The sequence below is a fragment of the Rana temporaria genome, chromosome 5 (assembly GCF_905171775.1).
Source record: "Rana temporaria chromosome 5, aRanTem1.1, whole genome shotgun sequence".
Lineage (NCBI taxonomy): Eukaryota > Metazoa > Chordata > Amphibia > Anura > Ranidae > Rana > Rana temporaria.
This window is the reverse complement of record NC_053493.1, coordinates 367,548,156-367,620,244: the sequence shown is the minus strand read 5'-3', so window position 1 is coordinate 367,620,244 and position 72,089 is coordinate 367,548,156. Positions and strand designations below refer to the sequence as shown.

The 72,089-nt window shown below is 44.3% G+C and overlaps 1 protein-coding gene across 1 annotated transcript; it reads left to right on the top strand.

Moving 5' to 3' along the window:
* Positions 1–15,691: 15,691 nt before the first annotated feature.
* YWHAZ (tyrosine 3-monooxygenase/tryptophan 5-monooxygenase activation protein zeta) lies at positions 15,692–65,602 on the top strand. The gene is made up of 6 exons (XM_040354793.1): positions 15,692–15,831; positions 38,560–38,864; positions 56,596–56,719; positions 62,897–63,060; positions 63,143–63,238; positions 64,609–65,602. Exons 2-6 carry the CDS (start codon positions 38,571–38,573, stop codon positions 64,669–64,671), a joined length of 741 nt encoding a protein of 246 aa, XP_040210727.1. The 5' UTR covers positions 15,692–15,831; positions 38,560–38,570; the 3' UTR covers positions 64,672–65,602.
* The last annotated feature ends 6,487 nt before the right edge of the window (positions 65,603–72,089 follow it).

Below are 72,089 nucleotides of genomic sequence, written 5' to 3'. Positions count from 1 at the left end.
AAGTACAATGCTTCCAAGCATGTGTCGACTTAATTCTGAGCATGCGTGGATTTTTAACCAATGGTCGTGCCTACTAACGATCGGTTTTGTCCTATCGGTTAGGAATCCATCGGTTACATTTAAAGCAAGTTGGCTTTTTTTTAACCGATGGTTAAATAACCTATGGGGCCCACACACGATCGGTTTTGACCGATGAAAACGGTCCATCAGACCGTTGTCCTCTGTTTAACCTATCGTGTGTACGAGGCCTAAATAAAAAATCTCCAGTACATTTTAGTCGTCTAAAACTAATTTTAGTCATCTAAAATCGAATGGGTGTAATTAAATTGTAATGCATTAGTTAACATTTCTCTACAATTTCCAAACTCATTATATACTGCTGGAGTGAAAAATCCAATATGCTATTATTTATGGTATTGAGGTATGAACATGCATTACAGACCAGTGTTAGGCCTCGTACACACGAGGGGACATGTCCGATGAAAACGGTCCGCGGACCGTTTTCATCGGACATGTCCGCTCGGAGATTTCGGTCTGATGGTTGTACACACCATCAAACCGAAATCCGCACGGACAGGATACGTGGTGACGTGGCCGCGCCATCGCCGCGACGACGACGCGGCGATGTGCGCGACCCTGGAAGGTCAATGCTTCCACGCATGCGTCGAATCACTTTATACTCATCCTTGAGGTGAACAGGCATTTTAGCAGGTGAATATTGGATCCATTTAAATAGGATTTTTCACAGCAGTGACAGCTTTGGAAACCTACATATGAACTGTTTTTATAATTTATTTATTTTCTTTTTTCATAAATTGTTTGTTTAATTATTTGTTTATATAAGATTTATAGATACGCAGCGCTGCACTATTTTCACAAAATTAATATTGTAGTAGGTGTGGTGTATCACTATAAGGCCCAGATTCACAAAGCACTTGCGCCGACGTATCTCGAGATACGCCGCGTAAGTGCAAATATGCGCTGTCGTATCTGTGCGTCTGACTCAAAAACTAAGATACGCCTGAAAATAGGCTTCATCCGACCGACGTAACTTGCCTACGCCGGCGTAGAGTGGGCGCATATTTACGCTGGTCGTATTTGGCGCTTCCATTAATTTTCTATTCACATATGCAAATGAGGGAGATACGCAGATTCACGAACGTCCGTCCGACGCAGTGCGCGTAAAGTCATACGTCCGGCGTAAAGTTATGCCCCATAAAGGAGGTGTAACTCAGCAGCATCCATGCAAAGGGAACGCAAGCCGACGTATTTTATGTAGTTTACGTAGGACGTGAATATGACTAGGAGTAGGTTACGTTTACGCCGTAGGCGGTGATCCGGCATATCTTAGTGAGTAGTTTCGACGTGATTGTGAGCATGCGCATGCGCCGTTCGTTATACGTATCTGTCTGGCACTCGGCCCATCATTTGCATGGGGTCACGCCTCATTTGCATGGCTCACGCCCACTTCCACATACGCCGGCTTACGCCTAGGAAACCCAGCGCACTTTTGGCAGCACTGGCTTTGTGAATCCAGTGCTTGCCTCTCTGCGCTGCGTTGGCGTATCATAAAGGAGATACGCTACGCCGGCATAAATATGTATGTATGTATGTATGTATGTGAATCCGGGCCTAAGTGTTCAGCAGCTGTGTAGACACCTAGGCCCGGATTCACAAAGCACTTGCGCCGACGTATCTCGAGATATGCCGCGTAAGTGCAAATATGCGCCGTCGTATCTGTGCGCCGTGCCCACAAAACTAGATACGCCTGAAAATAGGCTTCATCTGACCGACGTAACTTGCCTACGCCGGGGTAGAGTGGGCGCATATTTACGCTGGACGTATTTGGCGCTCCCATTGATTTTCTATTCACATATGCAAATGAGGGAGATACGCCGATTCACGAACGTCCGTCCGTCCAATGCAGTGCGCGTAAAGTCATACGTCCGGCGTAAAGTTATGCCCCATAAAGGAGGTGTAACTCAGCAGCATCCATGCAAAGGTCTGCACCAGGGAACTCAAGCCGCCGTATTTTACGCTGTTTACGTTGGACGTGAATATGGCTGGGCGTAGGTTACGTTCACGCCATAGGCAGTGATCCGTCGTATCTTAGGGAGTAGATCCGACGTGATTCTGAGCATGCGCACTGGGATGTGTCCACTGGACGGCGCATGCGCCGTTCATTATACGTATCTGTCTGAGACTCAGCCCATCATTTGCATGGGGTCACGCCTCATTTGCACGGCTCCTGCCCACTTCCACATACGTCGCCTTACGCCTAGGAAACCCAGCGCAGATTTGGCAGCACTGGCTTTGTGAATCCAGTGCTTGTCTCTCTGCGCTGCATCGGCATAGCGTAAAGAAGATACGCTATGGCGGCATAAATATGCGCCGCTGTTTGTGAATCCGGGCCTTAGTGGGTTTTTTGTTGTTGTGTTTTTTCCCTCACGTCATTATAGGAGCAATTTATTAGTATTGTAGCGCTGATTGTTTTTCTCACAATTTGCATTAGTTTACATCAGATGTTGCCTTTATCCTAGTAACTGAAGTAAGCCAGGCATTTTCCATCAGAAGCCATCTGCATCTTAGCAACAGAAGGAAGCCAGGCAGTTTATATCAGAAGCTGCCTGTATTCTAGGAACTGAAGGAAGCAAGGTGGTTTCCATCAGAATCTGCCTGTATCCTATCAACAGAAGGAAGTCAGGCGGTTTCCATCAGAAGCCACCTGCGTCCTAGTAACAAAAGGAAGCCAGGCAGTTTACATCAGAAGCTGCCCTAGCAACAGAAGGAAGTAAGATGGTTTCCATCAGAAGCTGCTGTATCCTAGCAACAGAAGAAAGCCAGGTGGTTTCCATCAGAAGCTGCCCTAGCAACAGAAGGCGGATTCTTGTGGCAGCGATCACAGGTGTGTGGCAGGCAATCGCAAACACCTGCGGCCGCTCAGCCTGTACAAAACAATGAGAGGCTGTGAGAAGCCGTTGCTGTTCACATTTATCCACACATCCAGTGGTTACCTGCAGTTAGCAACAGGTGGAATGTGTCTCTCTACAGCAATGTACATATTTGCCAGCACACCGCGGATCATCAATTATGTCCAATTCTTCATTGAAGAATGATCACATTACAGAAGAGCCGTGATCACTGCCTGAAGAAGTAGTCCTGCCGATGCGTGGCTCTGAAATGTTTCACTATGTCTTCCGTTATGTGATCATTCTTCAATAAAGAATTGGATGTAGCAAGGTAAAAAGATCAGCAAGATAGACTGATATAAATCAGTCTATTATTACTGACCCAGCGCAACAATGGGATTTGACTTATGCGATTTTGGTGTCAACCGAAAACGCTAGTCAACAAAATATATATGAAGCAGTGTAGCAGCTATTATATAAAGGGTAAACTAGTTCAAGTATGCCTATAATTTAAATGTTCTCATCAAAAAAAAATATAAACATTAACAGCGCTTAATTCAAGCTAAAATGTGCTTAAATAAAAATGTGTCACCACATCCTGCTAGATGCAAGTATCTAATGGGAAAAACGCATATATGCACCACCACATAGATGCTCCTCAAAAAAAACCTCCAAAAGGGTTAAATTAATTACAAAGTCCTTAATGTAAAAAATGAAAAATAAATAGGATCCCTACGTGTCAATGTATGCAACAGCACAGCCATTACAGAAGTGTCTTTTTAAGGTTTTCTTGTCTTGGACATAGGACTGACAGAAAGTCACTGTGAGACTTTGTGCTATAGAGTGGCAGATAGCCATTACAGTCTGAGGACTACAGAACTATTCTATTTGCATCTTATTTATTTTTTATTTTTTACATTAAGGACTTTGTAATTAATTTAACCCTTTTGGAGGTTTTTTTTGAGGAGCATCTATGTGGTGGTGCATATATGCATTTTTCCCATTAGAAACTTGCATCTAGCAGGATGTGGTGACACATTTTTATTTAAGCACATTTTAGCTTGAATTAAGCGCTGTTAATGTTTATATTTTTTTTGGATGAGAACATTTAAATTATAGGCATACTTGAAAAAGAATTGGATGTAATTGACGATCCGTGGTGTGCTGTCGAATATGTACATTTGATCTTCAATGTTTCCAGTTCCAGCTGATTGTTGCTACAGCACCCACTACTCCTAAAGCCTTACCCAGGAAAGTGTGCAATGGGAATATCGATACTACGCTACAGCAATGGCCTCCAAACTGCAGCCCGTGAGCTGGATGTGGCCCTTTGCTTGCCTTCATCCTGCCCTTGGGGCACTATTCCTCCAACTGACACCATCTATGGGGGTATAATGCGTGCCACTGATACCAACAATGTAGCACTATTCCTCCCATTGATACCAACAATGTAGCACTATTCCTCCTACTGATACCAACAATGTAGCACTATTCCTCCCATTGATACCAATAATAGACACCCTTTCACCCAATGACACCAATGATGGGGCACTGCTCCTACCACTGGCACTAATGATGGGGCATTACTTCTCCCACTGATACCAATAATGGACCACCTTCCACCCAATGACACCAATGATGGAGCACTACTCCTCCCACTGACACCAATGATGGAGCACTACTCCTCCAACTCACACCAATGATGGGAAACTACTCCTCCCACTGACACAAATGATGGGGCACTACTCCTCCTACTGAGACCAATTATGGGGCACTACTGCTCCTACTGACACCAATGATGGGACACTACCCCTTCCACACACACCAATGACGGAGCACTACTTCTCTCACTGACACCAATGATGGAGCACTACTCCTCTCCCTGACACCAATGATGAGGCACGACTCCTCCCACTGACACCAATGATGAGGCACGACTCCACCCACTGACACCAATGATAGGGCACTATTCCTCCCACTGACACCAATGATGTGGCACTACCCCTCCCACTGACACCAATGATGGAGTACTACTCCTCCTACTAAAGATTTGGCAATGTTCACTGTCACTGGCCACAGTCAAGCCCCCTAAAGTCTGAAGGACAGTAAGCCTGCTCTACAGTCAGGGTTGGACATCTGTCCCCAACCGCTGAATGTGTTGATACATGCAGACAGCCATGGCTGTCATTGATTTGTACAGGCTGAGCTGTTCACATACACCTGCAATCCCAACCGAGAGAATCTGCTTGTTCTTGCCATTGAAATCCGCTGCGAAGGGGGCTTGTTTATTGCATTATTAACAAATGTCTCATTTGCACTATCCAGGGTGTTTTTTTTCTATTTTGTTTGTTACTCCTAATTATGGATGAGCTCAGGCATGTGGATCCTAATCTGAACACACCTGAGTGAGGCTGTCAAAAGCTGTCACTGTATTGGGACAATCATAGGCATTCCTCTGCCCCCGCAGCACGTATACATACTTCTTGTATAAATGTACAGTACAGCGACCTGGCGGGCTCGCTCATGTGGGTTCAGACTAGGATCCACACTCCTGAGCTCATCCGTATTCCTAATCTCTGACCTCAAACAAGTGTGCAGCAAGTCAGCTCACAACTCTTGATCCACATACTGGGTTTTGATTGACAGTTTTGAAGATATTGAAGCCAAATGCAACTTATGGCCTTACAACCAGCATATTCAGAGTGAGAGAACTGATGGCAGCCCACAGGTTGCTTCACACTTGCCACCATAGTTGTGCATAAAGGGTGTACAGGGTGTGCCTGAGCACACCATAATCACCATATACGCATTAGCATTATCACCAGTGGCAGCTGGTGCTCACATTTTTTTTGGGGGGGGGGGGGGCTCAAACATGCAAAAAATAAATAAAAAATCATCAATTGCAGCCTCACTGTGCCTATCAAACGCAGCCACTGTGTCCATCAATTGCCACCACTGTGCCCATCAAACGCAGCACTGTGCCCATCAATTGCCACCACTGTGCCCATCAAACGCAGCCACTGTGCCCATCAATTGTTGTCACTGTGCCATCAAACACAGCCACTGTGCCCAGCAATTGTCTCCACTGTGCCATACCATCAATTGTCGTCACTGTGCCATGCCATCAATTGTCGCCAGTGTGCCATGCCATTAATTGTCGCCACTGTGCCATCAATTATCGCCACTGTGCCATCAATTGTCACCACTGTCTCCATCAATTTTCGCCACTGTGCCATCAATTGTCGCCACTGTGCCATCAAACGCAGTCACTGTGCCATGCCATAAAATGCAGCCACTGTGCCCTGCCATCAAACGCAGCCACTGTGCCATCAATTGTCACCACTGTGCCATCAATTATCACCACTGTGCCCATCAATTATAACCAATGTGCCCATCAATTGTAGCCACTGTGTCATCAATTGTCGCCACTGTGCCATGCCATCAATTGTCACCACTATGCCATCAATTGTCAAAACCGCCAGATTGCTGCCCCCCGTCCCCCAGCACTTACCTTTCTCGGGTCAGCCATCCTCCCTCGATGTCTTCTCCCGAGTCCCGCCCTCGATGTTGCTTCAGCCAATCAGGTTACCGGTAACCAGACCCGGTGAACCTGATTGGCTGAGATGAGTGTCAGTGTTAACCAGGTAACGCACACCCCCTGCGTCCCCTGGTTAACTATTTGGAAGCCGATTACAAAAGCCTATCAGAGCTGCTGGCTCTGATAGACATTTCCACACAGCCAACCAACTGCCGTTATGCAGATGACCGGCGCTCACCAGGGGGCCGGCCATCTGAATAGTGGGTGGCAGCGGCGACAATACATAGAGATTCATGCAATGCATGAATCTCTACGTATTGTACACTAAGTTGAGTAATGGCACAGGGGAGAGAGGGGGCGGCGCTCCTGCGCTTACTATGGACGCACCACCGCTGATTATCACTCTGTGTGCAGGCAGGGATATTGGAAAGATCTTCCTCTTATGGGCTTTGCTTCTCTTTCACTGCGCCAGTAGGGTGATCAATCTTCTGGGGCCATATACAGCTGCAATAAAAAGTATGTGAACCCTTTTGGAATGATATGGATTTATGCACAAATTGGTCATAAAATGTGATCTGATTTTCATCTAAGTCACAACAATAGACAATCACAGTCTGCTTAAACTAATAACACAAACAATTAAAAGTTACCATGTTTATATTGAACACACCATGTAAACAATCACAGTGCAGGTAGAAAAAGAATGTGAACCCCTAGACTAATGACATCTCCAAGAGCTAATTGGAGTGAGGTGTCAGCCAACTGGAGTTCAATCAATGAGATGAGATTGGAGGTGTTGGTTACAGCTGCCCTGCCCTATAAAAAACACACACCAGTTCTGGGTTTGCTTTTCACGAGAAGCATTGCCTGATGTGAATGATGCCTCGCACAAAAGAGCACTCAGAAGATCTACGATTAAGAATTGTTGACTTGCATAAAGCTGGAAAGGGTTATGAAAGTATCTCCAAAAGCCTTGCTGTTCATCAGTCCACGGTAAACAAATTGTCTATAAATGGAGAAAGTTCAACACTGCTGCTACTCTCCCTAGGAGTGGCCGCCCTGTAAAGAAGACTGTAAGAGCACAGCGCAGACTGCTCAATGAGGTGCAGATGAATCCTAGAGTGTCAGCTAAAGACTTACAAAAGTCTCTGGCATATGCTAACATCCCTATTAGCGAATCTACGATACGTAAAACACTAAACAAAAATAGATTTCATGGGAGGATACCACAGAGGAAGCCGCTGCTGTCCAAAAAAAAAAAAAGAGGCAAAGCACACCAACATCGAAACCTCATTCCAACTGTGAAGTATGGTGGTGGGGCATCATGGTTTGGGGCTGCTTTGCTGTGTCAGGGCCTGGACGGATTGCTATCATCGAAGGAAAAATTAATTCCCAAGTTTATCAAGACATTTTGCAGGAGAACTTAAGGCCATCTGTCCACCAGCTGAAGCTCAACAGAAGATGGGTGTTGCAACAGGACAACGACCCAAATCATAGAAGTAAATCAACAACAGAATGGCTTAAACAAAAGAAAATACGCCTTCTGGAGTGGCCCAGTCAGAGTCCTGACCTCAACCTGATTGAGATGCTGTGGCATGACCTCAAGAAAGTGATTGACACCAGACATCCCAAGAATATTGCTGAACTGAAACAGTTCTGTAAAGAGGAATGGTCAAGAATTACTCCTGAGCGTTGTGCACGTCTGATCTGCTACTACAGGAAACGTTTGGTTGAAGTTATTGCTGCCAAAGGAGGTTCAACCAGTTATTAAATCCAGGGGTTCACATACTTTTTCCACCTGCACTGTGAATGTTTAGATGGTGTGTTCAATAAAAACATGGTAACATTTAATTCTTTGTGTGTTATTAGTTTAAGCAGACTGTGATTGTCTATTGTTGTGACTAAAGGCCCTTACACACGGTCTGACTTTTTGCCAACAAACTTCAAAATCTGCAAGTTTTCAAATTAGTCCGATCGTGTGTACGCTCCATCGGACCAGCTTTTTCAGGTTTCATCGGACAAAAAGTTTGGTCTGTAAACGGACAAACTTTTCGGCAACAAAAGTCCGATGGTGCCTAGTCCGACCGTGTGTACAGCAAGCCATCTGACTTTTGTACAAAGTGCAATTACGCATGCTCAGAGCCAATGTTAATATCAACCAACAATAGTAGAAGTTAACCAAAGGGTGGCGGTAAAGAGCAGAAAAGAGCAGAAAAACCATGTGATGTTGGGAAAGTTTTAGGAAAGTTTGCAGAAAAGTCCGAGCGTGTGTTTGCTATGGATTTGACCGGACAACTCCCTTCGGACAAAAATCCAAGGGGAAGTTTGTTGGATGTCCGACCGTGTGTACGAGGCTTTAGATGAAGATCAGATCACATTTTATGACCAATTTGTGCAGAAATCCATATCATTCCAAAAAGGTTCACATACTTTTTATTGCAACTGTATATGTAGTCAAGCTTTGAGGTGGACACCCTAATGCAATTGGCTGCACATACTTATGCTTGCAACCCCTCTGAAAAGTGATCCAAGGGTGTTTGACAGGCGGTGAGGAAGGTAATATGTCATCTCCTTAGGCAGGCCATAGACAGTGGTTGCAGAAAATAAATGTGCACGATTCCCCCATCAACACAGACAGTGCTTGAGAAAAAGAAGAAATGGCTGCACATCCAAAGTTTCCAAAAGTGCCTTTTATTGCAGACGGTCAAAATACACCAGGGACACCAGGTATTAGTCTTGTGCTTAATCATTAATGATTGGTAATGATTAAGCACAGATCAGATGTGTGAAACGCGTCGCACGTGAACCCGGCAGGCTGGTTGTACCCAAGCTGATTGATCGATCAACTTGGTACATTCAGCCTGCCCATACACAGTTCAAATCTCGGCCCGTTCCTGCTAAACGGGCTGAGAACCGTCTATGGCCGGCCTTACTGTTTGGATTACCCCTGTAAAAGCTGCACCACCACGTCATAATCACATGCAGTTGCAGCGCGCCGAAATAATAGACTTGATGTGGTCACGTTTGGTGGCTGCAATGCTCGTCGAATGCGACATGCTGTTTCACTGATGCTGTGGTCAATGTACATGAGTATGGGGCAGTAAAAGCACAGCTCAACCAAATGGTTTTACAGCTCCCTAGCCACATTGGTAAACAAGCCCTTAAGACCCGGTTCATACTGGGGCAACTCGTCAGGCGACACAGCCGCCTGACAAGTCGCGTCCCATTGTAGTGAATAGAACCGTTCTAATAGGAGCGACGCAAGTCGCTCCGACTTAGAAAAAGGTTCCTGTACTACTTTGGGGGTGATTCGGGGCGACTTGCATTGACTTCAATACAGAAGTCATTTTGCAAGTTGCCTCTCAAGATGCCTTGATATCGCCTTGCCGAGTCGCCCCCAAAGTCATGTCGCCTGTTTGTGAACCGGCTCTAAAGGGGTATTTCACTGTTGCAAAATAAATGTCTTATGCCGGGATGCCAGTGGATAAATACAAACTGTGCTCCTGCTGATGTAGACCATTTTCACCTCTCCAGAAGCCTGCATGAAAAATTCCCATAGCCAGTGTTCCCTGGTCCTGCTCTGTTGCTGGGGGGTTGCCAAGATGCCTTAGCTGTCATTGATGCTCTGCCATCACAAGAACACTCTCTCTAGTAATGGATGAGAGCACATGTGTTTTTTTTTAAGCACACTGTATCAATGGCGAAGGTGAGCATTACCTGCTAGATGAGTAGTGGTCAACGTTCTTGCTGGGGGGGGGGGGGGGTCTCAAGTGCGCCCACCGACATCACCAAAGGGCCACACATAAAATTCAGTGAATATTCATTATCAAAGACAGCAGATATACACAGCAGACTATAGTAAAAGATTATGGGCATGATACAAGAGATGGTGGGAGACTGCAGACATGATACAAGAGATGGTGGGAGACTGCAGACATGATACAAGAGATGGTGGGAGACTGCAGACATGATACAAGAGACGGTCAGAGACTGCGGACGTGATACAAGAGATGGTCAGAGACTGCAGACATGATACAAGAGATGGTGGGAGACTGCAGACATGATACAAGAGATGGTGGGAGACTGCAGACATGATACAAGAGATGGTGGGAGACTGCAGACATGATACAAGAGACGGTCAGAGACTGCGGACATGATACAAGAGATGGTCAGAGACTGCAGACATGATACAAGAGATGGTGGGAGACTGCGGACATGATACAAGAGATGGTTGGAGACTGCGGACATGATACAAGAGATGGTTGGAGACTGCGGACATGATACAAGAGATGGTGGGAGACTGCGGACATGATACAAGAGATGGTGGGAGACTGCAGACATGATACAAGAGACGGTCAGAGACTGCGGACGTGATACAAGAGATGGTCAGAGACTGCAGACATGATACAAGAGATGGTGGGAGACTGCGGACATGATACAAGAGATGGTTGGAGACTGCGGACATGATACAAGAGATGGTTGGAGACTGCGGACATGATACAAGAGATGGTTGGAGACTGCGGACATGATACAAGAGATGGTTGGAGACTGCAGACATGATACAAGAGATGGTGGGAGACTGCAGACATGATACAAGAGATGGTGGGAGACTGCAGACATGATACAAGAGACGGTCAGAGACTGCGGACGTGATACAAGAGATGGTCAGAGACTGCAGACATGATACAAGAGATGGTGGGAGACTGCAGACATGATACAAGAGATGGTGGGAGACTGCAGACATGATACAAGAGATGGTGGGAGACTGCAGACATGATACAAGAGACGGTCAGAGACTGCGGACGTGATACAAGAGATGGTCAGAGACTGCAGACATGATACAAGAGATGGTGGGAGACTGCGGACATGATACAAGAGATGGTTGGAGACTGCGGACATGATACAAGAGATGGTTGGAGACTGCGGACATGATACAAGAGATGGTGGGAGACTGCGGACATGATACAAGAGATGGTGGGAGACTGCAGACATGATACAAGAGACGGTCAGAGACTGCGGACGTGATACAAGAGATGGTCAGAGACTGCAGACATGATACAAGAGATGGTGGGAGACTGCGGACATGATACAAGAGATGGTTGGAGACTGCGGACATGATACAAGAGATGGTTGGAGACTGCGGACATGATACAAGAGATGGTTGGAGACTGCGGACATGATACAAGAGATGGTTGGAGACTGCGGACATGATACAAGAGATGGTCAGAGACTGCAGACATGATACAAGAGATGGTCAGAGACTGCAGACATGATACAAGAGATGGTGGGAGACTGCGGACATGATACAAGAGATGGTGGGAGACTGCGGACATGATACAAGAGATGGTTGGAGACTGCGGACATGATACAAGAGATGGTGGGAGACTGCGGACATGATACAAGAGATGGTCAGAGACTGCGGACATGATACAAGAGATGGTGGGAGACTGCAGACATGGTACAAGAGACGGTCAGAGACTGCGGACGTGATACAAGAGATGGTGGGAGACTGCGGACATGATACAAGAGATGGTGGGAGACTGCGGACATGATACAAGAGATGGTTGGAGACTGCGGACATGATACAAGAGATGGTGGGAGACTGCGGACATGATACAAGAGACGGTCAGAGACTGCGGACGTGATACAAGAGATGGTGGGAGACTGCGGACATGATACAAGAGATGGTTGGAGACTGCGGACATGATACAAGAGATGGTGGGAGACTGCGGACATGATACAAGAGATGGTTGGAGACTGCGGACATGATACAAGAGATGGTTGGAGACTGCGGACATGATACAAGAGACGGTCAGAGACTGCGGACATGATACAAGAGATGGTTGGAGACTGCGGACATGATACAAGAGATGGTTGGAGACTGCGGACATGATACAAGAGACGGTCAGAGACTGCGGACATGATACAAGAGATGGTGGGAGACTGCGGACATGATACAAGAGATGGTTGGAGACTGCGGACATGATACAAGAGATAGTCAGAGACTGAGGACATGATACAAGAGACGGTCAGAGACTGCAGACATGGTAAGAGACGGTCAGAGACTGCAGACATGATACAAGAGATGGTCAGAGACTCAGGACATGATAGAGGAGACGGTCAGAGACTGCGGACATGATTCAAGAGACGGTCAGAGACTGCGGACATGATACAATAGACGATCAGAGACTGCAGACATGGTACAAGAGATGGTAAGAGACTGCGGACATGATACAAGAGACGGTCAGAGACTGCAGACATGATTCAAGAGATAGTCAGAGACTGCGGACATGATACAAGAGACGGTCAGAGACTGCAGACATGATACAAGAGACGGTCAGAGACTGCGGACATGATACAAGAGACGGTCAGAGACTGCGGACATGATACAAGAGACTGTCAGAGACTGCAGACATGATACAAGAGACTGTCAGAGACTGCAGACATGATACAAGAGATGGTCAGAGACTGAGGACATGATAGAGGAGACGGTCAGAGACTGCGGACATGATACAAGAGACGGTCAGAGACTGCAGACATGATACAAGAGATGGTCAGAGACTGAGGACATGATAGAGGAGACGGTCAGAGACTGCGGACATGATTCAAGAGACGGTCAGAGACTGCGGACATAATACAATAGACGGTCAGAGACTGCAGACATGGTACAAGAGATGGTCAGAGACTGCAGACATGATACAAGAGACGGTCAGAGACTGCAGACATGATTCAAGAGATAGTCAGAGACTGTGGACATGATACAAGAGATGGTCAGAGACTGCAGACATGATACAAGAGACGGTCAGAGACTGCGGACATGATGCAAGAGAAGGTCAGAGACTGCGGACATGATACAAGAGACGGTCAGAGACTGCGGACATGGTACAAGAGATGGTCAGAGACTGCAGACATGATACAAGAGACGGTCAGAGACTGCAGACATGATTCAAGAGATAGTCAGAGACTGTGGACATGATACAAGAGATGGTCAGAGACTGCAGACATGATACAAGAGACGGTCAGAGACTGCGGACATGATGCAAGAGAAGGTCAGAGACTGCGGACATGATACAAGAGACGGTCAGAGACTGCGGACATGATACAAGAGACGGTCAGAGACTGCGGACATAATACAAGAGACGGTCAGAGACTGGGGACGATAGAAGAGACGGTCAGAGACTGCAGACATGGTAAGAGACGGTCAGAGACTGCAGACATGATACAAGAGATGGTCAGAGACTCAGGACATGATAGAGGAGACGGTCAGAGACTGCGGACATGATTCAAGAGACGGTCAGAGACTGCGGACATGATACAATAGACGATCAGAGACTGCAGACATGGTACAAGAGATGGTAAGAGACTGCGGACATGATACAAGAGACGGTCAGAGACTGCAGACATGATTCAAGAGATAGTCAGAGACTGCGGACATGATACAAGAGACGGTCAGAGACTGCAGACATGATACAAGAGACGGTCAGAGACTGCGGACATGATACAAGAGACGGTCAGAGACTGCGGACATGATACAAGAGACTGTCAGAGACTGCAGACATGATACAAGAGACTGTCAGAGACTGCAGACATGATACAAGAGATGGTCAGAGACTGAGGACATGATAGAGGAGACGGTCAGAGACTGCGGACATGATACAAGAGACGGTCAGAGACTGCAGACATGATACAAGAGATGGTCAGAGACTGAGGACATGATAGAGGAGACGGTCAGAGACTGCGGACATGATTCAAGAGACGGTCAGAGACTGCGGACATAATACAAGAGATGGTCAGAGACTGCAGACATGGTACAAGAGATGGTCAGAGACTGCAGACATGATACAAGAGACGGTCAGAGACTGCAGACATGATTCAAGAGATAGTCAGAGACTGTGGACATGATACAAGAGATGGTCAGAGACTGCAGACATGATACAAGAGACGGTCAGAGACTGCGGACATGATGCAAGAGAAGGTCAGAGACTGCGGACATGATACAAGAGACGGTCAGAGACTGCGGACATGGTACAAGAGATGGTCAGAGACTGCAGACATGATACAAGAGACGGTCAGAGACTGCAGACATGATTCAAGAGATAGTCAGAGACTGTGGACATGATACAAGAGATGGTCAGAGACTGCAGACATGATACAAGAGACGGTCAGAGACTGCGGACATGATGCAAGAGAAGGTCAGAGACTGCGGACATGATACAAGAGACGGTCAGAGACTGCGGACATGATACAAGAGACGGTCAGAGACTGCGGACATAATACAAGAGACGGTCAGAGACTGGGGACGATAGAAGAGACGGTCAGAGACTGCAGACATGATAAAAGAGATGGTCAGAGACTGCAGACATGATTCACGAGATGGTCAGAGACTGCGGACATGATACAAGAGACTGTCAGAGACTGCGGACATGATACAAGAGATGGTCAGAAACTGCAGACATGATACACGAGATGGTCAGAGACTGCGGACATGATACAAGAGACGGTCAGAGACTGGGGACGATAGAAGAGACGGTCAGAGACTGCGGACATGATACAAGAGATGGTCAGAGACTGCGGACATGATACAAGAGACGGTCAGAGACTGCGGACATGATACAAGAGATGGTTGGAGACTGCGGACATGATACAAGAGATGGTTGGAGACTGCGGACATGATACAAGAGATGGTTGGAGACTGCGGACATGATACAAGAGATGGTTGGAGACTGCGGACATGATAAAAGAGACGGTCAGAGACTGCGGACATGATACAAGAGACGGTCAGAGACTAAGGAAGTACAGTTCATAGCAGCACAGTTTGTTTTTCACAGGTAGTGCCATTCAGCAGAATAGGTGTTTTGTCACTATGGGCCCACACTGGAGTCGTGCTTCCATTTTATTGGTGTATTTTTGTATTGAACATTGCAGTGAGGTGAAGTGCACAGGCCATGGCGGCCTCTCAGTCCTCCTCATCCCTCCTGTGTCCTCTCCATGCCTCTGTCACAGTCAGGACACGTCTCACTGCCTTCCTGCAATCATTCCACAAGCAGCCGGGCCCAGCTAAGTGTGACTCTGCAAGGCAAAAAAAAAAAAGCCCGCGGGCGCGAGCGCCCCACCCCAACCAGCGCCGCGCGCCCCCGCCCGCCTCAGGGAGTGAGCGCGAGACCCCAGGCAGGCGGTTATTCTGCCACCCAGTCAGCGGTTGCCATAGCAGCGCTTGACGTCACTCTCCGGCCCCTGCTCAACGATTGGAGGAAACCCCGTGGATTCGGTTAGAGCTTTGAGCGCTCGGAAGAGGACCGGACTCTCCTCCCAGCGGCAGCAGCCAGAGAGACGCGCATTCCGCCCAGCCCGGGGACCCCGACCGCCAGCAGCTCTCCACCACAGGTAAGGTGCAAGGCACTGGGCGCCGAGGAGAAGGGGGAAACGGAAGGGAAGGGCAATGGCGGAGAGGAAGCATTGTTCATAGGGAGGGGGCCTCTCGCTGTCCCTTTCTCTCCTGTCTAATGACTGAGCTTCAATCATTACAATGGCGGGCGTTGCCCCTGACAACCATTCATCTTGTATCCGTGGTTGTCTCCACACATTGAGCCAGCCATGAAAATGAGGGCAGGGTCGAGCTGTTGCTAATGGCCACCATCCAGGATTGGTCGAGCTGTTGCTAATGGCAACCATCCAGAATTGGTTGTGCAGGTTGAATGATGTAAGGGCTAGCTTGCAGTGTCATGGGGGGGGGGGGGTCCTACCAGTCTCGGCCCCCCTTCCCCATGAGAGGAACTACAAAGCCTAGCATGGCTTCCCATAGGATGAGATGACCTGTCCCAGCATGACCATGCACTGCTGTCACTGCCCTCCCAGGAGGAGCCCAGCACCATGGAAATTCTCTGAGCAGTCCCGATCCTACCCACGGTCCATTGCTGGTACCGGATTGGGGCAATTTTGGCGTCGGCTAGTGGTAGTAAATGGCATTGATCTGCCCTACGACTGCCAGATACAGCATGACCCGGATGAATGAGAACCTTCACTGATCTCTTGGCGCACAGGCAGGTTCTTGTATGGTAAGCGTCATGGATCCAGAGGAAGATGGATGTGTTCCTTGCCACCTTCTATAAAAAGACATCAGAGGTCGGCTTTTCAGGTCCTTTGTACCATCTCACCCACAGCCTTACATTGGCACACGGCTCTTTTATTCCCCAATGCAGGTGGATCTCATATGGCCACCTCCCAACCATCCGAAGTAAGATGGACTTGTCCCTCACATTCTCAGTCCAGGCTGGGTCTCGCGGTACGGTAGCGGTCTGCTTTTTTTGGGGTCCTTTGTACCGTAGTCTCACCACGACCTCACCTTGGCGAAGGGAGCACAGAGCTCTATCATTCCCCTATGCAGGTGGATCTCATATGGCCACCTCCCAACCATATGAAGTAAGATGGACTTGTCCCTCACATTCTCAGTCCAGGCTGGGTCTCGCGGTACGGTAGCGGTCGGCGTTTTTTGGGGTCCTTTGTACCGTAGTCTCACCACGACCTCACCTTGGCAATAGTAGAAAGGAGCGCAGAGCTCTATTATTCCCCTATGCAGGTGGTTCTCTTATGGCCACTTCTATCCCTCCGACGCAAGATGGATTTGTCCCTCACCCAGTATCTCCCAGTACTTTAGAGGTCAGCTTTTCGCCTCCTTTGTACCGTCTCACCATGACCTAACCTTAGCTGTAGTGGAGAGGAACCAATGGCTTTTTGTTTCCCATATCTGGAGCCGTGTACCTGGCTCTGGTAGGCTTATGAGGTCTCGGGAGGGTAGAGATGGGTAACAATGGCTTCTGTGGTATAGAAGCTTGTAGTGCACATACAGAAGAACCTTTCTATGTAGAGGAAAAGGACCCTCCCTCCCAGCTTCTCCTCCTTCCTAGCACCCCATATAAGGAGGCTCGGCTGATCTCATCGCTCTCTTCTATCTACTCCATAGCCTTTCCTGTTATTTCGGGCCATTATCACATGTGTGGGTATTGCATTAGAAATGTGCCTGCATTCATCTCCAGCACGTGCACCATATTCCGCATGGTCCAGCCGTGTCTAGATCTACACTGTGCAGGGCTGTTACATGCAGCGTCCTCCACTCCCCTCCTCCTCCCTCCATGTTGCATCGATGCAGGTTTTTTTTTTTTTTTTCTGCAGACATTGCAGCACAGGTGAGGCCACCCCCTCTTCCTCCTCCATGTCCCCAGGGAGGTGTCTCCTGTGCAATCATCTTCTCATTGCTGGGTCAGTGGCGAAATAGACAAGGTGACAGTGGCCATGTTCCTGGGAAGGCTGAACACAAAGGAATTGTGTTGAACGGAGGCAGTCCTACAATTCACTCCTACGTTCTTTCCAGCTGCAACATACCAGGATTGCATTGCAATTTTCTTCTTTTTTTTCCGGCTGGGTAGGCTTCATCCATCTAATTACACACCGTTCTTGCACCAGGCCAGGTTTTACAACAAGGATTAAGGTCAATGTGACCTCTCTAGAAATGCAGTGGTACTATGCTTAATGCTTGTGGTGTTAATAGCATACAGGTTCTTTGCTAATGATTTTTATGGCACCATCCTCTCTGGTGCAGCATAAAGCGATCAATATAAAACGAGACACGTGATTCAATGCATAAAACATTTAAAGTAAAAATTGCATATATAGAGCAATAACCCGATACACTGGCAGAGAGCATAGCCCTTCCTGTGCAAGTAAGGAGTGGTAGAAAAGGAATATAGCTGCAGTAAGTGTTCTTTCTTGGAAGGTGTTTAACACTATCCTTTGAATAAGGATTCTTTTGAATAAGGATCTGGTTTGTCCTCCTAATGAAGAATTTGTAGCAGTCAAACAATGGCTATTGTGAAGGTGGACCATGGACTCTGTGACCAGAGAATAGTCTTTTCCTGACCTGTACATAGCTCCCTGCACCCCCCCCCCCCATTCCTTTTGCTTGGGGAAAGGGAGGTGTTCATCCAGGTTTCTTATTCATGTAAAGCTTTGAGAGAAGCCCATAGGTGTGACTTCTAGATCTGAGATTACCCAGTTATTTCATGGAATGAGTTGTAGAAGCCGCTGTCTATTGCGGAGTGGGTGGGGTGATTTCTTAGGTTTCCCGGAAGAAGGGTCTTCAGTGGATGTCTCGGCTTCCTTTGAGAGGATGTAAATGTTCATTTGAGTATTTCCAGATGGGTATAGTGCGTTTGTTTGAGTTGAAATTTCCGTAGGAAATTAAACTTTTTTTTTTTTTTTTTTTTTTTTTTTTTCCCCTCCTTTTTTTCTTACAATATTGCATTGTAGCATATTCTGGCTTGTATCATACAGTGCCCGATCTAAGGCCTTGTTAGGTGTAGCCTCTCAGGCATAGGTTGCTTGATACCTTTTTTATGCAAAACCTTATTTGGTGTAATAAGCATACTCATGCATAGGTGTAGCCTTTCATGCATGGGTTGCACAGTGCTTTATTTAAACCTCCAGACATAATCAATGAACAAAGCATAACCCTATAGTGTGTACTTGTCTCAATTAAAAGCTCTAAGTGTAATTTCTGTCTGCTGCTTTGTTCCTCTATCAGCATGAGTGGCTTCTGACAAGTTTTCTTGACACCTAAAGAAAAATGGTGACAGGGGAGGGATCTCCAGCAGATTGACTGCTGTGTGATAGAGGGTGTTTCTGTTTTATTCCAATCGGCTCCCCTCACACTATGCAGAGCTCAGTAACGTCAACTCTCTGCCCCCTTCTTTTTTTTTTTTTCGGAACTCTCGGATGAGCTTTATAATTCAGCACTTTGGATGTAGAGAAGAAAAGACTTCAAATGCAGATACAACTTGTGTAGGAGGATTGGTTTGATCCCTGTGTATCACCTGAGGATAGTCCCTTCACCGGGTATTTGTAAGAGTTTACAACCATTTTAAGGCCTTTATTATGTGTAGCCTCCCGTCCCTTGGTTGCATGGTGCTTTATTTCAAGTGTTAACCTTGGGGGGGGGGGAGAGTGTGCTGTCATTTGACCAGAAGATATCATGGCTGCTAAACCCAGACACGTGGTCAGATTATGTGCCTCTGTCATCTGCATCCCTGCTCTCCTCTGTCCTCCTACCCCTCCCTGCCTGTCAGCTCATACCAGTGCCCCCTCCCCTTCTGCTGGTATAACTTCTTGTGTTACCATAATCTCTTGTTTAATGCTCTGCCCCACTGTACGTGTTTTCTTAAAAATAAATAAATTGCCAATAAATACCATACTTTATTGCTCGGCGGTCACGTGACCGGTTGTCTCTCTCCTCCTCCTGGCTGACGTCAGCGGGGCTTTCTCCGCTCCACCTGCTTTGCTGTCAGATCTGCAGAGGAGAGATACGGCTGGTCACATGACCACCGATCAGCACTATAAAATAATTTTTTTCTTGGCAGTGTTTTTTTTTACAAAATGCATACAGTGGGGGCACAGCATTTATTATAACAGAGGGGATTGTAGTAACTATAAGTGGGTTAACAACGACTTTAAGGCTTTTTTGTTTTTGTAGGCTTGCATGCACAGGTTGATTGGTACCTTATTAAAGCAGTAGTAAATGGCAGGCTTTAAAAAACAAAACCCTGCAAGACAATGGCATAATGTGCTAGTATGCATTGCATTCTAGCACATTATGAAATGCTTACCTTAGCCTCCAGTGGTGCACTGTTCTCACTGACGGGGCTTCCATATTCACCCTCCTTCCAGGTTCGCGTGCAATGATGTCACACATGCGTGTGCGTCACGTCTAGAGCACAGAGCTCTGAAGGGATGGTATACCGTCCCTTCAGAGTGCATGCGCCACTGACCTCACCGGCTGCATGCAGTGTGAATATCTCCTAATCGGTGCAAGTTTAGGGGATATTCACTGCAGCTTCAGGTAAGCCTTGTAGGTACAAGTTAAAAAAAACTTGACTCACTTAAAGGCCTTAGGTGGTGTAGCCTCTCATGCATGGTGCTCCTTCTTCCCCTTTTCTTTTATTTTCTTTTATACGGGTAAGCCTACACGGTTTAGGAGATATTCACCCTGTACGCAGCCGCTGACGTCGGTAGGCACATGCGCTCTAAAGGTCCGGCTTACCGTGCTGGAATTTCAGAGCTTTTTGCTGGAACCAATCGCCCCCTTGCGCATTCGTGGGATTGACGTCAGCGTGGCTCCGGCCACTCGCAGCTCTGAAGCCTGCGATCCCAGAAGATGTTGGCGCTCTCAGTGGTGACCGGGCACTGCCGCTAAGAGGGCTTCTGCGATCCCAGAAGATGTTGGCGCTCAGTGGTGACCGGGCACTGCCGCTAAGAGGGCTTCTGCGATCCCAGAAGATGTTGGCGCTCTCAGTGGTGACCGGGCACTGCCGCTAAGAGGGCTTCATTCTAAGGGAACATTTCATAATGTGCTAGTATGCGATGCATACTAGCACATTATGCCTTTGTCTTGCAGGGTTCCCCTCCCCCCTAGGTTTACAACAGCTTTTAAAAAAAATGAATTAAAAAAAAAAAACACTAACCTGCTCTGTGCAGGTGTTTTGCACAGAGCAGACCAATCCTCTTCTCAGGTCCCCGCCGGCACTCTGGGCCCCTCCCCCTTGTGCCCCCATAGCAAACCGCTTGCATCCACGAGACACACAGCAAGGCTTGGCCCTGCCTCAATGGCTGTGATTGACAGCAGGGGAAAGCTGCACATTGACATTTCTTTACCCTTATGCGTAGAATGTTTGAAGGTAAAAAACCTTGAGCCTTTACAATCACTTTAAAGACTTCATTATGTGTAGGCTCTCATGCATGCATGGGTTGCATGGAGCTTTAAGGCCTTATTAGGTGTAGCCTGTCATGCAGGAGCTGCATGGAGATTTATTGAAAGCCTCCATTATGTGTAGCGCCTCGTGTGTGTATGATTTAATCCTCAAATTTTTTTTTGACAGTTAATTTGTGATCTGGTTGTATAAAAGGAGGCATGTATATAAAACCTGCTTTCTTATTGCCCGATGAAGCTTAATTATAAAATGATGAAAGGGCTCATTCATGTCTAGGATTTATATTGTCTTGTAGTCTTTTTCTGTGCCCGCTGCAAGCACACAAAATGATCCTTATTAAAGATGGATTACAAGAGCAGTGGTAGGTGGAGCTAATCTTCATAAAACCTTTCTTGGAGATGAAATGGCTGGCATATGCAATTAGTGAGGCCTCCACCCTTGCTATAAAAGCAATGTCTGCCGTATAAAACCGCGCTCCCTAATTCCTTTCTGCGAGTAGCTGGACACATTACAAACAGGTAACACATGCTGCTCTGGGTGGGGCTCTACTCATAGTTTTTTTTTTTTTTTTAAGACTGCGTTTTTTTTTTTTTTTTTTCCTTCTACAGACTGCCCTGCCCCCAACTGGCCTCTTATCTCTTCCTCCATTCTCTGACCGGGAGAAACCTTTTTTTTTTTTTTTTGCTTCCTCTTCAATCCTGGATACAAATCATTGATTAAAGTTTTTTCGGATTACTATTTGACTATTCTGCAGTTAATAAAATTTTGCCATTATGATTTTTTAGGTTTTAATCTTGAGGCTTGTTAATATCAGCAGCATGTGGATAATTTTCAGGCTTGGTTGTACTGCGTGCCGAGTTATCCCCTGATCTGGGAGGCTCTGAAATGGCAGCACAGTGCGGTTTCTGACTTGGGGTGTGGTGACTTATTTCTTTTATGCATTTGGTTCCTGTTCATACTTGTAAAATATCTCTCGGCTGTTGGATATGACGCCTCTTGCATGCAATGTAGTGGATCAGCCAGCCTATGACAAGTACATTCAGCAGGATATAGATGTTCTCTGCACTCCACTGTCCTGCTGGATTATGGATAATGGAGGGGATCTGAGGATACACAAAGGCTGGATTTCCTTCAAGGGTGAAAGTGGAACCTCACTGACGGCTATACATTGTAGAGAAATGGCACGATGACCTGTGGCAAAAATGAATGTTTTCTCATGGTTTCTGGTTTTAGATTTCATCAATTCCCAGCCATGTCATTAGTCAAGCATCAGCGAGAGTACTGTAGGATATTGCATAGCCTGGGAATATGCATGTGCTGAGAGGCTGGTAATGACATGTAGCTTGTGATGTGCGACCAGTGCTAATTGTTGAGAGGCTTAACCCTTGCACTGTCTGGTTTTCTCTGCATAGCTAGCCTGTAGAAAATGGCTGAATTAATTTTTCTTAAACAAGTCTCATTTGTGTGTTTTGAAGTTTCTGGCAAGTACAGCTTTCTACCCCATTGCAATCAACTGCCTTTATAGATGTAAAGTGTTGCTAACTAAACCCAGTAATATTAAATGGTTCTTGATTTGAACACAATAGCTCAGTGGGAGTGACTTCTGCCATCCACATTGAGTGTGTGTGTGTATATTTTTTCCATTGAACAAAAAATTAGTCATGTACAGCCAAGCCAGCCTATGGCTACTAATGAAAGGGAAAGCAAGTTGGATTGTAACCCCCCCCCCCCCCCCTCCCAAATTACTACCGTTTTAAAATTTGGATGTCCTAAGCAGTTCTAATTATGTAACCTGATTTTTGAACACCTATACAGACTGAGTTTTTAGGCTGTTAGTCTAAGTGCTGGTTCACACTTGTGCAATTTCTAATGCGACTTGAGTCACACAGAATTGCTTGACAAGGGACGTTTTTTTATATGGGGAGGGGCCCAGAGTGCCGGCGGGGACCTGAGAAGAGGATTGGTCTGCTCTGTGCAAAACGCCTGCACAGAGCAGGTAAGTGTGTTTATTTTTATTTTTTTTCCTGCTTTAATGGTGCATGTTCATGTCAATTAGTCTGTGTGATGCAATATTTATTTATTTTTTGGCAAAAGGTTCCTGTCCTGCTTTCATGTGGTTTGGCCCCATAGAATATGCTGACCACATTCAAAGTCCCAATAAAGTCCCCTTACATGGTTGCATTGAAAATGGCATCAAAATAGTGTGACCTGTGCCTAAATTCTGAAAGAACCAGACCCTTTTCTTCAATCCAACTGCATTTATTAACATGGTAATGTTAACCTCCCCTGAGCCCAAATTCAGTCCTGCGATGTTCATGAGAGCAATAGCTTTCTCCCTCCTCATTGGCTCAGACACTGTTGTCAATCACAGCCAGTGCGGAGGGAGCCGAAGGTGTAGACGAGGCACGTTTTGAATACCAGTGACCCCCATAGCAAGCGGTTTGCTAAGGTGGGCACTTCTTGGGGTGGGGAGCCAGGTACGCTGTCAGGGGATCCCATAAAAGGAGGATCAGGGCTGCTCTGTGCAAAACTATTGCACAGAGCAGGTAAGTAGAACACATTTTAAATGAATTTATTCTCTCGCCCTCCCCCCAGACTGATCCTGCTTTCATCCAGTGGTGCCCCCTGTGCTCCTTCATCCAGAGTGGAGGCACTCTAATACAGGTGGTGTGTTGGTGGCCAGATCACCAGGTGAAAACTAATGCAGCCCCCTCTTTTAAGGATTGGTGTGCTGCAATATATTAAATGTTTTGGGTTTAAAGAGGTTATAAAGGTATCATTTATTTTTTCCCTAATACATTCTCTGCATTAAAGGTGTTTTTTTATAAAAAAAAAAAAAAAAAAATGCTTATACTCGCCTACTCTGTGCAATGATATTGTACAGGGCAGCCCAGAGTCCTCCTCTTCTGGGGTCCCCCATTGGTGATCCTGTCTCCACCTTTTTATGTGTGCCCCCATAGCAAACCGCTTGCTATGGTGGGACACGCGTGCGTGCTGGCTCACGGGCTGTGTGTGTGAGTGTCTATGGAACCGCTATCTTTAAACGCACACAGACTTAGGCCTTGCCCCGATTCCTCCTCGCAGCATTTGATTGGCTCCCACTGCTGCCTGAGTCTGTGTGAAGAGGAAGAAAGGAGGGAAGAGACCAGCCATGCACAGAGCTGGATCAATTGAGGACTCGGGTAAGTATTTAGGGAGGTGGGGGGGAAGACTGCAAGCTCCTCCTCCTTGTAGCAATGGTAGTTGTTTCAGTCACAGAACACTGAGCGAACAATGCGGCCGGGTGGGCAGAGCCCCCAAAGCTGTACTGTTTCTGAATTGACAGCAGGAGCAAAGGAGAAGATCCCGTCCGCTGTCGCAATGGAGAATTGGGTTGAGGTGGCAGCAGGTGATTTAGTAACTCATTACATATTACACCCCAAATATGGATGTAACCTGTTTAAATGCAGGGAATGCAATAAGTAAAAAATTTGGTACAAGTGTCGGCCAAACCCCCCCCCCCCCCCCTCTCTCTCTCCTTGTGCTTACCTGATCTCGAACCAGCGCTGTGCCTGAGTGCATTCCCTCCCTGAATCACAAGTTTATGCTGCTGTCAACAGCAGTCAGTGAGGAGGGGGCTGGGTCAAGCTGCACTGTGTCTCAATACACACCGACCTGGCTCAGGAGCGAGGCCACACAAACACACCTATAGTGAGGTTCAGCAACCTGTAGATCAAACTACTGGAAGATTGTGGTCTGGGCCTGCTGACTCGCCATTCCACAGCATCAGAGTGCAATGCAGAGGGACTACTTGTAAAGCTGTAGTAGGGAGGAAGAGCCACATAAGCTGATGCCTCCTCTGTTTTGCCTGGTCCTGTCCCATGCGGAGTGATACCAACTGCACTCTGCCTCTTATCCCGACTGGCGGTCTCCAGAGTGGTGCCAACAGCAGAAAAGAGATCTTCAGTGTGAAGCAATACATTGGGCATAAAAGTATAAGGCTGCATTCACACTGATGTGCTGCAGCTTGCCCACACCGTGGGTGCAGTGAAGTGTACCTGCAGCTTTCCTGCGGGTGTGCTGTGTTTGGCTATAGAGTTCTATTATCTTCTGGATCTGAAAGTGCACCAAAACCCCCGGCTTTACGTGTGCATGAGCCCGAAGGGTGCTACTCCCTAATGCAACTAAGGTCTGATTCACAAGTGAAGCAGGCACTGCTGCTCCTCTGAGTGCATTTGACAGGTGGTGAGTAGGCCATATGTTACCTCCTCACCATCTGATTTTTAAACCCATAATTGGCATGCAATGCATGATTGCGACATGGTAGTGGGTTTAAATCCGATGCGAGGAGGTGACACTGCCTGGTTATCTTTGACTTCTCCCATGTTGTTCAGGTAGATCTTCACCTCCTTTAAGGTTGCCTATCCCCTGCCCTATAGCAAGCAGCTTGTTATGGCGACACACTTTAAAATATAAAATGCAAGCAAAAATAAGGGGCCCTGTGCATGCATGAAGTGAGGAGAGAGCAAAAGCAAGTATTTTTTTTTTTTTTTTTTTTTTTTTAGGATTGGCTGAAAATGCAGCAAACCCATCCATGTGCTGTACTTCCTGAGATGTGTTTCTGGTGTACTCGGTTTTTATGTAAGAGAGGATTTAAAGCTGAAGTTTAATCTGCCTATATTTTGCCTTCTCGGGTTCCTCCTCCTTCCCCACCCTTAACCACTTAAGGACCGCCTCCTGCACATATACGTCGGCAGAATGGCACGGCTGGGCACAAGTTACGTTGAGGTACGTCCCGTACTAGTACCCAGTCGCGGGCGCGCTCCTGCGTCCCGGTCCGACGCTCACGGACCCGATCCCCGCTGGAGTACCGAGATCACTCCCCGGAGCTGAAGAACGGGGAGAGCCATGTGTAAACACGGCTTCCCCGTTCTTCACTGTGGCGGCAGCATCGATCGAGTGATCCCTTTTATAGGGGGACACAATCGATGACGTCAGACCTACAGCCACACCCCCCTACAGTTGTAAACACACTTCAGGTCACACATAACCGCATCAGCGCCCCCTGTGGTTAACTCCCAAACTGCAATTGTCATTTTCACAATAAACAATGCATTTTAAAAGCTTTTTTTTTTTTTTTTTTACCAAAAATAGGTAGAATACGTATGGGCCTAAACTGAGGGGGAAAAAAATGTTTTATGTTTTTGGGGGATATTTATTATAGCAAAAAGTAAAAAATATTGAATTTTTATTTATTTTTGTCAAAATTGTCGCTCTATTTTTGTTTACAGCGCAAAAAATAAAAACCGCAAAGTTGATCAAATACCACCAAAAGAAAGCTATATTTGTGGGGAAAAAAGACGCCAATTTTGTTTGGGAGCCACGTCGCACGAACGTGCAATTGTCAGTTAAAGCGACGCAGTGCGGAATCGCAAAAAGGGGCCAGGTCCTTTAGCTGCATTTTGGTCCGGGTCTTAAGTGGTTAATATGCCTAGATCTTTTTTTTTTTTTTTTTTTTTTTTTTTTTTTTTTTTTTTTAGACCCAGTTATGGCTTTACAGGAGTTGATTTACTAATTTCGGGGAGTGCAAAATCTAGTTCAGCTGTGCAAAGTAGCCAATCCTCCTTTTAATTGAACAAGCTGAAGTTGCGTTCAGGATTTAAAAAAAAATATATTCCTACTCTCTTGTATGGCTGCAGCATCGATCCGAAGCTATATCTGTCCCCCGCTGACTCTGCAGTGAAAACTCCCCCTGAGCGAAGAGCTGGGACTGTCAGTCACCGGTTCTCTCCAGCACTCACTGGAGGGCTGGGCTGTGGAGGAGATGATTGAGAGGCTGAGCCAGGTGCCGGTCCAGGCTTCTGGGTGGATACTGACCTTATGGTCGGGATCTCTCCTGAGCCTGGACTAGCTGAGTGGTGTCAGCCGACAGTGGGCTTTAACTTATCACAGGAGTTCAGAATGATCTGCACTCCTGTGATCCATAGAAGAAGTAGGGACAATACTAAGACCCCTTTTACACTGGTGCGGGTGTTGGCGGTAAAGTGGCGCTAGTATTAGCTGCGCCTTACCGCTGTTATAGCGGTGCTTTTTGGCTGCTAGCGGGGCACTTTTGACCCCCTCGCTAGCGGCCAAAAAAGGGTTAATATTGCGTTTTGGTAGCGGTGTATTCACCTCAAAGATGCTGCTTGCAGGACTTTTTTTTCCAGTGTGACAGCACTCAGGCTTTCACACTGTGGTGGCTTGAGAGGTGCTTTTCAGGCACTATTTTTAGTGGGGGGGGAAAAAGTTATACATGCCCGCCCTGTGTAATGGTTTTGCACAAAGCAGTCCTGATCCTCCTCTTCCCAGGTCCCCTGCTGGCACTCCTGGCCCCTCTCTCCTGTCATGTGCCCCCACAGCAAGCAGCTTGCTATGGGGGCATCCAAGCCACCGCTCTGTATGGCCATTTAGATGTGGAGCCGTGGTTCAGCACCGTCCCTTCTCTCTCCTCTTTGGCTCGCCGACTTTGACAGCAGGGGGAGCCAATGGTGCCGTGCTGCTGTCTCAACTAATGAGGGGGAGTCCCCAACAGGCGAGACTCCTACAACATCACTGGATCAAAATGGGCTGCTGCACACAGGTTTTTTTTTTATCTTAATACATTAAGATAAAAAAAAACCTTCTGACTTTACAACCACTTCAAGCATTGACCACAACACACTGATGAGGTCAACACTGCTCTCTCCTTCACTCCTGTCAGCCAATACCCTCTGTGTTCAAGGCATTTGGATGTGCAGATCTATACCTCGGATGAACTCCGGATGTCTGATACAAATTATTCTGTTTTTTTAAAGCTGCTTTGTTTTTTGCTTTTTACGGCAAGGTACTTTTTATTTTCATTGTTCATTCCTGTGAATCTGGGCTAAATGAGTGTCGCAGTCTGAGGCATATTTAACTTGTGGCAAAAATGGAACTTCAACTTTAAGGGAAGGTGACCCCCTGACATGCCAGATTTGGCATGTCATTTTTTTTGGGGGGGGGGGGAGTGGAAACTCTTTTTAGAGGGTCCCAGCTCCCACTTCTTCTCCCGTGGGTCCGGCGCCAGAAGGAAGTTCACCTATCCCTCTCGACAATCATCTGGGACACATCGCAGGTCTCAGATAATTGCCCACGCAGTGCGTGCTCGGCTGTGAAACCACAGCCAGGCGCCCTCAGTGAGAATGCCGGCGGTGAGGAAGGAGAGATGAGCAGGGCTTTGTTTCCCCCACATTGCTGGACCTTGAGACAGGTGAGTGTCCGATTATTAAGTCAGCAGCTGCAGTATTTGTAGATGCTGACTTAATTATTTTTTTTTTGTTTTAGAGAGGAGCTCCTTCAGAAAAATTTAGGTCAGCAGCTACAAATGCTGTAGTTGCTGACTTTTATTATTGTGGCACTTGCTTGTCCAGGCATTCAACGATGTCCTTGCCAAAGCCGATTTATTAAATCGGCAATCGGATGATGCCGACCATCTAGGCCAGTGATGGCGCACCTTGGCACCCCAGATGTTTTGGAACTACATCTCCCATGATGCTCATGCACTCTGCAGTGCAGTTGAGCATCATGGGAAATGTAGTTCCATAACATCTGGGGTGCCAAGGGAAACCAGCAGTGGCGCCTTGCGGCTTCACAGCCGGTTTCCTTCTGTGCATGTGTCAATGGGCTGCAGCAGTCTTCTGGAACCTGTGAAATGTTCCAGAAGCCTGCAGGGTTGGGGGGCGGCAATGAACTTCCTACTCAGTGACTCGCTGAGCCAGAAGTGAGGGCCCTTTCACACGGAGCGGATCCGTATTGATCCGCCCCGTGTGTGTCCGTCGGCTCAGCGGGGATCATCCGTAAATCCCCGCTGAGCTGTCGGCGGACAGGGCGGTCCCCGCACACTGTGCAGAGACAGCCCTGTCTTTCCTCCGCTCTCCCCTATGGGGAATCGGTATTCGATCCGTTCCGCCAGACAGAAGAAAAATAGGGTTTTCTTCCGTCCGAAAAGCGGATCTTTGCAGTGGCAGATCTTTGCGGATGCATCGTCCGCTAACGTCTGCAATCCCATAGGGAAGCATTACAAGTCCGTTTACGGACTTGTAAAAAATTGACCGTTTGTCCGCCCGTGTGAAAGGGCCCTGAGAGTGGGTACCTGTGTAAACCAGCTTCCCCTTTTGGGAGCGCCACTTTAAGTGTTTAGGGATCAGCGCATGATTGAATTAGACGAGCAGTAAATGTACAGTAATAATGTGACTATTGTTGGCCCCTCTTGTGATTTGGGCACCCCTGGTAAGCAGCATAGCCTACTCACACCCACCCCCATATATTTTTCAAGACCAGAAAAATACTTGCTGATCCCGACAGATTCTGCATCCCCAAATAATGTTGGATTTCCAAGCTATCTTCTGTGAATGACAGTCCTCCCAATGTAATAAGGAGGGAGAAGTTTTTGTATTATAAATCGGGATCGCTGCCTAGAAGGATGACAATGCTGCTCCTTAATAGTGAGTCAGCTGTGTCACCCTGTGTTGCTAATTGGGAAATGTGAGCCCCCCCCCCCCCAAATTGTGTTCTGTTCCAAATTAAAGCAAATTCCGCATGAGCCCCCAATTGTTTTTACTATTATTAATACACTATTTATATAGTGCCAACAGTTTACGCAGCGCTTTACAATGTAGACATCACAGGAAGCGCCCTCATGGCTTACATAATTGGAAATAGACTTGGGGGGGAAAAACGTAACATTAGTAAGTCACCGGGACCAGATGGCTTGCACCCGAGGGTCCTTAAAGAGGAAGTAAACCTGTTTTTCCTGCAAAAAAAACCCTGCAAGAGAAAGGCATAATGAGCTAGCATGCATAGCATACTAGCTCATGTGCACTTGCCTGAGATCAAAGCGCTCCTCGTTCCTCTGCACCACCACGTTGCCTACGAGTCTCTTCCGTGTATCGCCACTCCTGATCGGGGATGACGTCACTACCGCGCATACGCACGGGAATGGCATAATCCCAGCACTATCCTATTCAAGACCCGGCCCGCTCAGTAGTCTTTTCTGCAAATATCTCCTTAACCGTGTAGGTTAAGGAGATATTTATTGCACCTACGGGTAGGCCTTAAAGTGGAGTTCCACCCATAAATATAACATTACATCAGTAGTTTTTAAAAAAAATTCATTAGTCCTTTACGAAAAAAAAAAATTTTTTTAGATGCCTTCAGTGTTGTTGCTAGGCAGAATAGTTAATCTTCCCACTTCCTGCACCTAGGTGCTTAATGCTTCCTAACCTACACCGCATCCACAAATCCAGGAAGTCATACAGTCTGGCTTCATGATGCCCACACTTAAGATGGGCCCCAGTCAATTTCATAACGTGTCGAAATAATGTAAAAACCTAACAAAACGGACCTTAGTTTACAGACTAACTTTACTAGAATACATTAAGCTTGTGTATTACAGGGGTATTTATATTTAAAACGTGAAATTGTGGCCGGAACTCCGCTTTAATCTATGCTTACTTGTAGGTGCAAGTTGTCAGAGTTTACAACCGCTTTAAGGAACTTGGTCAAGTAATTGCCAGACCATTGTTTCTAATTCTTACGAACAGTCTACTGACTGGAATGGAACCAGCTGATTGGAGAAAAGCCAATGTAGCACCAATATTTAAGAAAAGGGCCAAGATACATCCCTGGGAATTACAGACCAGTTGGCCTAACATCAATAGTATGCAAGCTCTTGGCAATGTTAAGGGGCTATATACAAGATTTTAGTAATGACAACAGTGCCATTGGCAGTAATCGGCATGGATTCATGAAGAATCGTTCTTGTCAAAACAATTTATTAACCTCTGAGGAGGTGAGCTGCCATCTAGATGAAGACCCATAGATGTGGTGTATATGGATTTTGCAAAGGCATTTGATACAGTTCCCCATAAATGTTTACGGTGCAAAGGAATGTCCCTTGGCATGGACCATAGGGTGAGTACATGGATTGAAAACTGGACAACCCTAGACACAACTAGGGTTGTGAGCACTAAACTTCTCTCTGGAGTAGAGATGCTTGAGAGGGGATATGATTTCAATTTACAAATACCGTACTGGTCACCCCACAATAGGGATAAAACCTTTCCGTGAAAGGGAATTTAATAAGACACGTGGCCACTCGCCAAAATTAGAAGAAAAGCGTTTTTACCTTTTAAAATATGTAGAGGGTTCTCTACTGTAAGAGCAGTGAGGATGTGGAATTCACTTCCACAAGCAGTGGTCTCAGCGGGCAGCATCGATGGTTTCAAAAAACTATTGGATAAGCACCTGAACGACCACAACATGCAGGGATATACAATGTACTACTGACATATAATCACACACATAGGTTGAACTTGTGTCTTTTTTAAGCCTTGCCTACTATGTAACTATGTGGGAGGGGGGACTGCACAATTATAGTACAGTTTAATATGGAAGGGACAGCTTCTATATTAAAGGGAGGGGGTGATGGTACAAAAGGTAATCGCTGCAGAGGGTGATTTGATGGGGGTGGGTGTGGGATAGGCTTCCCTGAATAAATGAGTTTTCAGGGATGTCCTGAAGGTGGACAGGTTAAGGGCTGATCGAACGTACTGGGGCAGGGAGTTCCAGAGGATGGGAGAGGCTCTAGAGAAGTCCTGAAGTCGAGCATGGGAGGAGGTAACAAGGGAGCTAGAGAGCAGGATGTTCTGGAAGGAGCGGAGGCGTAAGCCCCTAATTGTTTTGCTATTTCTTGATGTAATTCTTGCAGTAAATCCAAGGAAATCACTTGGTAACCTATTTAATATGGCTTTTACTAAATGAAAATTCTCTGTATACAAACTCTATACAGTTCCAGACCTACAGAGTACCTATTTTTTTCCCTAGAACTGCTCTAGCAAGTGTGCAGTAGTGATACACTTGAATTACTTCCATTATAGCTGATAGTGATTTTTGTAGCAAATTCCTTTTAGATTCGCTTTTAACTACTTGAGCCCCAGCATATAGTCAAATGACTGCGGCAAGGTGGCTCTATAAATCCCAGCCGCCGTCATTTGATGTCTTCACGCCCTCCGGCCACTGGGGCCGCGATGTCCGCCAGGTACCCGCGATCGGCAATGACAGAGCAGGGACGTGGAGCTCTGTGTGTAAACGCAGAGCTCCATGTCCTGTCAGGGGAGAGAGGAGACCGATCTGTGTCCCTTGTACATAGGGACACGGCATCGGTCACCTCCCCCAGTCAGTCCCCTCCCCCCACACAGTTGGAACACACCCAGGATACACATTTAACCCCTTCCTCACCCCCCTAGTGTTAACCCCTTCACTGCCAGTCACATTTATACAGTAATCGGTGCGTTTTTATAGCGCTGTTCGCTGTATTAATGTGAATGGTCCCAAAAATGTGTCAAACGTGTCCGATGTATCTGACGCAATATCGCAGTCCTGACAAAATTCGCAGATCGCCGTATTACTAGTAAAAAAAATAATACTAAAAAAAATATCAGAATTCTATCCCCTATTTTGTAGCCACTATAACTTTTGCGCAAACCAATCATTATACGCTTATTGCGTTTTTTTTTTTTTTTTTTTACCAAAAATATGTAGAATACATATCGGCCAAAACTGAGGGGAAAAAAATAGTTAAAAAAAAAAAAATGGGATATTATAGCAAAAAGTAAAAAATATATTGTTTTTTTTTTTTTTTTTTTTCAAAATTGTGTTTTTTTTTTTTGTTTATAGCGCAAAAAATAAAAACCGCAGAGGTGATCAAATACCACCAAAAGAAAGCTCTATTTGTGGGGGGAAAGGGACGTCAATTTTGTTTGGGAGGCTCGTCGCACAACCGCGCAATTTTAATTTAAAGCGACGCAGTGCTGAAAGCTGAAATTTTGCCTGGGCAGGAAGGGGGTATATGTGCCCAGTAAGCAAGTGGTTAAACAATTCTAGGTTCTTGGTCACCGCAGTCTTTCTTTCTCTTGTACTGTAGCTTGTCGTTTTCTTTCTTTTCTGTTTGTGCTGCTGACCTTTTACCTTGAAAAGTTTTTTTCTGGCCTTTTCAAATGTGGCTTCCTACATCAGTGGTTGGTTGTGTGTTTTTCTCAAAAACAAAAAAAATTTTTGTCTACAAACTCTAGGTGGCAGCATCGTGTCAAAATGTCAGCTATTGCAGATTCTTCTTGACAGATCTACAATTAACCACTTGCCGACCAGCCGCCGCAGTTGTACTGTGGCAGGTTGGCACAGCTGCCCAAATCGCCGTCGTACGTAGGCTGCTTTAAGCTATAGGGGGTGTGAGCGCACCTGGCGATGCCGCAGTCGATGTGTGTGGCCAGCGGCTGCGATGTCCGCCGGCCACAAGCGATCACCCTTCAGAGAGACAGAACAGGAATTCCTGTTATGACAGAGGAGTAAAGATATCTTCTGTTCCTAGTGATCAGGAACAGCAATCTCTCTAGTCACTACATTGCCCCCACAGTTAGAAACACCTCCCTAGGGAACACTTAACCCCTTGATCGTCTCCCTAGTGTTAACCCCTTCCCTGCCAGTGACATTTATACAGTAATCAGTGGCTATTTTTTTTAGCTCCGATCGCTATACAAATGTCAATGATCCCAAAAAAGTGAGTGTCCGATATGTCGCAGTCCCGCTAAAAATTGCAGATCGCTGCCATTACTATTAAAGACTAAATGAATAATATACATGCCATAAACCTATCCCCTATTTGGTTTGTGCAAAAGTTATAGCATCTACAAATGAATATACGCTTATTGTGATATTTAAATTAAGTTTATTGTCCTAAACCGATGAAGACTTCATTTGAATTTTTTTGGGTGGGGGATATTTATTATAGCAAAAAGTTAATTTTTTTTTTTTTAAATTGTCACTTTTTTTGTTAAATAAAAACCGCAGAGGTGATCAAATGCGACCAAAACAAAAGCTCTATTTGTGGGGGGGAAATAAAAAATGTTTGGGTACAACGTTGCGCAATTGTCGGTTAAATCGACAGTGCTGTATCACAAAAAATGGCCTGGTCATTAAGGGGGCAAGTCCTTCCGGTCCTTAAGTGGTTAATCTGGAGTCCAGTGCTTTGAGAACTAGTCTTAATTTAACAATGGCATGTGGTAGAGATCCCCACAAGAAAGCTGATGTTTAACTAAACTGACTTTTGTGTCTGATGTACACACCTGCCATGATATAATGCAGGGCTCGACAAAAACCAGGCGCCAGGTCGCAATGGCGACTGGAAATTGCATCCTTGTGCCTGGATTACACTGCAGCAGTGGTCGGATTCCTCCCATGTGGCCCACATACGGTTGTGCGGACTAGCGTCGGGCTGGCCGATAATTGAGGCCCTCTGGTGGACGGTGCTGTGATGAGCGCAGCTTGCTCACACTGCCCGCCCACCTCCAACATCATCTTTCCAGGTTGAAAGTTGGGCTTGATCGGTTACACTTTCCTTATTGCCACTAAGTGGACGGGGAGTGCCGGCTATCGGAGCCACCTCATCAGTGTCATCTGTCAGTGCTGCCTCATCTTAGTGTCACCTGTCAAGGCCAATCAATAAAGAAAATCGGAGCAGCCTCATCAGTGCCACTTCTTCTTTTTTTTTTTTTTTTTTTTTTTTTTTTTCTCACCACTTGGCACCAGGCCCGAGCAATTCTTATTGCCTGACACACCGGACATGCAGTTCTGTGCGCTAATTGATTTAAAAAAACTGGCTCCTAGATTCTAAGCAAATATGTCAAGCCCTGTATAGAATACATCCTAGTACGGGAAGTTTTCTACAGGCAGGATCACCTGTGGGGGAAAAATACTTAGTGGTTGTAAACTTCGAATATAAAATCTGAACAAAGCATAACCCTCTATAGTGTGTAATTGTCTTAATCCAGAACACCAAGGCCCGGATTCTCGTACATGTTGCACCTGCGTATCTCCAGATATGCCGTCGTAACTCTGAGTCCCAGCCGTCGTATCTCTAGTCTGAGCCGTCGTATCTATGCGCCTGATTCTTAGAATCAGTTACGCATAGATTTGTATTAGAACCGACCGGCGTTAGGCTTTTCCCGGCGTAAAGTTACCCCTGCTATATGAGGCGTACCAATGTTAAATATGGACGTCGTTCCCACGTCGAATTTTGAAAATTTTACGTTGTTTGCGTAAGTCGTTCGCGAATAGGGCTGGGCGTCAATTACGTTCACGTCGAAAGCATTGGCTTCTTGCGGGTTAATTTGGAGCGTGCGCACTGGGATACTTTCACGGACGGCGCACGCGCCATTCGTAAAAAGCGTCATTTACGTGGGGTCACATAAAATTTACATAACACACAACCACATCTACCACATTTGAATTAGGCGGGCTTACGCCGGCCTATTTACGCTACGCCGCAACTTTCGTTTGAGAATACGGCACTTGCCTGTAAAAGTTGTGGAGGCGTAACATAAATAGGATAAGTTACGCCCGCACAAAGATACACCATTCTACGTGAATCAGGGCCTAAGTGTCACTTTTGTGTGCTGTCTTGTTTCTCTATCGGCACAAATTTCTGACAAGATTTCTTGACACCAAGAGAAAAATGACTGGAGAGACCTCCAGCTGAATGACGGCCTCAGCTCTCCTTGCTGAGCTCTGCTGTGTAATCTCAGCTCTCCGCCCCCTTTTTTCTGACCTTTTAGAAAAGCTTTATAATTACATTCTTTGGATGTAAAGAAAAGACTGCAGCAAAACAGATGCAACCTATGTTAGCAGGGTTTGTTTCATCGCTATCACCTGAGGCCAGGCACTTCACTGGGTATATGTGGGTTTTCAGGCATAGTTGGCAACAACATGCTATTTTTCTTCATGATTTTAGATACTTTACCCTTCCCATGACATTTTTGAGGTGCACCCTGCTTCCTTCCATACAGCGGCAGTATCTATTCTAAAAGGGTGTCCGTACTCTGCTTGCCCCAGCAAAAGGCTTTTAAAATCCCCATTCTGGGGGAAAATATTTTTTTGCCCAACCCTTCATTCCACACATTTTTTACCCCATCCAATTGGACTTTTCACCCTTACCTTGCAAAGCCAGATTTACTTCCTAAAGCTTCCTCTTCCGGTATTGAGTGGGAGACCACTAGTATAGCACTATGCTGCCCCCTTAAAACTGCCAGTCCCTCCATGCCCTGAGAAAATGGTGTGCACTGATCAGCCACACGCAGCAAAGATCTGACACGTTCTGCCTTGTCAGGAGTGCTGGAGGATGGCATGTGAGGCCACTTAAAAAAAATGGAACCAGGTGTAAAATTGTTGGCCAATCGGCGACTATCAGATCGGTATGCAGTCAAGGTATTCAAGCAGACATCGGCTGAGATTCCTCGACTGATGCCGTTTAGCGTGAATGAAGAAATGTTTGCGTGTATGAGTATCTCAAGCCTTCTAAATATGAAGTAGATCTTGGTAGTGAAAGTGTAACTAAAAGCAAATTTTGGGTTGATAAGAACACTGATAGAGGGGAAATCTTCCAGTGGAGACACTAGTTCTGGTGACACTTTGGGATTTCCTTTAGGCATGGGACAGGAGGTGTGGGGAAATCTCAGATGGCAATTTGTGTCTATTTAATTTTATTTATTCTTTTGGTGGTATTTTTTTCACCTCTGGGTTTTTGTTTTAGTCTTTGTTTTTTTACCCTATAAACAATCGGGGGGGGGGGAGAATAACACCATTTCCGGCTGCTGAAAGTTCTGTGCATCTCTAATATGTATGTTATTATGCACATAATGGTCGCCCTGTAGCAATAAATCTGCTATAGGGCGGTCAGGAAGTTGTTCATCGTTTGCACCATGCTGGCCCAAACCAATTTTTTATATGCAAGCCAAAAATTAAGTACTGGTTAAAATTTCATAGTGCATGTATAGGCATAAAATGTAGAATCTGGTGGGTTGGGCCCTGTGTATAGCAGAGGAAGATCCCCCCTATTTTTATTTTATTTTTTTGCACAACTGGGGTCATGTTTGTAGAATCTGCTATTGATGTCTGTGGTGAGGATTCGTAAAATGTGCACATACTCCTCTAACACAGCTTCCGTATGAACAAACCGTGGTTTCCTCTACTGCTGTTCCTTATTACTTGAAGTACTTGAGGCCTAACCAGTGTGACACAGGCTGATATAGTGTCCTGCTTTTGTAGCTGCATGTCCTGAATAAACAGGGAATGTGGAATTTTTCTGAAAATCCCTTTCAAACAGATAAAGGATCCCCCTGTATCAGAACCCTACACCTGCACATCCTCCTTACCTCACATTAAAGCGGAGGTCCACCCTTAAATGGAACTTCGCTCCCCCCCCCCCGGTGTCATATTTGACACCTTTCAGGGGGGAGGGGGGTGCAGATACCTGTCTCGGGTATTTTCACCCACTTCCGACCACACAGTCTGCGGGTAGACTGCGGGCAATATGTCGGTAATGCCCCCATTCCAACCCCCCGCCACCACCACCCCCCGTTGTGTTCTGGGAAACACACGGCTCCCAGAACACAGCAGGGACCAGTTAGCACGGCGCAGCGTGACTTGCGCATGCGCTGTAGGGAACCGGGCAGTGAAGCCGCAATGCTTCACTTCCTGGTTCTCTCACCGAGGACGGCGGTGGGGGCAGCAACGTGATGAGCGATTGCTCGTCTTCTGCTGCCGACGTCGCTGGACTCCAGGACAGGTAAGTGTTCATTTATTAAGTCAGCAGCTGCAGTATTTGTAGCGGCTGGCTTTTAATTTATTTTTATTTTTTTAACAGAGGAGCTCCGCTTTAAAGGGGTTGTAAAGGTAAATGTTTTTTCACCTTAATGCATCCTATGCATTAAGGTGAAAAAACATCCGATGGTACCGCCCGAGCCCCCGTTTTACTTACCTGACCCTTCGAAAGTCCCAGGCTCGTCCATGTGATCTTCAGTTCCCAGCCTGGCCGTTGATTGGCTAGGCTGGGCGGATTGATAGCGGCGCAGCCATTGGCTGGCGCTGCTGTCAATCACAGCAGATGACGTGGCACGCCGGGGCCGAGTGATACAGTCGGCGCCTATGCCCGCCGCTGTATCACTGGAGCGCGCTCGCAAAGCTTTCTACTATGCGAGCTCTCTTGCATGAAGGTAGAAGGCTTTTGCGAGGAGGAGCCGAGACAGCCGCCGAGGGACCCCAGAGGACAGGGTTAGGGGACACTCTGAAAAAAACGAGCTGCACAGTGGAGGCAAGTATAACATGTTTGTTATTTAAAAAAAAAAAAATGTTTGCCTTTAGTGGCCCTTAAGACCTTGCAAGGCTTTTGCTGTATTTGCCAAAAATGTTCCTAAAACTACAATTCTTGAATATACAATTGTATTACAAAACTAATTCTGTCTCTTGTATTTCTTTCTCCATTCAGAACCATTAGCCATGGATAAAAACGAGCTGGTCCAGAAAGCCAAATTGGCTGAGCAGGCAGAGAGGTACGATGACATGGCAGGCTGCATGAAACGAGTGACGGAAGAAGGCGCTGAACTATCCAATGAGGAGAGGAACCTTCTCTCGGTGGCCTACAAAAATGTAGTAGGTGCACGCCGGTCGTCCTGGAGAGTCGTCTCTAGTATTGAGCAAAAGACAGAAGGCAGTGATAAAAAACAGCTGATGGCTCGGGAGTACAGAGAGAAGATCGAGACCGAGCTGAGAGATATTTGTAACGATGTGCTGGTGAGAACCTTTACCTGAATACATTACCATCCTCCCCTTATAAATGTTTTTTATTTTTTTTAAATGCACATGGGGAAAAATAGAAAATATTAGACCTAGGCCACTGTATGAGGCCACACCTGCCCGTCATAAATGTGCGAGTCTGAACGGGTAAAGCTGTGCTTCCATGATGGAGTAATATTGCAGTAGCATACTACTAATACTAAGGGGACGTGCACACGGTACTGATGTCTAAACATTGGTATTCCTGGCCAAAATGTTCTTTTTTTTTTTTTTTTTTTTTTTTTTATTATTGTGTACACACTTGCTATACATTTTAGCTTTCAGAATGCAATTTTAACCTTCAGATTAACATTTTAGGTGCATTTGTGTGTAAAATACTGACTACTCAGATTTATTCCCCTCAATTTATATATAGTACATGTTTACATGCATGTGTGTACAGGCACATTAAAAATACCTGCATGCCTAAAAACGCAAGTTTTTAGTCATACAGTGCTTGTGCTGTGTAATTTTTGGCCCCCTGTATCACCTGAAATTCCTGACATATCCTGCCTGATTCTGCCCTCCCTCTGTAAACTGATTATGATTTTATCATGGCGGCTGTTCCCTGAAACCATGGTCAGTTTCAATGCCTTTGTCATCCACAACTATCCTCTGTCTCCCCCCCCCCCCCCTCCCTGCCTGTCAGCTAGTGACAGTGCTCTCCTCTCCTGCTGCTGAAATCACTGTGTAAATTGCACTCAATCCCCATTAAAAAGCATCCTATGCTCCAGGGTCTGTGCTTTGTAAAAAAAAAAAATGCTAATTTCACAGCGCCGCTCGGCGATCACTTGATTCTCCGCTCCTCCCAAGCTGACGTCTCGGCTCTCTCCTCCCCTTCTCCCAACTCGCGTCAACGGGGGATTTTCTGCCCCTCTGGCTGAAGCTGTCGGATCGGGGGAGGGAGCAGAGCTGTGAAATGAGATAGAAATGGTCTTTTTTTTTGCAAAGCACATCCACTGCAGCATAGGACGCTTTATAACAGGGGATTGCGTGTAATTTATTAAGCGGCTTAACCACTTCTGGACTGCCCGCTGTGGATTTACATTGCCACTTTGTTAAATACCGTTGTTATGGCAGCAGATAGCTTCCATAACCCCAGTCATTTTATTAATTCAACGGCGGGCAGTCTGCTTTAAGATAATTGTTGTTCGTGTATTCGCAGCAAGATCACTTTTATCGGCGGCGGGAGAGGTCCCCTGGACTCAAACGCCATTTCCGCCCAATGGCCTTAAAGGGGCAATTTTTTTTTTATTAAGTCTAAATGTGAGATCGGAGGTCCTGCCACGTTTTTTTTAATAATCATACTTGTCTCAGTGGATGCAGCATCAGATTGATGGTCCATCTGTCCCCCGGCGTCCGAGCCACCGAACACCACCGATGGCTCGGTTCTTACGCCTCCCCGAGCAGAGAGATGCTGTCAGTTAGCATCGCTTCTGCTCTACTTCTCAGCGCAGAGCAATATAGGGGCAAGGAGCGGCCGTCTCAGCGGCTCGTTGAGGCTGCCATCAATCAGGGCAGCTGGCGGATCCCGCCTTGGAAGTTGGGATGACCTGCTGCCCCGACTGATGGCAGTGATGTCAGCGGAGAGAGGACTTCAGCCTGCTCTCTGCTGAAAACTGATCACAGGAGTGCAAAACGAATTGCTCTCCTGTAACCCTTAGGAGAAGCCCAGCCCAGGCTGAGCTCTGACAGGTCCATCCCTGCACAATGAGTGTAGCCGGACCTGTCATCTGCCAGCTCAGCGGATCGATCCCCTGCTGAGCATGCGGAGTTCGTACACAGACAGCCCCGTGTGAAAGAGCCCTTAATGTATCCTTTCAGTGGTTTTTAAATATGGACCTTTTTTTCATTTAATATCTGGTGATCCTACTCTAAAGTTCCTTGTTCAGACACTTCCTGTTAGAGGGTGACCACCATCTCCCAACTGGATTCCTGCTTTGGCGTCCTGTCACATGGCGCCCCTGATGGGAGACTACAAGTGCTGCACTGCCAGGACCCACTTCCTTATAGTCACAAGTACAAATAGACAGGAAGTGGCTGAAAGAGGCAGCAGATTAGCTAAGGATGAAAACGGGCAAGAATAGTGTTTTTAGTAGCACAAGTGTTTTAGTAACATAACACAACATGCATGCATTAAACTTGCTCTCCCTGATCATCCTATTCCCGGGTCCCCAAGCTCCTGGCTCCTCCTTTTCAGCAAGTGCTCTCATAGGAAGCTGCTTTCTAGGACGGCACTCGTGCAGGCTCGCTCCTGAGCCATCCTGTCTGCATCTATAGCCAGACAGTGTAGCTCAGCCCTGCTCTCCGCTCCCTAATCATAGGATGTAATTGACAGAAGAGGAGGGAGCCAATGGTTCCCACCACTATCAAATCAGTGAGGAGGGAGACAAAGCTGCTCAGGTAAGTGTAGGGGGGCTGGGATCCTGCAGCACAGGTTTTTTTTTTTTTTTTTTTTACCTTAATGCATAGAATACATGAAGGTAAAAAACTTGATGCTTTAGAACCACTTTTAAAGCAGCAGTTCTTGAAATCTATAGAAGACAGAGGAAGCACATGGCTGTTGGTGACAAAGTGAAACGGGAAACCGGCATGATCGCTATGCAGCAGCGAAAGACTTGTACATGCGTCTTTTGTGTCTTCTTTCAGCAATGGAATGCAGTTTGCTGCCATTTTAGCATTTTCTTTTTCTGGTAGGTCCCCCATCCCCCAAAAGACAAACCCGGAACTCTTCCTGTATTGCTGTTTCCTGGTTCCTCTAAACCTGTCTGGAATGCTCATTGTGGCCTCGGTGGTGTCATGCCAGCCTCATGTGCCGTATTTTCCTGTGTTTGTGGTGTGAGTGGTTTATATAGTACTCCTTGTAACTGAGCAAAGTCAATCCTATTTGGATTGCCAAGCTCATTATCCGTTACGACTGGTGTGAATGACTGAATGCACTGCTTGATTTTACAGAAGTGTCATTTGTGTTGTATTATGGTGGCCACCTTCAACTTGATTAAACAGGGGCATCATTCAAGATCTTGGTTTGCTCTGTTGTGGGGGGGGGGGGGGTTCAAGGATAAAAATGCATTTTTTAAAACCTTTTTTTTTAAAGTGAACTTTTTTTTTTTTTTTTTTTTTTTTTTTATGGAGCCTGGAAAGCATTGTGATTGGCATATGTAAGCTGTCTGCCTGTACATTTCTACAGGTGTATGGATAGCCGTATGTTCAAAAAGTGCTCACTAACTTTTCATAGGAGTAAGACCTCGTGTGCTGCTGGTAGATGGACGTTTAGGAGCAGTTGGTATTTTTTTATTTTTTTTTCACTCTTTTGTACTCAGGGTGGTTTAAAGTCGCTTCGAGGCAATTGAATTTAAAAGCATTTTTTGGAACGTAAAAAAATACATTCAGGACGGATGTTCAGAGGAATTTGAAATGCCTGTAAATGCGTTTTTAGCAGCGTTTCATTTACAGACGTTTTTCATTTTTAAAACTTTTCTAGATGCAAACGATGCATGTAAACGCACGGCTAAACTGACTTTTTAGATGTCGGTTTCTAGCTGTCAAGTTGAATCAATCAGAGGTTAATCAACGTCCTGTGTACATGAAGCCTAAAAGAGCGACTTTCACCATCTGTCTTGTGACCATGAGGGCCAATCGGCACCTATAAACAGGCAGTTGTGCCTATTGCACACATTTTCACATGCATTTTTGTGTTCTGCGGTGATGAGTACAGGCTTTATGTGAATGAATGGCTTTTCTGTATGTCATGCAGGAAAATATTAACTGTATAGACTCTTAATGGCAGACCTCTTTGTAACTTGTATTCAGTCACTTGATTAGATGGCAAATGGAACTGGTCATTTACAAGCTGGGGTAGAATGCTTTCTAGATTACTAGGTATTAGTAATGTTAGGCTTCATACTCGCCAAAGGTGGAGCTTGACTCATCCTGACAACGGCCTAAGCCTGTTTTGCACCACTGACGGGTCACAGGAATGTCTTCAGTCCCCAAGCACCTCCCTCGCCACAAAGAAAGCTGTTTAAGTGATATTTAAGGTTCGATGTGTTTGTTATTTTAATAAAATAAAAAATTGTTATACTTTCCTGCTCTGTGCAATGGTTTTGCACAGAGCAGCCCAGAGTGACCCCCATAGCAAGCCTACGTGCTCGCTACATCCTCACTGGCTGTGATTGACAGCAGCGGGAGCCAATGGCTCCTTCTACTGTCTCTGAGCCAGTGGGGTGGAAGAGAGCCCTGAGGACGTTTGCTTTTGTGCACATTGCTGGATCATGCTTGGGTAAGTGTTAGAGGGGGGTGGAGGGAGCTGCATGCAAGGTTTTTACCCTAATGCAGAGAATGCATTAAGGTTTAAAAAAAAATATATATTTTAGAACCACTTTAAGTACTGGGCAGAATGCCAAGAGCCCGTGTGTATGAACCCCCTAGAATGAGAGCGAATCTGGTGTCTGTAGGTTTCCAAACCTTGGCTGTTGATACTGCTTGTGTTAAGGAGATCAGTTATTGCAGACAGTGTTTGGAGGTGGGTAGATCAGATTTACTTTTGTGTTTTTAGGCTAGAATAATCAATTTTATAGATCTGAGGAGAACTCCATTGTGTTTCTGTATTCTGTCAGGTTTCTTGCCGCAGTGTCTAAAGCTGTTAGGTTTGCAAGTTTAGATTTTTAATGGCTTCTTCACATCAGGTGCAGTGTGGGAATGGGTGCAGAATCGCACCTTTCCCTGCACAAAAAACATGCTGCCTACAGCATTCATTCTTAATGGCACCCCCACACATCCAACAAGCGCATACACCTTTGTGCCTGCTAAAATTTAATGGTGGTGCAGTACATAGCATTGTAAACGTGCTGGCACCCTTTTTACTTATTTCACATGAAATAAATGGGCGGCCCTAAATACGACACATGGGAGCACGCAAAAAAGTGCACCCCTCGGATGCACCTCCTGGTGTGATTGAACCCTTCAATAAGTGGGTTGTTGGTGGAAGATTCCTATTCAACTCGGCTAGGGTATACTGAGGTGTAGCTACGATAGGTTCTTATTGCTTTTTCACAGGGAGCAGGGCAGGGCCTTTTTTTTTTTTTTTTTTTAAAGCTTGGTTCACCACTTTTGCACTTCCGCCCATTTTTTTTCACATATTTTTCAATGTGCACAGATATGCGTTTTTAATTTGTCATTCTGGTCAGTAAACGATTCAGGCTTCTTACAAGGAGCAAAAAAGGATGCAGAATTTTTTCCTGTGTTACTACAAAGTTCTCCAAGATACAAAAACCTAGGGGGGGGGTGACTTGAGCTGTTTTCACAAAAATGCCGCAGCATACAAATGTGAACCAGCTTTATCTAACACTAGCTGAATACCCGGCGTTGCCCGGTCTTCCTATCTTAACCTTTTGGGGAGGAAAATCATAGTAATATAAATATACCCATCTTTTAGGTAAGGGTTAATTTAACTGTCATATATTTTTATTTGGCATATAAGTAATGTGTGTACCAGGTATTATTGAAATATCTCCAGGCGTACAGAAGTTATGTGGGAACATACATTTCCCATTGATTTGCATGGGACTTTAAACAAAAACCCAGACCCTCACAAATGGGGGTAGTTAAGGGATAAATTAACTATCCTATAGTTTAAGTGGACATATAAGTAACATGTGACCAAGTGTTATCGAAATATCTACAGCCGTTTGGAAGTTATGAAGTAACATGTATTTCCCATAGAGTTGAATGGGACTTTAAAGAAAAACCCCGACCATGGCAAATGGGGGTGGGTAAGGGTTAAACCACCTATCCTATGTTTGTTGCTGACATATAAGTAACATGTCTGGCAAGTTTCATGTTAATATCTTTAGCCGTTTGGACGTGATGCTGGAACATTCATACATACACACACACACGTTGAGTTTTATATATATATATAGATTTCCTTTGATGTGTGTGTGTGTGTGTGTGTGTGTGTGTGTGTGTGTATTGGAGGGTTGTGGTTGCAAGAGTCTCTGTTGCTGAGCTGAGATGGTGTGCCAGTCTCCACAACAGTGTGAATAATCTGATGATCCAGATAATGGCATTATCCACACTTGAAGTTATTCACAGGCCAGCCACCCAGGGCAGATCTCAGTGAGAGTAACTGTTAGTGACAGACATGCTGGTGCCTCGGTTGGTTTTGCTGTTCCACAAAGATGTGCCCTTTCTTGTGTCTGTGACTCTACCACAAACACAATGTTACACAAATGGTGAAGGTGTGTGTGTGTGTGTGTGTATATATGTGTGTGTGTAATATATATATATATATATATATATATATATATATATATATATATATATATATATATATAAAATTGTATTTATTTATTGTGCGTGTATATTATGCAGAGCTGCACCTGATTTTGCCCACTCCAGCTTTAGTAAATTGCCCCAATGTGTTTTTGTTGGATGTAAACTCCTACATGGCCTGACTGTTGAGATAGTAGTAGATTTTATTGGGTATGAGGCATCAGTTTCAAGCTTGGCCACAGGCAGCTGATCTGGTGATTCACCTTCTTCACTGAGTGCCAATAGTTGGAGAAGCATCATTTATAACATTACCGTTCAGTTGGCCATTAACAAGAACAGGTTGTATCACTGGAAATAGTTGAATGGTGGTAGACTAGAAACTAGTGGGTTGTATATGGAAGGCTAAACGAGTGGAGGTCGCCACTCAAGTAAAATGCAGAACCCGTTACGACTGATTCACACCTAGGCATTTTTAGTGTTTTGCAGATTTGCACTACAGTCCATTTAACATGATTAAGCACAAGAAGTTTGTGTGAAACACGTCTACGTGACCTCGTGTTGGTGTTATCACTTTGAACAATAAAAGGCAAATCGGAATTCCTGAATGTGCAGCCATTTTTTTTTTTTCTTACAAGTCCATTAACATTGTTTCCTTTGGGACTTGTTCTGTAGTGCAAACCTGCAAAAAGCACTAAAAATGCATAGGTATGAATCGGGTTTAAAGTGCTTCTAAGGCTTCAGGTCATTTTGCACAGAGTGGCCACGAGCATCCTCTTCTGGGGTCCCTTAGCGGCCCCTTATCAGATGACCCCCTAGAAGCGCTCTCCTGGGGGTTACCGTGCGAGTGCGCTCCCGAGTCCAGCAGTTGCATCCATAGACACGAATGCCGGACTTGGTGCCCGGGTCATTGGATTTGATTGACGGCAACGGGACCCAATGGCTGCACTACTATCCAATCAAGAGCCAGAACCCCATGCAGAGAGGGACAGCGTGTCTCCGAGTGAATGAAGGGACTTGTGTAAGTAAAACCGGGGGGGCGGTTACTGCCAGAAGGATTCACCTTAATACATAGGATGCATTAAGGTGAAAAACACGGGTTTTCAACTCCTTTTAATTCAGAATTTCACTGGTAGGGGCATCCAGCATTTGCCATAAGGTGCGGGTACATTATGATGCACCTACCTCAGTCATTGTGAAGTCCAAACTCTCCCGCATTCACTCCATCCTTGCAGGTGCAATATGTTCCTGTTTCTCGGGTCTTGCTTTGTCCATTGGGCAGGCATTGATGTAACTCCTGCACATGTGCACCTCGGTTACATTAGCGCAATACTTGAATGGCAGATTGAAGACCCTTTTTCTAGCAGATCTGTAAAGGTGTTTTTTTTTTTTTTTTTTTTTTTACAGTTTTACCATAAGACCCTACCTGCTGGCAGTGTTGGTTTGTGTCCCCCCTAAACAAGCACTTGACTGAACTTAATTCTGACCATTTGGGCTGGTTGTTGGGTGTAGCCATAGAATTCTGCAGAAATTGTAAGGTACATACTATTCACTTACTAATAAACCCTACACTTTTCAGGATACACGTTGGGGTTTGCTCTACAAAAAAATTGGAAACAAACTTAATATATTGCCGTGTGCTTAGCTGTGGTGGATGAATGAGGTGTCATCCCCCCCCCCCCCCCTTATTTTCATGTGATCCTGCCAGTAACACTTTCTGTCCTCGGGTGACTATACTGTATCTGTGGCAAAGCAGTGTTGTCTCCCTAAGACAGGAAGTGTCTTGGAACTACAGAACCTCTCCCCCTTGTAGTCTTGCAGAGATGAACTGGGCAGGCTAATAACCTTGCTTGGTATAAACATGCAGAATCCACAGAATAGCACTGAATTTCTGTTAGGATCAAGTTCTCTCTCCTTTTTTTTTTTTTTTTTTTTTTTTTTTTACACATATCAAACAAGGATCACCATTAACAAAGGAAAGCAAATAAAAGGCGTTCATTGTTTTGGAGTTTACATAAGCTATAAGGTCACATTTTATGGTATTGTTTTAAAACAAACATACAATGGTAAGACATCATAAGGGGCCAACATCCCTCATCTCTTTATTGCAGCAGGTTTTGTTGGGTCAAAGTGCACATTGCTTAGCAGGGTAGCTTCAAAATTGTAGTATCAGAAGTGTTCTTTCAATGAGGTCTGCTAGCAGCTTATTGCAGAAGCCTGCCAGTTTTGAAATAACTGCCTGCGTTTTGGGTCATGGTTATCATGCACAGGAAGTGTGGGAGAGCGGTCGGAGTATAGACTTGTATTCTACTAGGAAGTATATTGTCTACAAGGTTCCAGATCTGTATTGGAGTCTTCATTGACCAGAGTTGATGAGTTTCATAACCCATAAAGGTTACTGGTAATTGCCTTCTGTGTGTATATATGTAAGTAGGGCCAGCTTCCCCTGTCAGTGCTCTGACCCTGTGGGCAGTTGATCTGTCTGTCCGTTCAGTTGTTTACAAACCAATCCGTACTAGAGCTTTCAATTTGGGTGAAGCTTAATCGTATATTGCATATTATGTAGGTTTTTTCACTGATACCCAAATCTTTACCTAAAGTGTTACTAAACTCACCAGTAAAATCAGTCTGTATATGCAGTAAAGCATGCTTGTTATACTTGCTGTGGAACCCTAAGGGGTTAATCATCTGCCACGTGTTTAAAAAAGCACTGCCTGGTCTATGCACAGATCCTCCCTGCATTGTCCCCCTGGACAAATCTGGGTAAGACAGAGCCTTTGGAGTCAGGTTGCACATGCTCAGTTTGGTGTGTATTGCTAGAGTTTATATTGGGAGAGAGTGCATGTGATCAGCACTGTCCAGACAGAAGATCAGGGGAGAATGAAAACTCCTCCTACAAGCTTCAACAGGAACTGATAGAAATTGTACGGCTGTATTTAGCCGTTTACTAAAATAACTGCATTTCCATGTACTGTGGGAGACCATATATAATGAATGAAGAGTCCTGGGTTTAGTAACACTTTAAACGATTTGTGGGCTTGTTAATTCATCTCAAGATAATTTTTAATCTTGCAACTATACCCAGTTTAATGTCTGTATCCTATATAGTGCCAATGTAATTATTTTAGAATCTGGCCTTTCTTCATAGCAGATTTATTACAGTTTACCTTAGAAATTTAAAGTGTTTGTTTACTATCACCTTTTTAAACCATCCATTCAATTTAAAATGGAAATGAAAACCTTTTTAGGATAGATATAATAAAGGTATTTAATTATAATATATTTTTATATGTGATCACATTCCCTCTGTCCTCGGCTGCATAAGATCTGGGGAAACGAATTAAAGGGATTGTAAAAAAAAATTCCCCTAAATGGCTTCCTTTACCTTAGTGCAGTCCTCCTTCACTTACCTCATCCTTCCATTTTGCTTTTTAAATGTCCTTATTTCTTCTGAGAAATCCTCACTTCCTGTTCTTTCTGTAACTACACACTGTAATGCAAGGTTTTCTCCCTGGTGTGGAGAAAGCCTCTTGAGGGGGCGAGCAGGCAAGTCAGGACACTCTCTACTTTGCAGATAGAGAAAGGAGCTGTGTGTTAGTGGGCGTCCTGACACTCCTGCTCGCCCCCTCAAGAGGCTTTCTCCACACCAGGGAGAAAACCTTGCATTACAGTGTGGAGTTAGACAGAAGAACAGGAAGTGAGGAATTCTCAGAAGAAATAAGGACATTTAAAAGCAAAATGGAAGGATGAGGTAAGTGAAGGAGGACTGCACTAAGGTAAAGGAAGCTATTTAGGGAATTTTTTTTTTACCTTTACAACCCTTTTATTGGCAGTAGCAAACTGAGCTTCCCAGAGAACTGCTGTGCAGTGGGTGACGTGTCAGGACAAGTCTAATCATTGGAGAGCACATGGACTTTCCAACATGGAGGACTGACCACGCTGCACTCTCCTGCTTAGTGTGTTCAGTTTTTTTTAATAGGAAAGCGGAGGAACTGGCAGGAACACCAGAGATTTCATACAAAGAGAACCGGATACTTTCTCATACAAGTACATGGTAGAGCAGACGCATATCGGGAATATGAAGTGTTGGACATCCAACACTTTAATGGATTTCATACTCCAATATGATCAATGTGCGCCTGTTAACTTATCAGTGTTTTTAGAAATGTGTGTAATTGAACACCCAGAGGACTCCCACGTTAGTTTGATCATACAAACTCCACATAGAATGTATATGTTAGAGTTGAGCCCAGTACTGCAAGGTGAGGGTGTTAAAGTGGTTGTAAACCACCACAAACCCATGCAGGTTTAAGTCCTAGTGTACTAGTATGCACTGCATATTAGACTTGCCTGTACATGGAACCCTCCAGCCTAGCGCTGTCACAGCTCCCTGGTGCTGCCATCTTCAACCAGTCTTCCTTTCGGGTTTGTGGGCTCCGGCTGTATGAGTGGTCGAGGTTGCCAAGACATCACATGCGCGCGGCCAAACGGTTCAAATTTAGGAGATATTCGCTGTACCTACTGGTAAGCCCTTTTGTAGGCTTACCTGCAGGTACAAGTTCAAAAGTGGAGTTTAATTCCACTTTAACCACAGTGTCTCAAAACTTCAGGGCGACTGTCTAAACGGGCCCCATATCCAGTTACCCTGCAGAGGCCTCAAAGTTTAAACAAAAAAGTGAGTCAAATCCTCCATTTGTGTGTCGCACAATCCCCTTCCCAGACACTGCAGCTCATAGTGGGAGGATTTTAGCAACAGAAAAGTGGGCAGGACTAGATGCGTCTAGGTGCTGATTGATGAGCTAAAGGCAAATCAACAGTGACCTTGAGGATAACCTTGCCCAGTGCAGCGTCTCATCCCACTGTAGTGCAAGCAGGCACTACAGTGAGGGTAACAACTTTGCTTTGAATTGGAAATCCGTACTGTTATTTCTGATGCAAATTAAGTACTGCAGTGCATGTTTCGGATGTGAGAGGTTATACTTCGGTTATACTTCGGCCCCTTTCACATGGGTGGAACGTTCAGGTCCGCCTGTCAGGTGTTTTTTTTTTTTTTAGGCGGACCTGAACGAACGCTCCATGCACCTCCTATGGAGCCACGGATGTCAGTGGTGACATGTCCGCTGGCATCCAACCCGCTCCGATCTGCCAAAGTGTGACGGATGAAAACCCTACGGACCGTCTTCATCTGATCCCCCCAATAGGGTAGAGCGGCGCTCTGACAGACCTGTCATCTGCCTGCTCAGCGGGGATCAACGGAGCGATCCTCCACTGAGCAAAGCGGGGCCTGCACATGGACACATCTGTGTGAAAGGGCCCTTCTACCTTTTTTAAAGCTGAAATCCTGTGTGTGTGTTTTTTTTCTTTTTGGGGGGGGGGGGGGGGGGTTACGTCCATTTTCTTCCCATGTAAAAAGTTCCTTGTATTCTTCTGGTGTATATTGTGGAGCAGGCAGTACTATGTGCCTCCCCCTCCCCCAATGCATTCTTTGCATGAAAATAAATTTTTCAGTGCCCTCGGCCCCCCCCCCCCCCTCTCTAACACTTGCCTGAGTCCTGTATCAATCCAGTACTGTGCCCAGCTTCAGTTCTTCTCTCCTCTCCTGACTTTCCATTGGCTCCTGCTGTCAATCAAGTTATGAGATGAGGTAATGGGGTGGAGCCGAGCCATACTGTGTGTGACTATAGACTCTTGCATCCTGGCTCAGGATCGAGTCAGCACAAGTGCCCCATAACAATGTTTATTTTTATTTATTTTTAATTGACAATGAAAGAGGCTACACTGGCCTTCTCATGTTTGCTCAACTGTACCAAAATGATTAGCTTTTATAAACTCCGGCCAGAGGGCTTGTTCTTATTGTATTTTTTAATTTGTTTAGTTTTATACAGCCCTGCCAAGGATTAGAACTGTCATGTTTATAGTGATGTCTGGAGAGATATTTTCCCACACTTCATGTCCCGTTAAGTGTTGACACCTGGACAGGAAGTGAAGGGGGTTTCTTCAGCGGAATATACAAACTGATGGTGATTCTAGCTACTTCCTGCTACTCTAATATGAAGCAAAAAGGTTTGTTGTTTGTCTTCCTCCTGGGGTTTCCCCTCTCTTCCCGTCCTGCTAACAATGTTGTCACTGTGACAGGAAGTAGTGGGAGATCTACCTAGTGGGGCCAGAGGAAGCAAACAGTTTATAACCCTACCTCACACTACACAAAAAAGGCAAAAGTTTGTGCTGGAGATACTATAACTTTCCAAATTACACTTAAAAAAAAGCAGCAGAAATTTAGTTGCCACAGATAACTGTAAAGTCTCTGTTCCTGTAATGAAGTCTGCTGTGATGGTAATTGGTGAAACTCAAAAGAATTTGTGGCGCAGAGGCTGACAAACGTGAAATATATAAATCTTAAACAGTCTACTCCTTTTGAAGTCCAAAGTCCTTTTAGACACATTGTTGGCATGTGTCACTGGGTGTGTCGGGTGACATGGTAGTATTCCATTTATCACATTACAGCCAACTCCTACTCATGGCTTCCCATAACCCAGAGAAAGCACCCTCCTAGTAACACAACAGCAGCCTAGTGCTGTTCCTAGCCACTTCACGCAAAATCGCATACCTTCACGTGATTGTGCTTGAAGTGGTTATAATGCCAGTTATGGGCATCATCACCCCGTTACCGTTTTTTTATTTTTTTGTTTTTTTTTAGCAATGGGCTATCTAATGACAACCAATGTGGCTAATAAGCCGCATGCCTGTTCTCACCAGGCATGTAAAAACATGGAAGCAATGTTGCTTCCGGTTTGCCAATGGTAAGAAAAAATTACAGTATTTTAAAATGCAGATTTTTCAGTTTTGAATACTTTGAAGTGCAGAGGAGGGATTTGGAGTCTTTTAGACCCCTGATTGCTCCATAAAGAGTACCTGTTACTGCCACAAGGGATTTTTACATTTCTTGTGACCGCAATAAAATTGATCGGCTTATTTTTTTATTTAATTTTTTTTAAAGGGACAGTGTTCAATAAAGAGAAAATAAGAATGTGTGTTTTTTATTTTTTTTGTATCCCGTGGAAATTTAAGTAGTTTGTCGCCGTCTCAACATCTTTCTCAATATACAAAAAGTTGGGGCAACTTTACTGTTTTCCTATTTTTGTATTCCCCCCCCCCCAAAAAAAAAACTAATTTGAAAGACCACTTTGCAAATACGGTGTGACCTAAAATATTGCAACAACCACCATGTTATTCTCTAGGGCCTTTGCTTAAAAAAAGATATACAATGTTTGGCGTCTTTCAAGTCCCTTTCTAGCAAAAAATACGGATTTTAACTTGTAAGTAACAAGTGCCAGAAATGGGCTTGGTCCAGAAGTGGCTAGACAGAACCTATTCCTGTAAACACTCAATGTAACCCACCCAGAGGAGTCTCTAAATGTACTGAACACACATTTGCATGGAAGAACTACAGGTTAGGGATGAGCCAAAGTTTCCAGCACACTGCCGACATGATGAAAGACCTCTCCCAAAGTCTTTGTTTTATTACACCCTTGTGAGGTTGTGCCAGAAATGCAGCACTGTGCTCTTCTGAGTCTGCTGCATGCAGACGTGTGAAAGATGACATTCACCCTGGGATGTGCATGATGAAGCCAAGCCACATTCTTGCATAGGGAAAGCAATTTGCCAACACAATTCACAGGAAAAATTTAAGATTTTTCAAGGTAAAGGGCACGTGTGTGTGTGTGTGTGTGTTGTTTTTTTTTTTTTTTGTTTTTTTTTACAGTAATACTGACATTGGAAATATTAGTAATATAGAAATCTTGGATATAGAGCACATCCAATGGATAAGGCTTTTTTTTTTTTCTTTCTTTAGATCACTGTTGATGGTTCTATAGCCTAAGGCTTCATTTCCACTGGCGTTTTTACAGCCACTGTTAGGCTTTTTTACAGCTTAAAAACGCCTATCCATGTTTATTTTGTAAAAAAAAAAAATATATATTTTTTTTTGTGAGCTGCAGCTTTAAAAATGCCGCGGTCGCGTTTTTGAGCGTTTTTTAACGTCTGGCGTTTTTACAGCTCTACTCTGGAGCTTCAGAACGCCCTGGTCCCGCGTTTTTTTTACAGCTCAAAAACGTCTTTGCCACTTGCAGCTCAAAAACGCCTATGTGGGAATGAAGCCATAGAATAACATGGACAGGCGTTTTTAAGCTGTAAAAAACGCTCAAACGTGGCTGTAAAAACGCCAGTGGAAATGAGGCCTAAAAAAAAATGTTGTGGGAAATCTGCAATTCTGAAAATCCTTTTGATAAATGTAATCTTATTTCCTGGCTTTACCATGCAGTTCCTGATTCTTAAAGTGCAACCACAGGACTATAAATGTGAGCTGCCTTTGCTGACTTGCTTTTAGGGTTTAGACTCCAGTGCTATTGTGCTGATCCCTACAATACTACCTTCTGAGTCATTTGGCTGCCTGTAGTTACATAATGAGGACTGTCCCCATTCACATAGGCTTGTCAAGGCATTACATTCAGGTGGTTGAGGCATGTTTTGTTTGGGAGCCATGTCGCACGACAGCGCAATTGTCATTCAAATCGTGACAGTGCTAAAAGCTGAAATTTCGCCTGGGCAGGAAGGGGGTATATGTGCCCAGTAAGCAAGTGGTTAAGCTGCCTGGCAAAGCCATACAGTGGCAGCACCATACAGAATAAATAAGGCATGCAATGTTAAGCAGGTGATGCCGTCTGGCATCGTTTCCCATTTAAGGTGAGTAGTGCAGGGACGACGGCAGCAGGAGCCAATGGTGCACCACTGCTGCCTCCTCCAATAAGGAGGGAGAGTTCCAGACAGCTGAGGCACCCGTGCAACATCACTGGATTTAGATGGGGCCCAGGTAAGTATTAGGGGGCTGTATAGAATGTATTGAGGTAAAAGAAATGAGTAATCCAAGAACCTAAGGAATTTGTCAGTGTGCACTGTACGATCTGACAGCTGTCTGCCCATACCTCCCATACCAGCAGAGGGTTACTGAAGTGCAGGAAGATCGATGAACAAAGAGGGCTCTCGCCAGCACCCTTGCAGTTCATTGAGGACTACAATCAGTTAGCCACACTACAGATTTGACTTGTAGCTCATTCATTCACAGAACACAGTTTTTGAATTGACAGCAGGTGTGAGGAGAAGTTCCCTGTCAGGTGATCAGGGTGTGGGCTGGTGCTTTATAGTAACATGTTACACCCTAAATACAGGTATAACATGTTACAAAAGGTGAACTTCTTCTCCTTTTTATATCGGACTGTATGTCATGTGACTGTACATCCAGTTCTTGGTAGGATCACATTGGTAAGGAAGTTCTGAATGTTTTGCTCTGAAAGATGTTGGATTTTGTTAATTTACATCTTGGTTATGATTTGTGGTCCGTTTTGTTGCATTACTTCAGTGTGTGTCCTCCATTGTTACTACCTTTCAGAACTTGAAGTGTATGTCTGGGCAAAATGACTGCATAAGATCAAGATGAGCAGTTTTTTTTTTAATGCCATAAACCAGAGGTTCTGGACAAGGTTGGCTATAGGATAGGAAGGAATGATTTACCTGGCTCTGCCCACCATCCAAAGATGAGAAATTACCCCCTTGTTTTTGGGATGGGGCATATAGATGGAAAGCTCTGCTGTGCTTAAACTGGTTCGTTAGAGGGCTTTTTAATTCCTTTTGATCTGCCTTACCATAATTTGTTGTGTTATATTGTCTTGTTGCCCCCAGTCTCTACTGCATAGAAGTCATTGTTTCCCTGCACTGATTTATAGCCAACAGACCAGTAATTAATTTTTTTAGGTGTAGCTCCGGACAAAAAAAATTTTTAAGCGTTTTTGGATAGCATAGGGAAGGGTTCTCACCCCTGTAACATTTGTTTTGCTGTCTGTGCCCCTGTTCAGAAGATTTCACCTCACTTTCTGTCCCAATGATAATTGGATTTTGAAAATTTTGGGTTTTTAGGGAAACAAGGATTAGTGTTAAAACATCAGTGGCGAGGAGACACCCTTTTCCCATATTAACTCTTACAGGAGAGAATTTCCCTTCCTAGGGGTAGATTTCCTCTGACTACTTGTCTCCCTCCGTTTGTAAGTCGGATGTTTGTAAGTAGGGGACCGCCTGTAATAAGGCTGTATCTGTGGTTTTCGATATACAGTTGGCAAAGGGGCAGATGGAATGATTTATTTACATGGCTCTGCCCACTATCCTAAAATAAGCGGCAACCCCCCCTTTTGGGATTTGTGATGGAGGATATGTATATGTCTTCTGAGATTCTTCTTGCCTGTCATGGCCATGTATATACATAACCTAAGGGCCCCAGAAAAACGCATCAGAGCTGTCAGAAATCTGGATAAAGGAGACATTGTACTCTGTGAGAAGGGTTCTTTGCAGTGTGATGTTTGGCTTGTGACCCAGTGAAGACCCCACATAAACTCGGAGCAGAAACATTCCTCTGAATTTATAGCGTTGATTGAAAGGATCAGGCATGGTACATACTAAATAAATCTCGGGGAATATTGCCTTTTATATACCACAAGTTGATACATGTGATGAGCTAAAGCATGTTGTTCTTTAAAATAAAATGAAGACTGTTTAGTAGTCGAACTGATATATGTATCTAACTTTCCTGCTAGTTGGCATGCCTAATTGGCCACACTTCAGCACATGCCAACCACTTCATTTTACACTTTGGAGAACTACATGCTAAGAAGTGAGTTGACAGCTTTGCCACTGACCACCAGTTTGGGTGATTACTGTGGTCATGGTCACCCACGCTGAGGGTTATTGTGTCTGCTGACATCAGTGCTGAGGGTTTCTGCGTCCACTGCTGGCTTTTTGGGCATTAGACTATTGAGTTTGAATAGGCTGCCAAACCCAACACCATGTACTAAACTCTTGAGTAAAAACAAGCTGCCATTGTGTAGGCCTCTGGATGTGTGGGGCTGCACAATGAGGCCTGATTTGATCTAGGCTAAGGCTACGTTCACACTGAGGCGTTATAGCGTTAAAAATAGTGCCTGCAAAACGCCTTGAAAGAGCCTCTCCTTTCACTCCAATGTGAGAGCCCGAGGGCTTTCACATTGGAGTGGTGCGCTGGCCGGATGCTCAAAGTCCTGCTAGCCGCTTCTTTTAGGCGCTGTAGGAGCAGTGTTTACACCGCTTCTAAAGCACCCCTGCCCATTGAAATCAATGGGCAGTGGTTTACGGTCGGTTTTAACCCTTTTTCGGCCACTAGCAGGGGTTAAAAGCGCCCCGCTAGCAGCCGAATAGCGCTGCAAAAACAACAGTAAAGCGCCGCTAAACATGGCAACGCTTTACCGCCACCGCCCCAGTGTGAAAGTAACCTTTTAAGCTTCAGATTGTAGTGCGAGTGTAAATATTAACAAACATTCTTGTCTTTTCCTTTCAGTTACTTCTGGACAAACACTTGATCGCCAATGCATCCCAACCAGAGAGTAAAGTCTTCTACTTGAAAATGAAGGGAGACTACTACCGTTACTTGGCTGAAGTAGCTGCTGGAGACGATAAAAAAAGTACTTTAGCTTTTATTTCTTTTTAATACTTTTAAATGGAATATGGGCTGTCAAATGCAAGTACATATGTAAACCATTGTTCAGTTATCTGCATTTTAGGGGCCATGAGGATCTAGGAATTCCATGTTGCCAGTATGTGTAGTTAAGGGAGATGCCTGCAACAAACAGGTCCATGTGCTTTTTAATTGGTTAAATATATAAAAATATTGTGAATAAATACTGATGGTGAGGACCTCTCTGCCTGAAGGCTTATTCAAAAACAATGAGGTGTGACAAACGGCGAACCCCCAAAGCCAGCCTCCATACAGATATTATATTACTGATAGTCTTGATCTGTAAAAGACAACCCCTGATTATTGGGTTTCACTGGCTTTTTGCACTATCATGTAGAATGAGCCTGTGCATTCATTGTAGATCATTATAGGATGTATTTACAGAATGGCAGTGTGTGAAATCAGTTGGCAAAGGGCACCAGCCACAATTGGCACATCAGAGAATTTGATTGTCCAGTCTAGAAATTCCAACCCTCACTGGACCACTTAAAGAGGAGGTCCAGCCTCCTTCAGAAAAAAATTAAGTCAGCAGCTACAAAAACTGTAGCTGCTGACTTTTTTTATTTGCATGTCCAGGGATCCCACAATGTCGACACTCCAGTCGATTTGTACATCGGTTCTGGGGTGCTGCCACCATTAAGGAAAACCAGCAGTGAAGTCTGGAACGGTGAAGGGGCACCGAATTTCTGAGTAATCTTGCTGCTGTAAGGTCTTACGGAAGTGGGGGGGGGGGTCAAAAAGGGTACCCGCTCCTAGCTCTCTCCCCATCAAAAGGTGCCAAATGTGCCACTCGAGGTGGAGGCAGATAAGCGGTGGCCGTGCGACACGGTATTCAAATTTGATATGTCCCCCCCCCCCCCACAAATAGAGCTTTCTTTTAGTGGTATTTGCTCACCTCAGAGGTTTTTATTTTTTGCGCCATAAACAAAAACTGACAATTTTGAAAAAAACAATATTTTTTACTTTCTGCTATAAAACACATCCAGTAAAAAAAAATCTAAAAATCTAATTTCTTCAATTTAGACCAATATGTAAAAAAAAAATCTAAAAAAACATAAATTGATTGGTTTGCGCAAGTTATGGTGTCTAAAAACTATGGGATTTTTTAGTTTTTACCAAGTAATGGCCACGATCGGTGACTTATTGCAAGACTGCAGGAAGAAATCTGCCACTTTTTGGGGGACTAGTGCACTACATTAATAGTTATCAGTGCTCAAATAATATGCATGGTCACTGTACTAATGACACTGGCTGGAAAGGGGTTAACAGGGGCAATCAAAGTGTTAAATGTGTTCTTAGCCAGTGCTTGTGTACTGTGGGGAGGCGCTTTTACTAAGGGAAGGCATTGATCAATGTTCTTGGGATCTGCCTTGTTTACGATACCTGCTGCTAGGCTCCTGCTGTGTGTGATCACAGCGGGAGCTGGTGGCGCACACCCCGGACATGGAAGTGTCAGATCATGTACTTGGTAAAGTTAAGCAAGTGGTTAATGGCATCCCCACATATCTAGCAAATATGCATATGTTGGCACCTGCTAAATAAAAAATCACTCTGGCACTGTATAGTGTTACCGGCATAAAGCAGCCCATTAAAAAAAAAAAAAAAAAAACCCCGGGGCAGCGAGGGAAAGTCCAAAAAAGTGAGCACGCTCGGACGCACCTCCTGATAATGAGCCCTCAGAATTGTGTGCCCTGGATTTTGCTCAAACCTAAAGGGTGCTTTGACTTTGCTTAAAGTGGAGTTCCACCCGTTTTTTTTTTTTTTTTTTTGTTTTTTTCCTCACCTGAAAGGGCGGTTGCTATGCGGAAGTAGCTTTTCTGCCTCTTCTTCCACCGCGGTGGATCTTCTGGCTCGTTTTACGTCGCTGTGTCTTCTTGTGAATGCGCTGCCTTCTGGGAACTGTGAATCCCAGGAGGCAGCCACCCATTCACAAAGTGCAGTGCGAGTCGCGCATGCGCAGTAGGAAACGGGCAGTGAAGCTGTAAGCCTTCACTACCTGTTTCCCTTAGTAAGGATAGAGGCACCAGGACTGAGCGATCGCCGTCGGGTGACCGACATCGCAGGCGACTAGGACAGGTAAGTGTCCTTATTAAAAGTCAGCAGCTACACTGTTAGTAGCTGCTGACTTTTAAAATTAAATAAAATCGTGGGTGGAATCCCTCTTTAACTGGGCTAAGCTAAAAAAAAAAAGTAAATATTTAGTTTTAAAAATAGGCCTGCAGATCTATAACATGTGTTTGTTTTGTTTTTTTTTATATTGATTTTGATCCTTGTGATGCAGCTTTATGCTCCCCCCAGTAAAAGCCATGTGGTGATCCCCTGCTAGGACATGAATTTAGGGTTTCATTCTGGACTCCTGGATGTAGTAGTTGTGATTTGAGACTACTGTATATAGTGTGTCTGCTAGACTCAAAACTGAAGTCTAGTCTGTTCAGTTTATATCCTGGAGTTCTGCAAAGCAACCTGTATAAATGTGTACTTTGGAAATTAAGCCTATAATAGACCCAGAAGGCACTATATGCGTCTTCTCCAGCGTACACCTCGCTAGAGCCCTGATGCAATGGGTTGATTTGCAAAGGAGGATTTGTACAAAGACGAGAGCGAAATGCACACATTCAATGTAGAGTTACTGTGACTTGCTCCACTGCAGTGCGGTGGTTGCTGACAGCCCGGGGGGGGGGGGGGCAAGATGGAGCTCAATGATGCTTGCCCAAAAGTGAACGAGTAGCTAAATTATGTATTTTATATTGACCAGGTCATCATGGTTATATGTATTCTGGGGATGGTAGAAATAGTTATAACTTCCCCACATTTTGTCTGGAAGTGCATGCATGTTTGCACATCCAAATTAATTTGAAATTGGTATTTTTATTTCCATTTGTTCATGTAGCAGTATTTCTCCACACACCTTCTCTAAAGTACAGCAGGGAATATTCTGTACAAATATATAGTGTTTTCTGTGCAGTGATGCAATCTGTACCAGACCATCTGGATGGGTAAAGGACCCAAGTTGGAGTTTTCACTGCTGCAGGCAAATTTGGGTTACTATAGAGAACCACAGAGGTGGGGATAGATCCATATACAGAGACCACAGTCATAGACACATTTCACAGCTAGCATAGTTTTTATCTTTCAGCAACAACATAGCCGGCTGTGATCAGCGGTCGTGTGCAAATTAGTCCAGAGCTAGATCATAGAGGAGCCAGCAGCAGACCCTTTTATCACTCGTGACACAGGTTGTGAGGTAGTAGTCATATCTTAATTTGGAGCCATGCTAGGGGCAATTGGGGCAGACGTTCACTGCCTGGAGTGCATATCTTATATTTCTGAGATTCACAAACTTCCTGTGCATTTGGAGAAATCCACTTGGGAAGTGATATGTGCACCTATTCTTCCCTACATAGTGGAAGTGATGTCGGCGATAACATTTCCTTGTTCTTTAGAGAGTTGCACATCATAGAAGTGAAGTTGTCACTTCCTGTCCATAAGAATCCCCATCTCCATAAATCAATCTGAGGCTTCTTTCCCTGCACCTACCTGTCAGCGGCTCTTTGTGTTTAACTTCCTGCTTCTCTACAGCAAGATTGACAATATCTGGCATGTTGGGCCCAAACTACGGCATTGGCACAGTTCTTCATATACTGTGCAAAAATGGGTCACTGAAGCTAAATCTTGTTTTGTCATTTTGCCCCTAAAATTGCATCTAAGATTGAATAATCAATATGATTTAAAGTATATCTAAATCCAAAACTCTTATTTGGATTAAGTTGGGAATTTTAGCTGAATCTGCCAACATTTGAGCCATGGGGGTTTGATGATGTTCCTCCATCCACACTGTTTAGAGGGGATGGGGAAATCCATTTATCTCATTGGGCCACAGGGCTAATTGAGAGAAATCTAAACCTACATGGAACAAGTGTCCCCATTTAAAGATTTTGCCTCTATTTCTGTTTTTGTGGCAACTGAAACAAACCATAGGATTTACTTTCATTGATGGCATTGCATTGTTGATCAGGACGATCGGAGTAAACTTTGCCGTTCTCTTTAGTATCATGATGCCGTTCTGCATAAACATTTTCTGAGATGAAAGCTTCATTGCATGTTCAGAAATAGAAACCCTTTTATTTAAAGATGTCTATAGTGTTACTTGTTACCAATATGTATGAGAGGAGAGAATGGGAAACTGGTCTTCATGTGCCTTTTAATTATTGGCTAAATCTATTGACCATGAACACCTAGCTTCCTGAAGGCTTAGTCTGTAAAGGTGATGCAAGAAGTGTGGCAAACCACAAGCCAGCCACCAGAGTTCAGATTACTGCAGTCTGACCAGATCACTTCTGATTACTAGATCTTCTGTGTGTCTGACTGGTTTTCTGAACTATAATTGTATAAAAAAAAATGGCCACAACTGGCATTAAATCTACAGACCATTGCTTCACTTGTCCTAATCCTTGTTTCCAAACCTATCCATTAGTTTTGCCTTGCTTTCTGGTCAGAGTTTACCAGCTGACCTCGGCACAAACCCAGCATCGTCTACCCATTTCCAGCTGCATGTTTTTTTAAATGATATGCAATCAATTAGTGATTGCACTTCACTGTCCACATGGATGTTTGTACAATCAGATTGTATAGTGCATGGCCATCTTTATACACCTAAAATTACTAGTTGCCCTTTCAGTGGCATTAACTAATGGCACACCAAACACAGAAGCAAAGACACATTTTGTCATGTGAAAAAAAGAGTCTCAAAACGTCACGTAAGCCATGTAGTGCAGCCAATCGACAGGCTGCCCTATGTGTGTCAATGGAAAAATGGGCCACTATGCTAGATGTGAATGGGGTCTGAAAGTGAAATTGGTGCTTTAAAGCCTCGTACACACGATCAGTCCATCCGATGAAAACGGTCTGAAGGACAGTTGTCCTAGGTTAACCGATGAAGCTGACTGATGGTCCGTCGTGCATACACACATCAGTTAAATAACCGATCGTGTCAGAACGCGGTGATGTAAAACACGACAACGTGCTGAAAATAAGTTCAATGCTTCCAAGCATGCGTCGACTTGATTCTGAGCATGCGCGGGTTTTTAACCGATGCTTTAGCATTCTAACGATCGGTTTTGACCTATCGGTTACCAATCCATAGGTTAAATTTTAAAGCAAGCTCTCATTTTTTTAACCTAAGGTTAAATAACCTATGGGGCCTACACACAATCGGTTTGGACCGTTTTCATAGGTTTAACCTATCGTGTGTACGAGGCCTAACACAAGAACGATGATGCGCCATTCATTGCATTTCAGAAATGCGCTGCACCAATAATTGCATTTTTTAAAATGCATCCAGCCCGGCTCTAAAAAATCTAATAAAAAGGGGTCCTAAAGCTTCTTTGGGGCAAATGCATGTAGGGCAGCCTTTTCAGGTGGATGGGCTGCCCTCTGTGTGATTAGTGAAAGTGCTCCAGAACACTCCCTTGCTAAGAAAAAAAACGCATGTGGGAATGCAAGTTCCTGCTATGCAGAGATGTGACAGTTTTTTTGACAGCTGAGTGTTTCCGTCCACTCCCTCTTAAGTACTAGTATAAAGATGGCCATACACTATGCAATCTGTATATTGTGCATTTAGCAAGAAGTGTGATCACTGATTTTGAATTTCATTTTAAAAATGTGCAGCTGTGGGTGGGTAGGGAGGGTAGATGATGCAGGGGGTGTGCTGAGGTCAACTGCTTCCTGTGTCATGACCCCTAGTCTGACCAGGAAGTAAGGCAAAACTAATGGATAAGTTTGTAAATTTGAATGAGGACAAATGAAGTAAATGTCTGTAGATTTAATGGAAAGATTTATTGGTACATAGGGGGCTGTAATTAAGGGGGGTGGGGTGGTGAACTTATCCTTTAACATTATACAGTTGCTTTGTGTAGGAATGTACTCCTAATGACTTGTGTTACTAAATGATCACCTTTTTAATATTACATTGGCTTCTCTCTCTGTTGTTAAATTTGATTTTCTGCATATTACAAATCTTACACAGGGAATCTCGTTCTGCCATCTAGTTTTAGTACTGACACATTGCATGGAAGCTGTGAGATGAAACCACTAAAATCAAACTGTTTTCCCTTTGTCTTTGCAGCAATTGTGGAGCAGTCTCAGCAGGCATACCAGAATGCTTTTGACATCAGCAAAATGGAGATGCAACCAACACATCCCATAAGGCTGGGCTTGGCTCTGAACTTCTCTGTCTTCTATTACGAGATCCTGAACTCCCCGGAAAAGGCGTGCTCTCTGGCAAAAACCGTAAGCTCATCCCATGATTATTTGTTGGCTGGGTATGGCAGGTGTTAATAGTTCCTGGCTATAACCAACTTCTTTCTTTTAGGCTTTTGATGAAGCTATTGCCGAACTCGATACCCTGAGCGAAGAATCATACAAAGACAGCACATTAATAATGCAATTACTGAGAGACAATCTGACAGTAAGTATAGATTGTAAAGAAATGGCATTGCATTGTGGAAGTATAACATTATTTCCGCAATAAATAAAATAAATTCCTTTGAAATTATATGTCCATTTTAGGCTGGGGGTGGGGAGAGGGACACCACCTCACTGAACTGGATCTTGTCTGTTTTATATCTGTGTTCACTTATTTTTTTTTTTTTTTGCTTTAATAATTCATTATCTATGTTAGGTATTGCATGTTTTAATTTTTCTTTAGGAATAGAGATTTGTAATTGCAAATTTTACCTGCAACACTCCCTGCTGGTAAAATCTGGAATTGCAACAGTCTATACTTGCATTGAATCAATGTGGGATAGACCTTGATGAAATATGAAGGCGAGACCCTCACTGTCAAGGGTCTGTGGCAGCTTTTCATGGGACTAACCTGAGGGGACTCAAGTAGGGAACATCTTTCAGGACATTGCCCTTTTATAGACCCACACAGCAGTTCTGGCAATCTTTTTACCGCACAGAATGAAATGCTGTCTGTTCCTTGTTGCCAGCTTTCTTTTTAGCTGCTTGATAAAACCATTGTGAGCAAAGGAAAAATCTGACCACTGTATAGCAGTAAATGGCCAACATAGGTCCTATCACTTCCCCACTTTCTAGACATGCCCTTTAAACTGCTCAAGAGTCGCATTAAAGGAGATTCATATGAGGTGAAAAGTCTGTTTTTATCGTTTTCTGTATATCACACTTGGGCTTCTACAATTCTCCATGATCATGGAGCGTACTCTTTACAAAAGGAACAATATAGCGTGGATGGTAGTGCTAGAAAACAAGGAGGGCCTAGACACTGGGCCTCTGAGAGAATCCGCTGTGGAGCTCCTTGGCTTATTTATGTGGTTATAATTAGAAAGATGTTCTACTTGCATGCTCTGTTGGTTTTGCAGAGTGCGGCCCAATTTCTGCTCTTCTGGGTTCCCCCGCCAATGCATCTGTTTGCTGCTCCTCTTCTGAGTGCCCCCCTATAGCAAGGCGCTTGTTATGGGGGAACTTGTGTGGGTGCACTCCCGGGCCAGTCTGTGTGCGTCCATAGACGTCACACAATGTGGCTCAGGCACATGATTTGATTGACAGTAGCACAAGCCATCAGAGCCTCCTGAAAAAGATGAGCTGTTTGTAGACAAGACAGCACTGGATGATGGAGAGAATACTCGGGTAAGTGTTTAAGGGGGATCTACGATTTGAAAGCTTTTTTTTACCTTGATGCAGAGCATGCGTTGAAGTAAAAAAAAGTTTGCCTTTTTAGAACCATTTTAAGAGTCGGCGTTGTGTACGGATATTATTAATGAGTAAGGAATATGAAAATACACTAAACTTCTTTTTTCTTTTTTTCTCTTTTAGTTGTGGACCTCAGACAATACAGGAGAGGAAGGTGACGGACCAGAATGCCCTGAAAATAATTAATCGGCCTTTCTTTTCTGTCTGCCTCATTCTAAAATTTCCACAATAGACCATTGTCATCCTTACTGTCCCACACATAGGTTTATTTTTTTTATTTTATTTTTTTTGTTTACAATTATGAAAGGTTTATGTTACTTCTATTTGGATTTCTATATTTCCCATGTGGTTTGTGTTAAATAGGGAGTAGGGCCAGTTAACATTTTGGGGAGTCAATTTTTTTTTCCAGCCTCATAATGTGACCAATATGGGGACTATGGAATTTTTATACAGGTTTTAAATGTTTGGCACAGTACTTCTGGTACATTTGTAGGTTACCACAGGCCTAATGTTTAATCAAATTCCCATATTTAAAGGTGACCAACTTGTGTATTTCTGTAACTCCAAAAAAAAAGGGGGGGGCATTTGGTTAGCGCTGTGGGTGGAGACCATACACTCCTCCCTATAGCACAGCCATACATATTCATTGAGTGATTCCTGTGATAGCCAATCAAAATTACGAGTGCAAAACGGTTCACATTCCATTCTCACAGTTTAGCTAACGTTTGCTTTTGTTTGTTGCTATTCTCCATTTTATTTGTATTTAAATTGTTTAAAACGACCTAAGATCAAAAAAAAGAGAAGTACTTGATACATTAAAGATACGTACATGCTTGGTATCCCTATATATATCAAGCATAGCCGAAAAAAAAGAAAACCCATATATTTAACTTTTTAGTTTTATTTTTTGTTTTTGATACTTGCCTAACATGCATGTGGCTGTAAAAATACAATACAATATAGTTAGCAGGGGAAATAACTTGAGATGATGGATAGCTTTGTTTAATGTCTTATGAAATTTTCATGAACAATCCAAGCATAATTGTTAAAGAACATGTGTAATAAGTTGATGTAAGTGGAATAAAAGTTTTATGAATGGACTTTTCAACTACTAAAACTGTGGTTCAAAATGTATGTCGTTTTTTTTGGTTTATTTTTACTGAAGCAAGCATGTGAGTGATTTGCTCATGCAAATCAAGGTGACAGTGCCATGTTTGTCCCATCTGGGTTATAAAGTGAATATTCACCTCGGTTCTTGTGGAAGTGTTCTGGAACATTGTCCTACCATGCCTTGCTGGACTGGCTGGAAAATCGGAGAGACACAAATTTATCTGGCTATATTAAATGTATTTTTTAAATGCCAGCAGTGTAAGTACCTGAATTTGACGTGATATTAGCAGGGGTGAAGTTTGAGAGGGAGAAACGGTACAAGGAGCCAAATGGCTAATGTGCTGACAAGAAGCATGCTGATAGGAGAAGAAACCGGAGTGGCAGATGAGCTTATTTCTGTGCTGTTTCTCCTTTCACTGTACAGTAACCAGCTGCTGTAAAAAGTACTATAAGGCAGTGGTTATCAACCCTGTCGCCAGGGCCCACTAACAGGCCAGGTTAGTGAAGGAGGACTGAAGGTAAAGGAAGCTATTTAGGGGGAATTTATTTTTTCCTTTACAACCCCTTTAACCTCTGCAGTGAAAGCCAAAGACTTGTGTTAAGCCCTGCCCTTGAGCTGTAGATCCAAAACCATAAAAAAAACTAAAATATCTGGGCTCATTATAAAGTAAGGAAAGGCGCGTTCCATATATTTCACATACAGCGGTGACACCGGCCCACACAGGAAGACGGGTTCTTTTCGTCTGCAAGTAGTGTGAATGATCCCTTCAATTACATTTTCTTATATAATTTTGCATTGCACAGATGGAGATGAAGCTATAGAGCTGTTTAATCAGTTTACATTTGTCTGCTTGAAGCTTTCTACATCTCATCAATGCAAGAATGGCAATGTGGCTTTTTGGGAAGCAACAATACAGAGCCAACATAAGAAGGAGCCAAGAGGAACTAGAAAGCTCTACAATTTTAACACTTTGCACACATCACTTCCTCAAAGGCAACATGCACAAACTGAAACATCTGTTATCGCTGGGTGTTACCAAGAGGGTCTTTTTCACCTTTTTTATAATGGCAAAAATCCAGCTGTTTAATATCCTCTTGAATGACATTGCTGGGTTAAAGTTAACGTAACATTAATGCCAGTTAATAAGGAGGATGTCTGTTGCCTCCACAGCATCCTTGTTTGACCCTCCTGTGCCCCTTTCCATCAGCACTGACTTTAGAGAAATTGAGGAAGAAACAACATCAGTGCCCTGATTACATTAGAGAGCCAGCAATCGGTGCTCATTAGTGATGCCATTCAGTGCTGCCTATCAGTAAAGTCCATCAGTCCTGCCCATAAGTGCAGCCTATAAATACCACCTCATCAGCGAAGGAGAAAAATTACTTATTTACAAAGTTACTGAAAAAAATTTTTATTTTTTCTTCAAAAAATAATCCCAGCAGTGATTAAATACCACCAAAAGAAAGCTCTATTTGTGTGAAGAAAATTATAAAAATTTTACATGGTTACAATGCAGCATGACCGTGCAATTGTCATTCAAAGGGCAACAGCGCTGAAAAACGGCCTGGGCAGAAAGGGGGTGAAAGTGCCCTGTAGGTAAGTGGTTAAAGGGTGCCTTGATGGAAAACTGGTTGAGAAACGTGGGGTTAGAGTGACATAAGTAATTTTCACTCTTGGACCCCATACACACCATTAGATTCTGTCTTCAGATTTACCAAAACCATATAGTGCAAGGGCCTGGTTGATTGCATACAAATTGAAACTCTTAAGGTTTGACCTCATATTAGATGGTTTAGGTAAATCTGAAGACAAAAAAAATCTTAAGCGTTAAGCTGGCAATACATTATACAATTTTCCATTTTAATTTCCTTCAACTTTAGTATAAGGGTCTTGCTGACTGCATACAAAGTGGAAGTGTTTAGGTGTGACCTTGTATGGTTTTGGTCAGGGCTTTTTGTTTCCCTTTTCCAGCAGGAACGCAGTTCCGGCACCTCAGATCTGAATGTATGTGATGGAGGGGCTACTGATTCTGGCTGCTGGGGAATCTATTGCTGCTGGAGGGGATCTATTTTTGTGGAGGAAGGGAGTCTGTTGTTGCTGGGGAGGTTTTCTGTTGCTGGTGGGGAATCTATTGTTGCTGGGGTAGGTCAATCATTGCTGGAAATGATCTGCTGTTGAGGAAGGGGTCTTTGTTACTGGCTGCTGGAGGGTCTATTGATGCTGGCTGCTGGGGAATTGATTGTTGCTGGAGGGTTGTTGTATGGGGGTCTATTTATACCTCCCAACTTTTTTTTGGGATGGGAATGAGGGACACCTATTGGCAAAAGTATGCAGGTATAGGACATGCCTCCTGCCACACAACCTTAAAGGAGAATTGTACAAAAAAAAGTTAAACCCACAATTTTTTTTTCGTTACTACTATTCCTTTTTACTGACTTGACATTTCCATTTAGAAATTGGATGAAAGGTTTAGCGCTGGAAAACACTTTTTGAAGGATAAATAGTGCATTTTATATACAACTATATAGATGAGACCAAAATGCTGGTGGGCAATCTGATGCTGGCTGCTGAAGGGTCTATTGATGCTGGCTGTTGAGAATCCATTGTCGCTAGATCTAATATATACGGCCTTTTTGTTATTAACAGAATACTTAGCACCACAAAATTATAATTGGTTCTGTATTCTCTAAAAAGGGGTGGTACCGAGAGAGGAGTAGGAGGTGGAACCAAGAAACGGTCCTTGGAGTTGAGTAGGGGGCAGAGTCAAGGGCTGACTTTGGGTTGTGTTCCTGAAGTTCTGAGGGGGGAAACTTGTTTTGGTAATTCTAAAGGAAAATTGTAGAATGTATGACCAGCCTTGGAGACAAAAGTGAAATTGTTTCACAATTGCTGGAAAAATAGTCTTTGTAATATTGGCATAGGGTATAATTTATATGGGGAAATTTGCCCCAGGATATGAGTGCTAAGGGATTTTTGCTCTATTCCCATTTGAAAGGGAAGTATAGACTTTTTTTTTTTTTTTTTTTCTCCTTTTTTAAGAATCATACATAGGTGGATGCAACATTGTTCCCACCAAGCGCTTGGTTCCCAGAGCTCCCTGAGTCAGTCACCGTTGTCTGCTCCTCCCTTGAGAGGCTGAGCTGGATGACGGTCTAGGCATGTGGGCGGATCCAGACTTCTTACCCGAGCCTGGACCGACTGACATCAGCGGGCCTCAGCCTGCTGTCGGCTGAACACGGGTCACAGGAGTGCGGAACGAACTGCCCTACGGTGAGCCACAGAAGTACAGCCAAACAAGCTTTGGCTCTACTTCTTTAAGCGTATGGTTGGGATAAATTGGATTAGTCTGTGGGCATTACTCAGGTGCTTGGAAGGTTGGATTGCTTTTTTTTTTTTTTCTATCTGCTGTGTTTACTTTTCCAAGTTGTCATAACGGGGTGGGACCTCCCTCTGTTGCCGCCCATTGTTATGCCAACTATACAAACAATCAGCGCTACAGCTGCTGTTTATTAGCGCATGCACAAGATTGAGAGGTGTATACTGGTTACCCAGCATGCACCTCTCTCAAGAAATCCAGGAAAAGAGATCGACTGGGCTTCACTTGCCATTGAAGATGGAAACGGCCACAACTTCAGGGAGAAGATTAGAAGTACGTTTTTATATATGATTACTACATAGAACTGGAACTATTGCTATAGTTTATTGTGTAGATGTTGTGCTAATGTTAGGATTGCAAAAAAAAAAAAAAAAATGATGTCGAACACTGCTTTAGTCAGGTTTTTGGGCCTCTTTGTTCCCCTGAGTAGATTTAATTTCCTGTCCCAAAGATCTAACAGACCAAAGTGAAGGAAATCCCCTTGAACAGTTGTCACTTCAACAAAGATCCCCATTAAAGAATTCCTCTATTTCTCTTTCAGTTAATGATTTTTTTTGTCCTATTGACAGTGAGCATGAGGACAAAATAAGATGTGAATCTCATTGTTATGGGGACACAGACAGCAATGAAAACTTTTTTTTTTTAAATCCCTGTCGCACTCAATCTCCAGTAAAATAATAGAAAAAACCTTTTGATGCACTTTAATTTCTAGTAGATTTTGCTACTCTGTTGCAGCATTTTCCAGTTCTAGGGATTGCTGGCCCAATCATAGCACTGAAAATGTTTATACCTAGCAGCTCACAATAAACATAATGTGATGCAATGAGATTTTAGTAGCGTGGCTGAACCACCACAACTAACCTGTGTTACCTTAAAGGCCTTGTGCACACTGGATGGTTTTACAGCTGCTGTTTATGGCTTCAGACTTTTTTTTTTTTTTTTTTATACAGTCAAACTCCCTATGTGTCCTCGCACACAGGCTGTTATAACTTTACAGAAAAAACACAAAAAACTAGTGGGTTCTGAGAGGAGTTTTTCAGCTGTAAAAATGCTCAAATATCTCACCAGTGGTTTTTAATGTTTTTGATGAATTGAATAAAAAAAAAAACTCCAATAAATGCTAAAAAAAACGCTATTGCATAAACGTTGAAAAATTCACTGGTTTTATAATGTTATTTTAACATCTATTGTACATGAGGCCTTAAAGTAAAACATATTATTCCTTTGCTCCACTTTTCATACCCAAGCCCTGTTGCTTTCTGTATCCTCACAGCATTAAAGGAACACTAAAGGTTTGTTTTTTATTAGATCAATTGATTGCTGTAAGCTAGAGCATTTAAATATCACTTACCTCGTTTTTCCTTTTGACCTCCAAAATACAGTAATCCAGGTTTGAAAATGCCATTTCCTGTCTCTCCTCTTCTTGCTTTCCACCAGCATCTGAGCCGTTTTGCATGGTGGAAAGCAGAATGTGCTCACCCCCTCCCTATGACTACAGCCCTGCGTGAAGATGCTCCCTTATCCCTCAGTCATGGAGGCCAAGCCTAATGGGAACTGTAGTTCCCATTCGGCCATGATCTAGCAAGAATGAATGCACACCGCAAACCAGGAAGTCAGTGAGAATGATTGAGTGCTGGAGGTGAATAAAACAGCTAAATTTCAACAGGTATCAAACTAGTTATAATACAAAACATTACTTTTTACTTTATCAGCTACAGTCAGACTTTAATTTAAGAGGAACATATTTTTGTCTTTACAACCCCTTTAAAGCAAGCTGACCTTATATTATAATAAAACATTTAAATATCAAAAAGTTATATTATTTCAGTACAGTAAAACCTTGGATTGCGAGTATAATTTGTTCCAGAGACATCCAAAGCACTTGTATATCAAAGCGAATTTCCCCATAAGAAATAATGGAAACTCAAATGATTTGTTCCACAACCATAGGTCTTTCAGTTTATAGTCCATATAAAAAAAGATTATAGCAATGTGATAGGTTGTGTAACCATAACATGCCCATCCACAAATGGAAGCCTCCACAAGGGGATTAGAAGCAAAATCCAGCAGGAGCTACAGAGTATAAAAGAGAAGAGAGGCGCCTCTAAGTGAGAAACTTGTAAAGCGCAACACATGCAAACTGAATCGCCTCTGGGTGCTGTATCCATTTCATGGGTAAGGAACCCCTTGACCTCAGAAGAGATAGGTTTTAATCTTTCTCCTGAAGGCCAAGTGGTCCGACTCCAGTCGGATGGTGGTTGGTAGTGCATTCCACAGGCGAGATCCCTGGACTGCAAATCTTCGATCTCCTTTGGACTTTTATCTGGCCTTGGGTATCTGGAGGAGGTTTTGATAGGTGGATCGCAGAATGTGATTGGGGTTATGGGCTTTTATTTTTTCGCATAGATATTGGGGGGCGTTTCCTTGAATACACTTATGTATTAGGCAGAGTGCCTTGAAAGTGATTCTGTCTTTTACTGGCGACCAATGAAGGGATCTCAGCGAAGGTGAGATTGATTCCCATGGTTTTTTTTTTCTGGTCACTAGTCGAGCGGCCGTATTTTGAACGACTTGCAGACGAGTGATTGACGAGTCTGGAATTGATAATTGTTCCCACCACGACTGCAATGTCCTCTTTCGGGATAAAGGGCGTGAGTCTGCGTAGTAGGCGCAGCAGATGGTGGGATCCGCTGACTACTGACCCTATTTGTGCATCCATTGTCATGTATGTATCGAAAATGACTCCGAGATTTTTGACTTTGGTGCTAGGGGTGATAGTTTTGCCCAGAATGGGTGGGGGAGTCCATGTTGACGCGGGGTGATTTTTCCGGTTAGCGTGAAACAGGAGAAGTTCTGTTTTCGAACCGTTGAGTTTAAGATAACTGTTTGTCATCCAGTTATCTATCAGCGTAAGGCATTTCTCTAGTCCAAGAGAATGATCCTTTTTGTTGCAGATGCGGAAATACAGTTGTGTGTCGTCTGCATAGGAGTGGTAAAGTAACTTCTGGTTACTGATGATTTCACAGAGAGGGCGAAGATAGATATTAAACAATACGGGCGACAAGGGAGATCCCTGAGGGTCTCCGCATGATACCGTACGTTTTTCAGAAGTGAACG

Excerpts from the sequence above, each read along its gene's own strand:
- YWHAZ (XM_040354793.1), top strand. The coding sequence starts at position 38,571 with ATGGATAAAAACGAGCTGGTCCAGAAAGCCAAATTGGCTGAGCAGGCA. Across the intron at positions 38,865-56,595 it reads ATATTTGTAACGATGTGCTG|TTACTTCTGGACAAACACTT; the intron begins GTGAGAACCTTT and ends TTTTCCTTTCAG. Across the intron at positions 56,720-62,896 it reads TGCTGGAGACGATAAAAAAA|CAATTGTGGAGCAGTCTCAG; the intron begins GTACTTTAGCTT and ends TTGTCTTTGCAG.